This window comes from Adiantum capillus-veneris, chromosome 25, assembly GCF_014529385.1.
Source record: "Adiantum capillus-veneris isolate H3 chromosome 25, ASM1452938v2, whole genome shotgun sequence".
Taxonomy (NCBI): Eukaryota; Viridiplantae; Streptophyta; class Polypodiopsida; order Polypodiales; family Pteridaceae; genus Adiantum; species Adiantum capillus-veneris.
The window spans coordinates 59565881-59637730 of record NC_140955.1 but is presented as its reverse complement, the minus strand read 5'-3'; the positions used below and the strand labels follow the sequence as shown (position 1 = coordinate 59637730).

At 43.9% G+C, this 71850-nt stretch overlaps 1 protein-coding gene across 1 annotated transcript; it reads left to right on the top strand.

Annotated features, from left to right (window-relative positions):
* The first annotated feature begins 11592 nt into the window (after window positions 1-11592).
* On the top strand, window positions 11593-53739 carry ERA1 (Prenyltransferase family protein). Its single transcript, XM_086499644.1, has 13 exons — window positions 11593-11821; window positions 11983-12069; window positions 12710-12815; window positions 50190-50225; window positions 50881-50963; window positions 51106-51159; window positions 51472-51523; window positions 51614-51678; window positions 52066-52122; window positions 52215-52287; window positions 52383-52472; window positions 52545-52865; window positions 53284-53739. The coding sequence occupies exons 1-13, from the start codon at window positions 11697-11699 to the stop codon at window positions 53527-53529; spliced, it is 1395 nt and encodes a 464-aa protein (XP_086355770.1). The 5' UTR covers window positions 11593-11696; the 3' UTR covers window positions 53530-53739.
* Window positions 53740-71850: the final 18111 nt, after the last annotated feature.

Here is a 71850-nt window from a genome sequence, read left to right as displayed (position 1 = left end):
GAGGCGGGGGCAGGCGGAGGCCGCAAGTTGGGTTGGGGGGGGGGGGGGGGGGGGGGGGGGGGCTCGTGGGCGCAAGAGCGGAGGCGGGGGTGGGATGAGAGCGGAGGCGGGGGGGAGGGGGAGGACTCGCCCACGGCCAGCGCGTTGGCCATGGGCGCGTGGGCGCCTCTGCCTTTGGCCACGTGTTGGCCAGAGGTAGAGGCGCCCGCGATCCCACGCGCGTGGTCATGGACACCCAACCGGGAGGACTCGCCCATGGCCAGCGCGTTGGCCGTGGGCGCGTGGGCGCCCATGGACGCCTCTGCCTCTGGCCACGCGTTGGCCAGAGGAAGAGGCGCCCACGGGCCCACGCGCATCCACGTGGACACGCGCTAGCCGTGGGCGCGTGGGCGCCCATGGGCGCCACTGTCTCTGGCCACGCGTTGGCCAGAGGTAGAGGCGCCCGCGGGCCCACGCGTGTCCACGTGGACACGCAACGCAGGTGGCCGTTGCGTGTCCATGTGGTCTGGCCACGTGTACCGTCGCCAACCGACGGTACACGTGGCCCGCCACGTGGTCACGTGTCCTGCCACGGAGGCAATACCGTGGCCACGTGTTCTGCCACGTGTACTGTCGCTTGGCGGCAGCACACGTGGCACCATAAGTGGTGCCACGTGCTGTGCCACGTGTATTGCCGCCAAGCGACAGTACACGTGGTAGGACATCTGGCCACGGTTCTGCCTCCGTGGCAGGGCACGTGACCACGTGGCGGGCCACGTGTACCGTCGGTTGGCGATGGTACACGTGGCCAAACCACATGGACACGCAACGACCACCTGCGTTGCGTGTCCACGTGGCTAGCCACGTGTGTGTGTGTGTGTGTGAGCACACACACCAACTTAAACGCGCACACGTGTGTGTGTACACACACACACACGCTGGCGTGTGTGTGTGCACCACACACACACGGACGCGTGTGTGTGTACACACACATACGCTGGCGCATGTGTGTGCACCACACACACGCGCCTCAGTGCAGCGTGTGTGTGTGTGGCACACACACACGTGCGCCTACACACACACACACACACACACACACACACGCATGCATGCTGCACAGACGCTGCACAGACACTGCACACATGCACACACACACTGCACACACACACGCGCACGCGCACACGCTGCGCACACACACACACACACGCACACTACACGTACACACAAAAGCACACGCACACACGCGCAGACATAGCAAAACACACACACAGAGACACATTCTTTTCTCTCACACACAGTCATTAAAAAATAAAAAATAAAAAAAAATTAAAAGCTTTATAAAGTGACCTTCTCTTCTTCATTTTTCTTCTTCTCTATTCTCTTGTGCTACACAGATCTCTCTCTGTCTCTGTCTCTCTGAAGTTCACATCTCAAACTTCCAACCTACAAATTCTCAAAAATCATCCTATATCTATTTCTTATACTTTTTTCTTCTTTCTTGCAACCATGAGAACAAGAAACCAAACAAAAAATACTGGTGCAATTGATGAGGTGGATGTTACTACCTCACAAGAAGTACCTTCGTTAGGCACATAGGATACCCAACAATCTCAGGCAATCAGTTCTTTGGATCGTATTGTATCCATTGTAACTGGAGTGGCTGGAACATCACAATCAAGCGCCGGACCCAGTCATCTTGTGGAAACAGGTACCGCTATTGAGAATGTCAAAGACGAAGTGTTTGGAAATGTTGTCGACAAACACATTTCTTTGGGTTGGGTGGATTCTCACAGAGTACCATACGATGGGAAACTTCCACGATTGCCTCTTTGTCGACTTCTCTCAAACCCCGCCATCCGCACGCATGATGACCATGTGACCGATTTACAAATCTCTATTGCAAACAAAAGCTACCAACCAACGATGGCAAGATTTATTGTTAGTGAACGAATTCCTGGGGAGGATCACAAACAATTTACTCGCCGTGGTCACCCTGCAAGGGATCTTGCAATGTCATATGATTTGGATGAAGAGCTTCGCCAAATCCCGGAGTTTAGTCACATGGTCGAAAGGTACTTTGTGGTTTGGGATGGTAATCACCGATTGGAGGCATGGATGTGGTGGATGAACGAGAACGACATTCCAATTGAGAAAGCGCCAAAGGTGGAGTGCGTTCTAGTCGACTTTCAGCCACATGAGGCAGCGGAGTTTCTATTGGTTTTGGGTATGATCAATAGGTGAGTCCTTTTTTTTTTTCTAATGTAAATGCATGTTACTTATAAACTATATAAATTACAATCGATTGTTAAACAGGGCCACGAGGGTTTCAGTGCCTCATATGACTACTCATGATATTTTCATGATGAGAAAGCTAGGGTTGGCGGACCGTACATCACTTCTGCAAAAATTCCCCGAAAGAGCGCGTTTGGCAGCCAAAAGGGCTTTAAATTTTAGGGGTCCAAATAAATCTAAGTGGCTAAAATTGCCAATGGCTGTCCTTGCGCAACTACTTTGGAAGGTATACTTTAAACCAATTGTATATGAGAATATGTTTTGATTACGAAATTTTATTAATTGTATTTTGATTGAGTCTTTTGAAAATAATAGGAAGAGTTTGATCATATGTTTAGTAGTAAAACGGAAGGGCTACCATCAAAAGGGAGTTTTGACTACGAGTTGGCACCTAACGCTTACGAGGAAAGCATCAATCTAGCGCTTTCTCAAACGGAGCAATACTTTACGCGCAAAGGGCTAGAGATAGCCACCATTGCAAATCCAGAAAATGGTAGCGATTTCTTCCAAAAATGTATTTCATTTACTGGTTGGGGCAAGAAGACCACAAAAATGACACCCTCGAGAGTGGCAGAGGTAGCGCGCGCACACATTAGCCCAACAAAGTAAGTAATAGTCGTTTAAATCATTGGATATATTTCTTTTTTTATTATGTAACAATAAAAAATAAGTCTGGCGTTTCCTTTGATAGGAAGTGCCGATTGCTTGATTTACTCCAAGCCGGTAATGCATCCTTGAAGGAGAAGGGCATCGGTTTGACGGAGAAGGCCTGGATCCAGTGGCTTCGATATCACGTTTACTGGTGGCAGTTGGAAAGGTTAGATTTCTCAAACATTTGCACCAGCTAGCAGTTTGTTATGTAACTTGTGACTTATTATTTGCTGCTGCAGGAGAGTGCTTGAGATGGCCGAGAAAATGGAGGCCGAGAATCATGATGTTGCTATCCAACATGAGAAGGCTGAAGGTAGGCATGGTTGCACGCTTGCCCACACATTATTGACATACAGACGCAAGCACTTTCAGAAGGCCTTCAAGAAGTGGAGTGCTCGGATCAAATCCACACATGAACCCGAAGAGCAACCCCATTTTGCTTGTACGACACGACGCTTGTTGTACAGGTTGGACATCTTTAATTGACTAATCAAGACTGTAGTAGGATACACTAATCTTGTTCTATGCAAATGAAAACTTTGTGGTCTGTCTTGTAGATGGTGGAGAGATGCTCTTGTCTTTCCCATTCCCGAGCACCCCAGTGATGCATGGTGCAGGTCGAAGAGAGAGGAGACAGGATTATATCCTGACGAGTGGATAGATGACTTGCGGCCAAAGGGAGCGTGGCTCAAGTGTCCTTGGTGGCTGGACTACCCGGACAAGGAGTACCCACCCGAAGCGGAAGAGCTATACATAGGTATGCCTCTATGTAGTTTTTACCTTTGCCATGAAGCAATAGAATATGGGCTCAATAACTCTTCTTCTTTTAATTAATAGCGGAGCATAGTGCATCACGGAAGAAAGCGGTTGTGATAGAAAATGCTCTATCTCCAAACACGTCAAAGAAACCAGAGAGGAAGAAACAGACCTCAAGGAAAGATTCGCAAGCACAACAAGATGACAAGCAACGTGGAAAGAGAAAGAAGAGGGCTGTAGTTTCGAGCGACAGTGAGAGCGAGCATGTGGTTGTGGAGTATTCTGTAGAAGTTAGCGATAGTGCTCATAGCCTTGGTGCTATGAGTCACAGTGTACCGACACTATCCTTCACTCCCAGACCAGTGGGGGGCATCCAGGAGTCCCCTCCATGTTCACCATCACATGGTAGGGCTGCAGAGGACTTATCAGACATGGCCAGAGTTGTGGGAGATAACCATCCAGGTACGTGAAAATGCTTAATGTTGTGTTGTTCTCTTTAGCATTGCTTCAAAGATATATTTGATCTTATGTTGCTATATACAGATATGCATGTAGAGCCACGCCACCTTGCACTGCATGCTAGTGCCAAAGAGTTGGCAAAAGTTATTCCAGATGTGTTGTGCAATGACAGGTAAGCCACGCTTATTTACAATCATAGTTATGTGCACACTTATAGTGCTAACAAAAACTGCATGCAGTTCTATGCATCCACTACGTAGATTCTTGGGCTCTCTATCAGGAACAGGGCAGATGAACCCCACCTTGAGATTGGGTGGCGTACGTTTGGTGTACATGGCCTTTCCCTTACACACTAGGCCACATGCAGCTAGCACAGGTGGGGTTCCTATATGGAACCAATGGGATAGTGACCTTGTGGATGCTGCATTCCTTCTGGCATCCGAGTTTCTTTTGGTGGATGGCATGATTGTGGCGACATGTCGTGCATAACATCTTTCCATTGTCACTTCGAAGGCAGAGGGAGCTGGTTTCCAGCTGTTGAGGATATTGTACTTACGGCTACCGGAGGCTAGTTGTACGACTGTTCATGACTATTTAGAGGGGGTTTGTTGTTTTTTTATTTTGATAATGAATAGTAACTTCGATGTTCGTGGGTCAAAAAATAATGTTTTACTTGCTCCCCGCAGGTTGGTACTTTGTTGCTAGCCATTTTTTCACCCCCTAGAACTGGTGGGTGTCGGCTTCCGAGGGACGATCGAGCGGATGGAGAGATTGCAGCAAATGTATGTGGCTTCTCTGCAGATGATGACATGTTGTGGGAGAAGCTACCAGGATCAGATTCCACACAGTGGACGCTTGATCGTATGGGCCGGCCTTTTCGTAGAGGTGTTGAGAGGAGTCTAGCGTTTGCCAGGTGGTAGAACTTTTTTGTTAGCTGTTTTTATTGTTCCTATAAAATTATAGGTATAATAAATATTAAGGTAACTTTTTTTGTGTAGATGGCTACTAGGTACCTTCACAGACATGGGAGATGCTGTGTTGGATTGTTTTGCAGGAGTTGGGACATTGGCAGCACAATGTTTACTACTACGTAGACATTGCATCAGTTGTGAGAAGGATTGGGCAGTTTTCAGTGCTTGTTTGGAGACAGCTCATCGCCTACCTTCCGATTTAGGCTCGACATTGATGTTTCATAGGAGTGTCAGAGCTCAGGTAACTGAGCAACCGCAGCAGGTGTCCGAGCAGCTTCATCCGCTTGACCCACCGTTCCCGACACCACTCAGCAGTTAGGGTGGGGCAGTAGCAGCACCATATCCCACTTTCACAGCCCCATTTTTGGCATGGCATGCAACTGGACCGTCTCCCACTGCATTCATTGCCTCCACATCTAAGGCCCCACCCGGGGTTGATCCATTGCCTCTTTCACTACCTGCAGCCCCCCCCCCCCCCCCCCCCATTTGGAGTAGTTCCCCCTCCATTTGGTGCACTGCCCCCGTTGGCACGACCTTTGTTTCCTCCCAGAGGATATGGCCCCCCACCGCCCTTCTTTCCTCCACGTCACCCATGATGTATCAACCCCCATATGTATTTACTTTGGATGCAATGGAACTCATAGATTTGGGGTTTGCTATTTGAAATAGACCGTAATTGTGTGTAAGGAACTTTCTTTTATTAATAGTGTATTGAATGATTCCATGGTGTTTTTTGTTTGAATGTAAGTTGGTCGTGAAATGACAATCAAATTTTAGTTGGGGAGAGAGGGAGAGAGAGAGAGAGAGAGAGAGAGAGAGAGAGAGAGAGAGAGAGAGAGAGAGAGAGAGAGATGGGTAGATTGTCCCTTCTTTTGGGAATCCGCTCGCCCGATTCTTAAAAAGCGCTCGCCAGAAATTGCTCGCCCAGAAATCGCGTCCTACCTATGATAGTTCGTGGCCACAACTCTATTTGGGTAGTAGTAGACCGCTTGACCAAGATGTGTAGATTTATTCCCACAAAGTCCACGATTAAGGCTCAAGAATCAGCAAGGCTATTTGTGGAAAATGTGTATAAGTTATATGGCCTCCCGTCTAATATCATTAATGATCGAGACCAAAAATTTGATAGCCATTTTATCCATAAAGTTGAGACCACTCTTAACTTGAGTACAATTGATCATTCTCAGACGGATGGACAAATTGAACAGGTACTAGAAGATATGCTACGAGCTTATGTTAGTAAAGAGCAGACACATTGGGAAGACCATTTGCTTATTTTGGAATTCACTTACAATAGTGCAAAGCATGTTTCCACCAAGTTTAGCCCATTTATGTGCATGTATGGTTATCAACCTCGATCTCCGGTGACACTTGGTTTAGCCAATGGGTGCATACATCTAGCTAAGGGTTTCTTTAAGAAACATTTTGATATGTTGAAGATTGCTCATATCAATGTTAAACAAGCTCAGGATCATTATAAGAAGTTCGCAGATGAGAAATGTCGCCACGTATCCTTTATGGAGGGAGAATGGGTTTTTCTCATTCAGATAAAACTGGGTCCATACCTAAACTTTCACCTAGGTATTGTTGTCCATTTCAGATTCCTAAAAAGATGGGTGAATGTGCTCGTGAACTCGATCTACCAGCACATTCTAGAGTTCACCTTGTTTTTCACGTATGTTGTTTAAGAAAACATTTAGGGCAAGTCGATAATATCATTGACTTAGACATTTTAGTTGACATGTTTGAGCCACCCACTCAACCTTATGAGCCATAAAGGATTTTGGATAACTATAAGTTATGAAAATGTAATCATGTTCGTTAACAAGTCCTTGTCAAGTGGGAAGACAGACTTGAGGAGGGTGCCACTTGGGAAAACATTAATGTGCTTAAAAAGTGGTTTCCCACTTTTGTTTTTGACATTTTCAAGGATAGAAACTCTTCTTTAAGGGGGGACTATATGAGGAGTAGAACGCAAGACTTGTTACTTGGTGAGCCAAAGGAACTTTTTTCTCTATCTGGTCGTAGAATCCACCACGTGGCAGAGCTCAAATTAAGTTAAAAAAACAAGGTCGTGAAAAGATGTTAATAAAAAACATTGTCATTAAAATAAAAGCAGCATCGCATCACAGGTTGGCAAGTAAACAAAAGTAGGTTCGCAGAGGCAGCAATTCGAGAGCAGTTCGGAGGTTCAGAAAGGCAGCAGTTTGAAGACAGAGGCTCACATAGGTGCAACACTTCGGAGATGGATCCAGTGCTATGCGGGCTCCTTGACTCTCAGCGAGAACCCACCTAACCTGCGTGACCTCTTGTTGTGCCGCGTCTGTACCCTGCGCATATTCAGCACGTCGTCCCCCACCTGTTGACGACCCTTGGCGCCTTCCAACTGCACTCTCGGTAAAGAGGAGATAGACAACGTGAGTGGGGGCGAGAGTATGTGGGCCAAGCTCCTCCCTATTCATTCCAGCAGTACAAGGTCGACAATGTCACTGTTTGCCCCATCGGCATATTGAATCGGCCTTCTTTTGTAGTGAAGCCTCAATACCTAATTATAAACCTACCTGCACCTTCCCCGCGTACCGATCATAGTAGCTTTGTGTGCAACAAGACCTAGTGACCAACTGAACAATATGTCCAGCTTCAACTACGCCTTACTCAGCTCGTTTCTGCAGATGCAACTAGTGATGGCCAGCATTATGCCGCTCCAAGTATAGTTCATGCAGATTCAACAACCCTGTGCCCTCGGCCATCCTTCAATGTTCATGGAATGATATGCAACAGGTCCCCATGCCTAATTCTCAAGATTCACACCAATTCTTTTCCGTGCAGTTTGCCCATGCAACATGCACAGCAAGCCGGGCAGAACCGGATTAAAGGAGTACCGAAGACCTATCAAACCCTGGTTATAATATTTAGCATATCATTAAGCCGGAGGGTACTTCGGATGCTTGCCGACATGATGAGCTACTCTCAAAGATCATATATTATGTGCGATCAACCCATAACAGAGGTCTGTTCTAGTACAGGCACCTACGCTGCCAACCAGGATTAAAAGAATTGTCAAAGAGCAGAAGCAAAAGCTAATTCTTTTTTAACCCACATAATGAGATTTGATGCTGGAGAAGCCGAAGAACAAGGACTGCGGAGTAATAGCATTTTTGGAGACAGTATACCAATATGTCAGCACCTATTAGCATCCAACAACAGTTCAAAGTGCTGACCATTCAACAACTGGGTGGGATAGCGAAAACTATACAGACAATATGGCCACTATTGCGGCTTGTAAAGAGCTTCTCTTGCTAAACTGCGTGCAGGCGGCAGCCAATGCAGACGCATTTGAGATTAACAACAACAATATACCGTAGTGTTGCTCTTCGGCAGCTGCATACGAAATAGGGAATGCTGGTGGTGTGGATTTGAATGCACAACAGTTACTGCTTCGGAGCTCCCTTCTTGCCAATAACCACGATTCAGTGGCGGATCCTATGAGCAAAGGTCCATGTACACAATAGCTCTCGGATCAAGTTCAGATGGCTGCAAATGGCAGACATCAATTTGGTATGCTATTCCAGGGTGGGCAATGAAAATCTATTCACGTCTTCTCAAAGGTCTTTTGTGTATCACAGCAGGCGGTCAAGGTAGAAACTCCATATAGCAGCTATAGTATACTGAACGGGGCGAGTGCAATTATTGCCAACAACGACTTAACATTCCATAGCGTAGGGCATGCTACTCTCGATATATTGTTTGAGTACGGAACCAATTTCAGCGTCAAGAAGACAGAGTTTGTCTACTGTTGAATGCATTTTGCAACCTCAAGATTCAAACATTATTTTATTCAGTTATACACTCAATATATCACACATGTTGCGTGCCAAGCGTCCTCTTGTGCAAATACATTCCTCATGATGCTGCATCTTATCTCGGTTTTCTTGTAGAGACGAGACAACTTTCTTTGCATCTCTTATTGGCTTAGCATATAAGATCCATTACATTGAATTTGAGGAGGGTTGACTTGTGCTGCGGATTGGAGGACCGCCAGGGCTTGAGAAGGAGAGTTGGCTGCATGGGGTGGTGGCGGGTGACATCAGTTGGACTGAACATATGGAATCTAGTTCTATGCAAAAAAGGGCTAGATTTCTTGCAGTCTTCATGCCGCCACCTCAATTGCATCATTAACAGAACTACTAGTACCTTTGTCATAAGCACTGGCTTCTTCATCTTTTGGAGGGATCGCACCTAGATAGCCTTCAAGTTGCATCCTTTGACTAGAGATGGGGACACCGACCTCAAGATGCCCATTATCATGTGCAGTTAGGAAGCATGATACTTAATGCAGGTTAGTCAGCAAGGAGGCAAGAAGACATAATTGCTGAGCGAAACAACTTACAACACACACACACACACACACACACACACACACACACACACACACACACACACACAGAGAGAGAGAGAGAGAGAGAGAGAGAGAGAGAGAGAGAGAGAGAGAGAGAGAGAGAGAGAGAGAGAGAGAGAGAGAGAGAGAGAGAGAGAGAGAAGGTAATATTGATCAGAGGACAAAGAACATAAAGTTACATCTGCGTGTTTTGTGTATGGCAAGGAGGACATATATTCACAACACTGCACATTCCAATTGCACAAGCGCAACTCAAGCTCGACAACACTGCAAGGTCCATTATCTGCATCCAATTTTCCATGCGCATGCGTCTGCTTGGTGCAACACATAAACGCTACGGGGCAGGGCACGACTTCCGTTTCTTATAATTTTTTGGAGAGACCATAGTGCCATCTCTCCACCATACTTTTGTATGGCACCTCTGTATGACGTGCACTGTATACTTTGCACTTTCCGTCTGTGACGTTTTATTGCAAGACGATATGTTTAACTATTCACATTGCTTTTTTGTAGCTTGACTCAAATATTGGCCTATAGTTTGGACAATCGAAAAGCAGCAATACAACATAACAGGTCAGTAAAGCACCTCATTTATTGTTGCAGTTCATTCATGCTTTATCTATTTGCTTGTTTTAGAATTTTCTGCATTACTTCCTTTGCTTCGGTTTATTTGGATCTCGTTTCAAAACTATACACCAATCAACATCTGCACATGTTAGTTACACACGCAACTCTTTGCATACGATTGCTAGCCAATGCATTTGATGTATTACAATAGTGAATACACAAGTAGTGAATGCATGTGGTGTATCATAGTAGTGAATTCACCTTGTGCATCTTTACTTTAGCTCTAAATAATTGGTACCATACTAGATGTCTAAATAATTGATGCCATACTATATATGTCCTCGTTTCTCCAACATTAGGTGTCAATATGAAGTTCTGAAGACCTAGAAGATTATGGTCCAAGTGTCAATAAGCTAGGGAGCAAACTGCAGCCAACTTGAAACTAGCTTATCGTCCATATGCTAGGTCATGTTTGAAATTACTGTATCGTATAAAGGTTGGAGCATGCTATATGACATCTTTGCTCACAATCTAGAAATACGTCCTTCGACGACATACCTCACATATATAGAGATAAATGAGATCGACAAACAAATGAAATAGACACTTTGCTGTCCCCACTTCTGTATTATTGTTGGGTGCTTTGCCATCAGAACGGCAACAACAAGACTTAGTAGCATTGCATCTACAATCCATTACTAGTTCAAGATACCAACCACAAATCAACAGTATCCCCTCTCTATTCATGAGACTAATGAGTGATATTATAATTATAGAGGTAGATATTATAATTATAGAAGCTATTCATGTTAACCCAAATGACTTTTGACCTTATTGTAAGAAAAAATGTCAACGTAACAAGCAATACATTGGCAGATCCCTTCATCAACAAATGCGTTCTCTTGCCGAACTACCCCCAATTTGTAGTCACGCCGCATGGGAGCTTTGTAACACCTGCCATATCACAAGCTCAGTCCACTGGCTACATACAATTTTGTACAAGATGTCATGCTCTGTAAGACATGCAACGAACCCTGATTTGCTTTAGTTCTTGGACATTATTCGTGAAAGAAAACCATCCGTAGATGAGATCAATTGTACCTTGGGTGCATGTATTATAGATGAAGCTCATGTGCAGGACTACATCAACAACTCTACTACGATAATTAATATGTACTCACAAATGAGACATCCAACACTATAACAACCTTGCCTTGAATAAGTTGTACAATCAAACTGACATTACAAAAGTTAAAATGATGACGAAAGCGGGTAACAATATAAATGTCCTTCAGTATTGGCTTCTAATGTCCTTCAATAGTGGCTTATAGACCCTAAGTTCGATGAGCTAAATTTGATCGCAATTGGCATGTGCTACATGATTATTCGAGAGGGAATTAAGATGACCAATCTACCACACCTGGGGGTGATAGAAAGGTTATTCCTATTCACACACACACACACAGGTTATAACATATAACATCCATTTCAAACAAATAGGAAAAAACCTCAAACGAGGAGTGGAGTCTCTTGATTCAAGAGACTGATAGGCTAGAGCAAAGTTACCTCTTGAGACGTCTTGAACTCACGAGAGAGAGAGAGAGAGAGAGAGAGAGAGATAAATGGCTTGCAAGGGTGGAGCTGACGGGCTCACGGAGACTCAAACACAGCAGAAGGAATTAGAGGAGAAAGTTAAAGTAATACTGCAAGCTTTCGCATCTGGGTCAGCACACCATCATTCTTTGCTGTAAGTTATTAAGCTCACTCCATGGCGTCTTCTGCGCAAGCTTGAATTTACGTTGCTAATTTTTTTAGGGCTAATAGGGCTGAAGAGAGCACGAATTGAGAGTTCTTGTATTATAAGCTCATTCGTATCTTCTGCATGTTTCTGATTACATGGGTGTGCAGACTTGAATTATGGCGACTCGAGCATGCTGGCTTTTGTTTGAAAGGGTTGACACAACTTGGCCCTAGCTTTTGTGTACTGGACGCCAAGTAAGGTGTTCTCTACTTGAGTGGCACCAGTTTCATCTATTAATTGGCTTGTTGGATTAATAAGTACGTTGGCTTCCATAGATCTCGAAACAAAGGATGCCATCAATTCATGGACCTTGTCTTTTGTTTTCTACTTTTTTAAGAACAAGGTATCCGTAATCTACTGACAAGCTTTGCCTTTCAAGGCATGATAATATATTTGATCTACTTGACACTTTCAACATTTGAAATCCTGATGGACCCTAAAAACTTTCAAGATGTCATCTTTACTATATATAACTATGTAATCCCTGAACATAGTATTGTAGCCAGGCTTCATGACGTAGCGTACAAAGTTGGCAATTTATAATGCTTTGTTTGTGACTTTTCTAACAATTTGAATCCATACTAAAATGAAGAAGCATCCCCTGAAGAAGGTATTGTACATTTAGAGGGGACCTTTATGGATTGGCAAGGGAACGTGTTTGTGCTGAGTGTATGATTATGTTTTGAAGTATGATGGCTGGACTGAGAGTTTATGTTAGTGTGCTCATTTCAGTGCAATGCACTTAGAGATTTTGTAGACATGCAAGTGAGTGTGTAATTGCAGTGGATCTTTACCAAAGTTATTTGTTCCATTTTTTGTCTTGTGCACTTACAGTCGACCTTGGCTGTGTTTTTGGATCTTGCACTCCCTTGCCCTTCTTGGAGAACAAATTGACGTGGAGCTTGGATTTCATGTAGTTGACTTCCTATCTCGTTGTGAGGTACTAAATTTCTTCTGGTATTAATTGGAATTGCCAATGTTTGCTTCTTTTGCAAATTTAGGTGCCAAACACGTGAAAATTAATAGTGATCTAGTGGAAGTTTCCTATTTTGATCATGTTATGACATCAACAATTATCTTGTACCTTCTCGAAGCCCACTTAGGAGGCTCTGTCACCCTTTGTGTAAGTGGCATCAATTAAAGTATGATTTGGTTGATGGACTCTCTGTCACAAGTTGATGATGTCGCATGGTCCTAAAAGGGCTTAGGCCCTTAGAGTGGGCCCTTGCGGACAAAAACCCCCAAATGCTGATGAAGCTGAGACGTGGCTCCACCAATGCAAATTGCACCAAAAATCATGCTGATGACGTGGTAGTCCGTATGGCCAGAAATCTGGCAGGCTCTGCTTTTGGGGATGGAAAGCATCAGAGTGGGATGCCCAGATTTAGGGCCTAATGTACCTTTAAATATGTGCTCAGGGCTCTCTTTAGCTGATGAGCGTGGGAGCACTACAGAGAAGAGACCCTCTGCTGTTGTTACTTTTGTGATCATCAATTAAGAAAGAAATACCAAAAGGGGTGCAAGTCTTTGGGGCTAGTGCATCTGGAAGAGGAACTCCACCACTTCGTGTCGAATCTTCTCTCTTTGTCTATCTCTCTATTCAAGTTCAATTGTCATTAGGGGTCTAATATAGATGCTCCTTATCATGAACCATTCTTTGGTAATAAATAATGAGAGAGTTTTGTACTAGGAGGAAATGGGAGATGTGCCAATTGAGTGCAATTATCAATACTTGTGTACACGCATGACGTAATCCAAGCACAATAGATTTGTTTGGGCCTCACCCTACAATCATTTATGGGGGAAGAGATCCTATTTGAGAGTGTGACAAAGCCAACAAAATTCATTGGTGTGTATAATCGTTGTAACAAGATAGAGGCTTTGTTTTTTACAAAGGGAGGGGAGATACTAGAGGGTGTCAACTGGATATATACCTAGGGATTCAGCAATTGACTTGCGGATGCACTCAGCCGGATTCCTGAGGTTGGTGCTTTGTCTATGGTTGAGATTTCGACGAATTACCCTCTCTCTTTGAGGGCTATGGCGTTTCGATAGCCACTTTGGCAAGATATGGAGCGAAGTCGAAGTAGGATGCTCTCGTTTAAAGGCTTGGGTGATTTGGAGACCCAAGTGAGTCGCGCTAAAGAGACGAGACACAGACATTATTTTATTAAAGGTGGACTATTGTATAGAAATGGAAAAAGTCTTTGTGCGAGAAATCGATGAGATTGGATTTTGTTTGAATGCCGTGATGTTCTTAACAGTGGACACCCATGTATCCAAAAAACTTTAGCATTGATCAAACGATATTTCTATTGGCCAAGGATGCGCTCTTACATAGAGAGCTATGTGAAGAGGTGCTCTTAGTGTCAGGTCAATAAGGCATAGCGCCTTAAGAAAGTTGGCGTGCTACATCCATTAGAAATCCCTGCAATGTCCATTAGAAATCCCCGATGCCAATTGGTAGAGTATTTCTATGGATTTTATTGCTGGTTTGCCAAATACCAGTCGTGACAATGATACCATTCGGGTTGTGGCTGATAAGACTCAAAAAAATTATAAGGAATGTACGCTAACTCTAGTATTTCTTACTTTTTTACTATGTTTTTGAAGAGAACATGAAAGCTATGACAAGAGACTTAAGAGACCGTGTGTTTGATTGATTGAAACTTAGTACAAGAGGTTCCCTATGTCACAAAATGATGACCTGTAACTAAGTCAGACTTTGTAAATAATTAATTTATTTACGAGAAAAGAATTATCTAATTAGTTGTGTGCACACCAGAATAGACCTAGCAGTTCTAAGGCCTCAGGTGAGCCTAAATGCGGGCCACAACACCTCAGAGGGACCTTAGCAGAAATTACCCTGAAGCCCTAGTGATTGGGAAATCGGGTCTTCAGAAAGGGGTAAGCAGTAGCCTCAGATTTTAGGCTCATGAAAAATACGCGCGTCAGTACAAGCACATGAATGAGATGGGGTCCTTAGAACAGTGACCCTAAGGCTAATAAAGCTAATAAAGCCTTAGGGTAAGTTTCGTTAAATTAAATTTAATGGTCCGTGCCCGGGCAGGCGGCCTGACAAGTGTGAACAGGTAAAGGCGGTGCAGTGCAAGTGCGGCATTGCGCCGGCAGACCTTTGGTGTTCTCATAAAAGAATCATTGGTAGCATTTGTTAGTTAGTTGCACATTTTTAATTAATGAGCTAGAAGTTTTTAAAGTCAAAAGTTGAATGGTTTTTAAGTTTTTAAAGTAAGTGTGCCAAGTGGCACACTTACCAATGCAAACTAACTCTCTCTCACTCACTCTCACCCTCTCTCTCTTCCTAGCGCCCCCTCTCCCTGATGGCTATTTAGGAGCCCCCCTCCCCCATTTTCAGGGTTGGCAGTGCACCTACCCTCCCTAATGTGAGCGTGCTCTACACGGTGGAGCCCTCCATTGAAGCTTGAGAGCAGCCCCTTGCGACATATGTGGTAGCCTTGTGCTCCCATTGTCAAGAACAAGGGATCTCATAGTCATAGACACCTTCTGGTGAAGTTTCATCGCGAGGAGCTGCCGTAGACGCTCTCTTAGCAGAGTGCGGCTGCTGTAATTCTCTGTTTTCAGCCCCTAATCACCTCGATTAGGGCTGTTTTCAGCAGATCAGCCATAGAAATTCTCTTCTCTCTCCTTATCCTAAGTCTACATCAAGTTTGGCGCGATTCCATTGCGAAGAAGATCTCTGTTTCGGCATAGGGGTGTGCACAGGTAAGAATTTCAGGTTATGTGCAGAAAATTACAGCAAGCATGTGCGTGTGCATTTTGCTTGTTTCTCTTTTGTGTTCGATGCATGAATGAATGAGCATGAAGGCAACACATAACGGAAGATGGACTCTCCTCTGTGAGAGCTTCCGATGAGCTGTTTTGGAAGATAGACTCTCTTTTAGAGAGCTTCCAACCAGTCTCGCAGAAGATGGGAAATCCCCTAAGCAGAAAGAAAGTGGAAACACTTTCTCAGTCAGTAGTCAGAACAGAACAGAAGAAAGAATAGAGGACGGGCGTATGCCCCGTTCCTGTGCTTGTAAAGATTCTCCCTTAGTAATAAAGATATTCTCTTTATGGGGGGGGACCAGCCCATCTTCTGGTCCCCAATGGAGTGTCAAGTTTTCTCTCTCCCTCTAATTCTCTTGAGTATTTGAAGTGCAATTAAACGTTAGTTTACGCTTCCGTATTTTTGTGACATGACCTGTGGCAGTACTACTCAGATGGATAATTGATGACATGGTAGAATTGTACGGACGATCGGAAATTGCGATGCGGATTTCCTCGATTTGTGCTGTTGACATGGCCGGTGTATAGATTTCCGTGATTTATGTCGGGCAGCTTTTCAGCGCCAGCTTTTAGACCAGTTGCTTTTGAGTTTATCGCTTTTCATGTAAACTGCTTTTGGGAGGCCAAGGGCCTTCAAATATGAGCCAAGGGCTCATTCTTCTAGCTGTCACAAACCAGTGACGTGGCATATCCCTAGGGTTGCAGACTGTATACACACACATCTGATGTGGCTAGGGCCGGCTGAAATGCTGGCGTGGTAGGATTTCCGGCTTTCACACTGCTAGGGTTGACGTGGCATGGCTGTACGGAATCCGGTGTTTTGCGGCGCCTTTTACGGCAGTAGTACGGTCTGCTTTTTCCCTACGCATGCTGGCTGAATTCTACGCAAAATAAAGCAGCTTTTGGGGCATTATTTTAAGATGCTTTATTTACTAAAGATGGCTTGTGAGAAGACTTGCTTTATTTTTGAAAGCTTTTGGGGCAGCTCTTGGGGCTCTGCTTTTGGCTACAAATGATGGGTTGCAAGGTGTTGCCTACTATACAGTACACACGCAGACAAGAAAAAACTGACGACCTGACCTGAAACGCATTACCTCGATATGCGCGTAGTTGCTCACGAACAATTTGTTGCTGTCACGACCAATTTAAGTGCCCCTAAATCTACATGCACGTCATCTTTAGCTGCTTCATGCACATGTCTGCTTTGCAGCCGACGCGTCACCTGCAAGTGTGCACCTTCTGCGTGCCTCTTCAACCACATGACACCAGCAGCAACCCCTCGCCTACAGACGAATAGCTGATAGACAGACACGCTCCAATGCTTAGGAAGAGCTGGAGGTAAGGAAGGCTCATAAGCATGCTTGAGAGAGAGAGAGAGAGAGAGAGAGAGAGAGAGAGGTTTGAGAAAACACTAGAGAGAGGTGGGCACAGAGAGAAACACTAGAGAGCGAATGTTTAAGCCTAAACGCTAGCAAGCCCTGCACTCACTGGTATGAACAAATACAGTGGGGAGGGGAGGGGGATTCTCTCTATGTAGGGAAACCTAGAAACTGCCTTACCTGTGGCTAGACATCCCACGATCCATAATATAAGCCTTAAACCGCACCCAGTCTATGACCACAGGCATCACAATATACTTCGAATGAATTTTGCAAATCTGGCAAAGTCAAATGTCACAAACTGCTGACGTGTCAAAGCCCTGAAGAAGGGAGCCACCTTGCAGATGCCGGTAGAGGGGCCTAAGCCCTAAGAAGAACAAGTAGCAGAAGAAGAAGTCCTACCAACTTATGGGGACCCTGTCCGATGGGGCCCCAATGACATAAAGGAAGTAAAATAAAGGAGGATCCACACACAAACTCACGAAAAAACTGAGGACGTGGCAGTTGTACGGACGCTCCGCGTTTTGCTCTGGCTGCTGACGTGGCAGTTGTACGGAATTCCACAAAACGCGCTGGCAGCTTTTTGGCATTGTTTTTGGATCAGAAGCTTTTGAATTTTGAAGGCTTTTCAGTGTGACTGCTTTTCAGGCCAAGGGCCTTTAAATATGAGGTTAGGGCTCATTCTCTGGCATGCTTCCTGGCGAAGGTGCAAAGTTTGGAGTATCGGCTTGTACTGTGTGGATGCAATATAAAGAAATACCGAAAGAGGTGCCAAGGTTTGGGGCCAATACTCTCTAGGATGGAATTCCGTCACTCCGTGTCGCGTGTCGTCTCTCTCTCTCTCTCTCAGTTCTGTATTTATTGAAGTGCTAAAAGTCTGTTCAATTTGTTCTTTTCTATTGGCACGTGGTGCCCGTCTTGTGACAGTGGTATCAGAGCATCAGGCGTGTGCTTTTAAGAAAGCATACCGGTCCTACAAAAGAGCAGACAAAGCTATTGGAATTTTAGTTGAGGTATTTTCGGCCTCCGACCCCGGACTTATTAGCCACTCCCACCCTTACTTCATCGCGCATCGGGCGCGCTCCCGTCTTCATCGTTGTGTCTTACAGGTCATAAGCCATAAAGAACCCAAGACTTGGAATTCATGGATTCATCAGAATATTTGTAGTTTTTGCTCAACGAACTCCACGACATTCTTTCGCGGCATCCTCAACAGAATCTTCCGATGCTGCAAAGTTTTCAACAATTTTTGAACTACATGTTACCCCCTCTGATGCCCCAGGTGGTACCTCCTCGTACGGCACCTGAAAGTACGAGAGCTTCCAACTGGCAAATTTCTCAGTCGTCTTTTTCGATGAGGGGAGTTTCCAGGGATATGGTGCAGCCATGTGACCCTGATCCAATGCAACCGCCTTTGCCACCGCCATTGCCTCCACCTCCACCACCACCACCGCCACCAGGCTACAATGGTTGGAGCCCATATGGATACCCTTATTATCCATACCCGGGATATGCGCCTAACCAACCCAAAGATTTCAAAGATGGTGGCACGACAGTCAAATTTTTCACTTTTTCTGGGGTGAAAGATCGCAAGAAAGCATTGCAGTTCCTACAGCAATTCGACAACATCTATGCTTTAGGGAACTATACAGAAGAATTTAAGATTTCTTGAGCAGCGGGATTTCTTAAAGATAATGCTATGCAATGGTGGAGTTCAATCGCGACACAACCGCATACTCCAAGGACCTGGCAGGCTTTCAAGACAGTTTTTGCATATAGTTACGTGACTTCTATGTTTGAAGTTCAGATTTTGGCAGAGTGGGGCAAACTTGAAAATGCTTGCCATCGAAACCATGGACGAATATAACCAAAGGTTTCTCGAGGTGTACCTTTCGGTGTCCTTCTTTAGATCTGTTCCCTTGGAGGCCCAATGTGAGCAATACACCATTGGACTACCATCACCATTGCAGGAATATTGTCTATCCAAGCAGGTCTCCACCATGCAAGAACTTATGGACCATGCCGCGGTCGGCTACAAACCGATGAAGGGAAAGCTAGAGTTTACCATAGAAGAATCTCCGGCCACTAACCACAACTCTTGGCAACAACGAACAAATTCTCGAGAGTCTCGTGAAAATCAACCGCAAAGGCCTTGTTTGACGCCTCAACAATGAGACACCTTACTACAAGAAGGTCGATGCTTTGGATGCTTTCAAACAGGGCATAATCATTATAATTGTCCCAAACGCACTAATAGACCAGAGAACCCCAGCGCCACCTCCTGCTAAGAGAGCTAGACCCGCTATTGGACTAGTTCCTGATATTTATGGCATACGCCTTGAGAGTACAAATGAATTGTGTCGAGCATATGGCAAAGTCAATGGCTTCAAAGCCCTTATTTTCTTTGACCCCGGAGCTACAGAGAACTTCATCCATCCAGAATTCTTACAGCAAATGCACTTGATTATGATGCAGAGGGTGGAGAAATTGAAGCTGAGCTAGCCACAGGGCAAACTCAGAAAGTAGTACCGCTCATTGGTGCTCTTCCAATGACTATTCAAGATTATCATGGAAAAGCTGATTTCCACATCATGAAGTTGGGCAATTGCGACGTTCTCTTGGGCATGCCTTGGCACGACAAGAATGATGCGACTCTCCAGGTTCGGAACCGAACCATCACCGTGATGCAGAAGGACAAGCCAATCGTCCTCAAAGTTCGGTTGTGCGAACAAAACCTCTCTCTGCTTGTTTTTCTTTATAGCTAGAAAGTATTGTTTGTGAAAATTTGTTTGAAATGGATGGTATCTATTTTGAACTTGTTTAGGTGCCGATTTAAAATGTTTGACTCTGGTTTTAATATTAGTTTCAATGATTGGTGATTTTTCTCTCGGGTGGAGTAGTGAGAAATGATGATTGAAAAGTGTTGTTTTTACTCATGGCGCGGACCCTTGTGGTTATTTTACGGGGGGAGTATTGTTGTTGCGACTCCCGGCCCGGACCTGGATGGTTATGTGGGAGGAGTATTAAGAAGTCTAAGCAGTGGTTATTCTCAGCACCTCCAAACGACGCAGGCTGTGGTTTGGGGGGCGTTTGGTTGTAAAAGGCCTCTATGTCTCCCGGCCCGGACCTTTTTAGGTTATGCGAGAGGAGTGATGAGGGAATCGTTGATTATTTCCCGGCCCGGACCTTGTTAGGTTATGCGGGAGGAGTGTTCATCGGCGGCTTTATGTTTCTATGTCTTGTAACATGCATATGTGAGCATTTGTGTTGCATTGTGATGTGCCAACCACTCAATATTCCTAATTGGATGAAATTGCCTGGGTATGTAATTTTAGTGCATCAAGACACGCGTGGAAGATCAGTACGGTCTGGGTGTGATGGCTAATTTTACTACGCCGGAATATCGAGAGTTCCGATCTGGATGAAACGAGAAGCTAACTCCTTGATCAAAAGAGCCAAGAGGAGAAGCTAACTCTTTAACAAAAAGAGCAAACTGATTGTTCCTCGGAATGACCCTCGGAATTTTTTGAGCTAACTTGAGTTGTTTTGCAAATATGCTGTAATTGCGGACGATTACTCTCTTTCAAGAAGGGGAGATGTCACAAACTGCTACGTGTCAAAGCCTTGAAGAAGGGAGCCAACTTGTAGATGCCGGTCGAGGGGCCTAAACCCTAAGAAGAACAAGTAATAGAAGAAGAAGTCCTACCAACTTATGGGGACCCCGTCCGATGGGGCCCCAGTGACATAAAGGAAGTAAAATAAAGCAAGACCCACACACAAACTCACACAAAAATTGATGATGTGGCAATTGTATGGACGCTCCGCATTTTGCACTGGCTGTTGACGTGGCAGTTGTACGGAATTCCGCAAAACGCGTTGGTAGCTTTTTGGCATTGTTTTTGGACCAGAAGCTTTTGAGTTTTGAAGGCATTTCACTGTGATTGCTTTTCAAGCCAAGGGCCTTTAAAGATGAGATTAGGGCTCATTCTCTGGCATGCTTCCTCGCGAAGGTGTAGAGTTTGGAGTACCGGCTTGTACTGTGTGGATGCAAAAAAAAGAAATACTGAAAGGGGCGCCAAGGTTTGGGGCCAATACTCTCTGGGGTGGAATTCCGCCACTCCATGTCGCGTGTCGTCTCTCTCTCTCTCTCTCTCTCAGTTTTGTATTTATTGAAGTGCTAAAAGTCTGTTCAGTCTGTTCTTTTCTATTGGCACGTGGTGCCCGTCTTGTCACGTGACACATCCAACCCTATGTGTCCGTGGACAAGCTACAACATGACCAGGGTTCAGTTCAGTCAAGTCAGTCCAGGATAGGAAGTGATCGGGCACTTTTGTGAGTTTGTTCGCAGACCGTGCATGTCCAGACACTTAGATTAGATGCATATCCTCTGGTTGCACACAGCATGACCATCGGATCCCATCAAGAGCATTTTTACAGTGCATAGACCTGTTTTCCCTATTTTTGACATTTTTCACTTATTATTTTTAAGTGACTTTTGTTGGAAAGTAGGTAGGGCAATTTTGCTAAGTTTGTATATAAGCAAACCTAGCGCTAGCACTTTCTGGCAGAAGAGGCAGCAGGAGCACTCGCTCAACAGGCAACTTCTCAGCAGAACCCCCAAGAGGCCTAGCGTTTTTGCATCACAGCAGAAGGCTGGCGTTTTTTGGACCAGATCAGCCAGCGTTTTTGCTCTTGCAGAGTTTTGGCGATAGTAGATCAAGCAGACTCCCCAGCGTTAGCAGATTCTCCACAGCAAGACATAGATCAGTCCTAGCGTTTTTGGATCAGCCTGACGCCTCGGCGTTTTGCAGTTCCATCGCGACGAAACCTCAAGATACATCAGCGTTTTCAGTTTTCAGCATTCAGATCCCGCAATAGAACCCCCAAACCTCGTAGACCTCACCTTCCCGCAGCAAATCCTTGCCGCACAGTCAGATCCCGCGAAGTTTGCAATTTCAGCCCGGAAAACGCAGATTTCAGCATCTGCGTTTTCAGCGCGTCGTCATCGCATCGTCATCATTGACATTGTCATCGACACAGAGTCAAAATTCAGCAGATAGAAGATTTGCAGATTTCAGCCCTTAACGTTTTCAGATTTCAGCTGTCTCGTCGTCGTCGACATCGTCGTCAAGTCCAAAGCATTGTAGAGATTTGTGCAATCATAAGTAGACCGCTCTCGCCATAGAGAGTGGGGCCTTCGGAGGAGGGTTTGACAACATTCTGGTGTCGTATTCTTCTCTCTCTATCTCTCAGTCTCATGCACCTTCATTCACAGTGTACTCTCTCACTAAAGGAACGGAAGGCTCTCCCTTCCGTAAGTAAAAGGAACCTTGAGCACAATTCGGAGCACTCATCTTGAGCAAAGTTCAACACTCACTGCCGCTGCAGCTTACATTGGCATCAAAGCTTTGGCAGTGTTCTGTATCACTCAAGGAAAGAACCACAAGAACCACATAATTTTTTTTGCTTGTTGCAGTTGCAAGTAACCCAAGTCCTCTTGGGCGTGTTGATTCCTAATCGTGTTTTTGAAGAGTGATAGGAATCCCAAGAAAGAAGGGCTTGTCCAGCCTCCCCTTGTGCCTCTTTTCACTCATTGAGAGCAGACTGTGCACTTAGCGGCCGGCCAATCGACTTGAGGTGGGAAAAAGCAACCTTGGTGTGAGCGCAAGGCTGCCAAGGAGTGCGCCCACGGAAAAGAGCAGAACTCGGGTGAAGAGAAGATCCTTCTCTAACACAGATTGCAAGCGAAAGAAGAACCTCAAGAACCTCAAGACCCTCAAGAACCCAAGAACTCAAGACCCCCAAGAACCCAAGAACCCAAGATCCACAAGAATCCAAGTTCCTCGTGAACTTAAGAACCAAAGATCACAATGTATGGTCATCACCCGAAGCGGAATGGATACTTCGCATGGAAGTGGCGAAGAAGAGTTTTCCTCACCAGGAGGTTTTCTCGACCCTCCCCCTTCCCCGTCTACGCCACGAGTTGTACTAAATCCTATGGAGGCGTTGGTCAAGTCGATGATGGCACAACAACAAGAAACGAATCACGTTGCGATGGCACAACTAGAAAGAAAAGCAGAACGACAGGAAGCCTTGGAGCGTGAACGCCAACACAAACAAGAAACCTTGGAGCGTGAGCGTGATCAAGCGCGCTTGGCGGCCGAAGAAAGACAGGCTGTCACCAGGAGGTGTATTTTTCCTGTTGCCTTCCGTAAATAAGTATTAGATATATTTATTTTATTTTTACTTGTTTGTCCCAAAACCCTTAAAAAGGTGCAAGTGGACATTGCATGGCCAGTGTGAAACGGCTGCAGCCAAATGGGTTTCTCACATCGGGGATTTAGGTCGGTCAGACAGGGACTGCCCGGGCCAGTTAGCACTGAATTCTGATGAGTATGGAAGCTCGTGTGCGGCAAACTGGAATTTGGGCCACTCGTCAAGTCACTGCAACTTTATAAGTTGAAAGGGGCCAGTAAATTAACCCACATTGTAGATGTTGGTCAAATGGTAGTCTTCAATGATGGTCAGGAGACCGATAGGGACGCCATGGAAGCATCTCCTAAAATTTAGGGAACTGCTATTTTTGATCGGAAAACGTGTTCGCGTCATTAGCTCTAGAATGACAAGGGGAACATTTTATTGCTCTGCTGCCAAGTCAACTGACGCACCAGTTGAGATATTTTTAGCAGGGAAAGCCCAAACTCAGAAACTAGGCGACGTGTCAGCCTGTGAGCGATTCTGCCACTCTGGGAGGCAAAAACGAGCTGCATATCAACAAAGGGGGCGCCATTTTCAGCCTCAGGTGGATTGTAGCAGGTACAAAAGCTATGGAATGCTTACCTTGCCCTCTATGCACAGTATGGTGACGGGAGTGATGCCCCGCACGCTACATACTGCTCTCGTTCTCCCCTACGTACAGTATGTTATGTCCCACTAGTGGGCTTCTCATTTGACCTATGTACAGTTCTGGGGGTTTATGCGCGTTTGCCAAGGCAAGAGCCTTCTGAACAGGAACCGGATTAGCTAATTGCTAATCCCCCACAGGTACGCACAGTTCCATCACGAAAGATTGCGAGTTTGGAGAGTTTTCTCGCGTGAAAACTCGTCCAATTCACAGGGGAACTGTCCCATTGCGTGCGGGAGCCCTTGGGACAGGCTTAGGCGTGTTTGCTCCGCTAAAAACGATCCGAAACAGGGAATTACAGCCTGCTGTGTTTTTCTGCAGGTTTAGGGTTTTGCACCTAAACTGCAAGGGAACATCGGGGGAGCCTCGTGAGAGCCTTGGGATGCGTGTACAGGCTTTTGGGCTCCCGGCAGTGAAAAACAGAGAATTACAGCCCGCTGAATTTCTGTGACAGCTCACCAGAAAGCTTCCAGATATCGAGGGAATCCGTCCTAGACAAGTGTTTTTGACCTACAGGGGTTTTTGCGCCGTTATGTTGTCGAAATCCGGTCGAAAACCTGCGTTTTCAGCCCTCGCCAGGTTTGGACAGCTTTGTGAAAGCTTGTGCTAAGTGGTCGGATCGTCTACCTTAATTTGAATAAAGAAATACTGAAAGGAAAGGGGCGCCAGTCTTTGGGGCCTACAGGGTGTCGGTCTCGTGTGCGCAGTGACATTCTAGTCGTTGGACGCAACTGTGTTCTCTTCCCTTCTCAGTGCTCTGTGTAAAGTTAACAGGTAATTGAAATAGTACCGCCCTCTACGTTGTATAGGCCGGTTATATGGTTCCATCGACGGGATAGTCACTTTTTCTTCAAAAAGTGCAGCGTGGATTGTTGTGGGTGAAAGCAACACAGAGCTTGTCGATATGGCAGAGAAGACAGACCAAGTACCTGAAGAGGGATCTTCCTCACATGGCACAGAGAAAATTCCTTCAACTCTTCAAGAAGAGGATAGGTTGTTTAGAACTCAACTGCGTTGTTGCATGGACATGTTTCAGTAGTTGGCTAACAACCAAAGGATGCAGGGATCCCTACAGGCTCCGACACAGGGTTTTCAGCCTCCTACACAGGGCACGACTGAGCCGTTGCAGGAAAAGGAGATTTCCAATGCGCAGAGGACTCATGATGCTCGAGGGAAAGCCGATGTGGTTGAGCAACTAGCGGTGTCCAATGATCCAAAGCAGCTTGCTTTAGTTGGACAGGAACCGTTTGTGAATGGTCAAGGGAGTAATGAACACGCTGTGCGTCAGACCCTTCCATTACCTAATACTTATCCTGGTTATTTTGGAGGTGGTTCAGTGTTTCAAGCTATGGCTGGACCTTCCATAGGTTATATGCCAGGGAATGTGTTCGGGACAATGCAAACAGGCATGGGGAACCCTATGTACGCGAACATGGGTGTCCAACCAGGTTTTCAGGGTGCCTATGGCCAGTTTCGAGTGCCTGGAACACAATTTGGTATGGCTGGTTTTTCGCAGCCATACGTACAAAATGCAGATATGACAGGGAAAACAGTTGATGCGAGTGCTGGAATGAACACTCATGGAGCACCACTGTTACAGGCACTTGTTTATGATAATGTGGCTCCTTTGAGTGAGCCTAAGGATTACAAGGAAGGTGGGCAGGGAGTGAAGTTTGAAACTTTCAGAGGAACTGAGGACCAATTAAAGGCTTTGACCTTCATACAGCAGTTCGATGCAGCTTATGCTGGAGGAAACTTCACGGAATCTTCAAAGATATGCAAGGCTGCCACTTTCTTGAAAGGGAATGCGCTCCAATGGTGGACCGCATTGTTGAACCAGGGTCAAGCCCCAACAACGTGGGTCCAATTCAAACAACTTTTTGCGCCTGCATGGTTGACAAACACTTTTGAAGTGGATGTGATGACGGAATGGCACGAGTTGAATGCTAAACAGTGTGCGGATCTGGAAGAGTACAATAAACGGTTTTGGGCCGCACTGTTGCCAGTCACCTCTTACAGGTTTGTGCCATTGTCAGAACAGATTGAGAAGTACTGTTGCGGATTGCCCAAGGCAGTAATTCATGCTCTCACTAGTTGGAAACACTATTTGCTAGGGGCTGATTTTGTTGTCCAAACGGATCATCAAACCTTGCGATATTTTCTTACACAGACGAAGTTGTCTGAGAAGCACATGCGATGGGCAAACATCTTGTCAATGTTCCATTTTCAGATTGTGCATGTGCAAGGGAAAAAGAACGTGGTGGCTGATGCGTTGTCACGAAAGCCCCAAATTTCAGCAGTGTCAATTCCGTACCATTGTGAACTAGACGAAATGAAGACACAATATGCTGAAGATTCAGATTTTGCAAGGATCTATGACCAGCTTGTTGATGGGCAACATCATGAGCACTATATGCTTAAGAATGACTTTCTCATGATGCATGGAAAGTTATGCGTTACTAAACAGTTACGGCCAAATATTTTGATGGAAAGTCATGCTCCACCTTATGCTGGGCATCGTGGAATTGATGCGACAGTGAAAGGGGTTGAGGCATTCTTCTATTGGCCAGCTTTGCGTCAAGATGTTGACACATTTGTAAGATCATGCTTAGTATGCCAAAAAGTCAAATTTGATAGACAAAAGCAACCGGGATTGTTGTAGCCATTGCCGATCCCTGATAGGCCATGGGAAAGTATAGCAATGGACTTTATCTTTGATCTTCCAAGGACGCAAACAGGAAATGATGGGATTTGGACTATCATTTGTAGGTTCAGTAAGCAGGCCCATTTCATTCCTGTTAGGAAGAAGATAAAGCCAGAACACATGGTCAAGATATTCATGAGCAATATCTTTAAATATCATGGGATGCCTCAGTCAATTGTCAGTGACAGGGATCCACGTATGACGAGTCTTTTCTGGAAGGCATTGTTTGAGAACATGGGCACTACGCTCAAGTTCTCTTCTTCGTTTCATCCGCAAACTGATGGACAGTCAGAAGAGGCAAATTCTATTGTCTTGGACCTGCTCAAATGTTATGTCTCAGAGCACAAGGCAACTTGGGAACACCATCTCCCATTGGTTGAATATGCTTACAATAACACTGTGCATACGTCAACAGGTAAGGCACCATTTGAGATAGTGGAAGGAGGAAAGAAAGTCCCGCCCATTTTGCAGACTAAGGACAAGATATTTGAGGCAGACAAGTATGTGCAAGATATGGATGAAACATACAGGAAGATAAAGATTACTCTTGAGAAGACTCAGGCTAAGCAAAAGAAAGCTGCTGATCGTCACCGTCGTGAACTTGTATTTTCACTTCGTGATTGGGTACTTTTGCGCTTTGAAAAGGCCAGGTTAAGGAAAAGGAAAGGCAAGGAACGCTTGTTTCCTAAGCTCAGTATGCGATATTATGGTCCTTTTCAGATTTCAGAAAAGATCAGCGATGTAGCTTACAGGTTAAAGCTACCAGAAGGCTGGAAAATACATAATGCTTTTCATGTCAGCCTTCTAAGGCCCTTTGTTGGTGATGTGCCAGAGAATATGCTTGATGAGGAACAACCCGAAGTGGAAGAATTGGATGAAATCCTTGTTCCTGAACAGATATTGGCACATAAAGAAAGAAAGGTTAGAGGAAAGGTTGCAAGACGCTATTTGGTGAAGTTCAAGAACTATCCATCATTAGATGCCAAATGGATGGAAGAGTCTGAATTGCTTGATTCACCTCAGCTATTGCAATTGTATCTTGAAGCCTTTCAAATGGAACCCACAGTGACTTGATGCAACCTTTCTGGAGAAAGGCAAGAGCATGGTTCATGATGCTCAAGAGAGTAGTTAAGCAATTGTATCTACTCTTTCCATACAGAATTTAGCTAGAGAAGTTTGTGCTCAAGAGTACACTAGAAGACTTCTATACTTGATATATGTGTCGTAGCCAGGTTGGTGGGATTGTTTAATCGTCCAACGCTACATTTCCGGAAGCATGTATATCTTGGATTCCCATCATAGAATATATGTGATATCAGGAGATATCTGCATGTATTATTGGCATGCAAGCGAGGTCGCTTGCAGTATTTCAAGGGTGGGGTGTGTCACCAGGAGGTGTATTTTTCCTGTTGCCTTCCGTAAATAAGTATTAGATATATTTATTTTATTTTTACTTGTTTGTCCCAAAACCCTTAAAAAGGTGCAAGTGGACATTGCATGGCCAGTGTGAAACGGCTGCAGCCAAATGGGTTTCTCACATCGGGGATTTAGGTCGGTCAGACAGGGACTGCCCGGGCCAGTTAGCACTGAATTCTGATGAGTATGGAAGCTCGTGTGCGGCAAACTGGAATTTGGGCTACTCGTCAAGTCACTGCAACTTTATAAGTTGAAAGGGGCCAGTAAATTAACCCACATTGTAGATGTTGGTCAAATGGTAGTCTTCAATGATGGTCAGGAGCTCGATAGGGACGCCATGGAAGCATCTCCTAAAATTTAGGGAACTGCTATTTTTGATCGGAAAACGTGTTCGCGTCATTAGCTCTAGAATGACAAGGGGAACATTTTATTGCTCTGCTGCCAAGTTAACTGACGCACCAGTTGAGATATTTTTAGCAGGGAAAGCCCAAACTCAGAAACTAGGCGACGTGTCAGCCTGTGAGCGATTCTGCCACTCTGGGAGGCAAAAACGAGCTGCATATCAACAAAGGGGGCGCCATTTTCAGCCTCAGGTGGATTGTAGCAGGTACAAAAGCTATGGAATGCTTACCTTGCCCTCTATGCACAGTATGGTGACGGGAGTGATGCCCCGCACGCTACATACTACTCTCGTTCTCCCCTACGTACAGTATGTTATGCCCACTAGTGGGCTTCTCATTTGACCTATGTACAGTTCTGGGGGTTTATGCGCGTTTGCCAAGGCAAGAGCCTTCTGAACAGGAACCGGATTAGCTAATTGCTAATCCCCCACAGGTACGCACAGTTCCATCACGAAAGATTGCGAGTTTGGAGAGTTTTCTCGCGTGAAAACTCGTCCAATTCACAGGGGAACTGTCCCATTGCGTGCGGGAGCCCTTGGGACAGGCTTAGGCGTGTTTGCTCCGCTAAAAACGATCCGAAACAGGGAATTACAGCCTGCTGTGTTTTTCTGCAGGTTTAGGGTTTTGCACCTAAACTGCAAGGGAACATCGGGGGAGCCTCGTGAGAGCCTTGGGATGCGTGTACAGGCTTTTGGGCTCCCGGCAGTGAAAAACAGAGAATTACAGCCCGCTGAATTTCTGTGACAGCTCACCAGAAAGCTTCCAGATATCGAGGGAATCCGTCCTAGACAAGTGTTTTTGACCTACAGGGGTTTTTGCGCCGTTATGCTGTCGAAATCCGGTCGAAAACCTGCGTTTTCAGCCCTCGCCAGGTTTGGACAGCTTTGTGAAAGCTTGTGCTAAGTGGTCGGATCGTCTACCTTAATTTGAATAAAGAAATACTGAAAGGAAAGGGGCGCCAGTCTTTGGGGCCTACAGGGTGTCGGTCTCGTGTGCGCAGTGACATTCTAGTCGTTGGACGCAACTGTGTTCTCTTCCCTTCTCAGTGCTCTGTGTAAAGTTAACAGGTAATTGAAATAGTACCGCCCTCTACGTTGTATAGGCCGGTTATACAAGCAGAGCGTGCGACACAAAGTGAACAACGCATGCAAGAGTTGGTCCGACATGTTCTCGCCTCGAAGTCCAAGCAAGCCAAAGATGTTGGTAGTTCATTAAGTGGCGCAAGTCGAGATTCGGACTCCAACAACCCAGTCACAGAGAAGATCCAGTTCAGTAAGTATGATGATAAGATGGATGCTACGGTTATCCATTCTTGGTTGCGTCAATTTAATGCTTATTTTGCGACAACTAAGAAGACAGAAAATAGTAAGGTTTTGACGGCAGCTATGTACCTTGCTGGTGATGCCATCAATTGATACCACGCATGGCAAGAGGCACAGTTAGCCGCGCACCTAGAGGAAGCCGACGAATTCACGCCCCTTTCCTTCAATTGGGCCGATTTCCAAGACAAGCTCAAGGCGCGGTTTATGCCATCTCAGTACCTCGCACGATTAAAGGACGATTGGCGCGGTCTCAAACAAAATGGTATGCCAGTTATGTCTCTCTCTAATCGTGTTTTGCAGCTCGGCACGCAATTACGCAAATCGGATGCGGAGCGCAAAGAGGCATTCCTTTATGGAATGGACGAGTATATCAAGTATGATGTCGAGGTGCTCGATCCAATCGATCTCAACAAGGTGGTAGCGATTGCTCTCGCACAGGAGATGAAGCACAACAAGGGAAAGCCTAAGGAAAACAAGACTTCCACAAGTATCTCTCAGACCTCTCAGAACCCTCCGAACGGTAAGAAAGGTAACTCTTCTAACCAATCTTCCAATAGTCTCTCAGAAAAGAACTCTTCCAATGAACCTAAGGGTAAAGCTAATGCAATTGCTAAACCTAAGCTCACTCCATATGAAAAGGTAGCACAAGGAATTTTAGGAGGATACATCACGTCGGAAGAGCAAAGCACTTATTCTAAGGAAGGTCGTTGTTTTCATTGTCACATTAAGGGTCACATAAAAAGAACATGTCCTAAGTTTGAAATCGAATGAATCTAAAGAATCCACAGAACCCACTTCCTCTGTCAATGCAATCAATGACAACACGAGTGTGTCCCAAGTTTCTCATGACCCTCCCATTGATAAGTCTCTCATTAAATGTTATGGTCATATGAAGGGGCAGCGTTTTGTCATATTGTTTAACCCAGGTAGTATGCATGATGTGATTAGTCCCTCTCTTGTTGAGAAAGCCTGCATAGAAGTTAGTCAGAAATCTCCTCTCGAGGTCTCTGGCTTCGCTCTCGGTATGGACTCTCTCACACGAAAGAGTGCCTTGATGTGTTGTTTACAGTTCAACAAGTTGCTTTCCATAGAAATTTTTTTGTCTCTCCTCTCTCAGGATGTGATATGATGCTGGGCATTAGATGGTTTCGTGAGCACAACCCTCTCATTGATTGGGTGAAAAATACGTTCACTTTCAATGCCAAAAGTGACTCTCCCATTGTCATTCGTGGAGAGTAAGTTGTTCATTCTCCATCTGTCATTTCCAATGTGTAGGCAAAGATTGCACAGAATCAGGAAAAAGAGACTCTCTTAGTTTCTACTTCTTTAGAGCATGATACACAGGATTTGCATGATGATTTGAATGACAATGATTTACATGATGATTTGAATGATAATGATAAGCATGATGATAGGGATGACAATCACAAGCATGATGATTTGCAGGAAGATGATGTGATTTCTCACGAGGCATGATGATTTGCATGAAGATGATGTGATTGTTCACAAGGATGATGTGTTAGTTGGTGCTTTTTCTAGCGAAGCTAACCTCATTGCATATTCGATCAATCACAAAGAACCGATCTTGGCTCTCGAGTCGAGGTCCAAAGAACCCCCACAGGAAGATTCGATCAAACACGAAGAACCGATCTTGGCTCTCGAGCCTAGATCCAAAGGACCCCCACAGGAAGTACTATGTGTTCGCATGATTAGTCAGCACGCATTGTTCGTGTGTCTCATTTGTGATCGTTTCCTGTATTTTAGTCAGCGTCTTTATGTGATCCCTTTTCCTAGGCATGACATATTGTACGTTGAGCACGTTTCACTCATGAATGAGCACATATGTATGCATATTATTCATGAAAAGATGAACTCTTTGCATTCAAGGAAGTCACATTCCATGTCTTCCTTGGCATGACACATTCGTAGCAAGAGCACAAGAAAGTATGAGCACCAAGCATGGGCATTTCCATTGTGAATTGCCACAGTTGATTGATTTAGATCAGCAAGACAAGATTCGATCTCATTGTTTGCGTATATGTGGTGAACGGTTTGGTACTCCGTCTATTTGTTCATCTACATTGCATGCACAGTCTTTTAGGAAGACGAGATTTTTTCCAGTCACTTGACATGGAATAGGTATGTTCATGTTTTTGTGTCGGAAGTGGCTTCAGGAATTTTCAGCCTCGGAGATTCTTAAAGAAGGTAGAAGCATGACTATGGACAAAGTTGAAGCATCGAAGAAGACTCAGATGACTTTGTGTCGCTTTTGGCGCGGCCCAAAGAAGAAGGCATTGCAAACCTTTATGAAGTTCAAGTATCGCACGACCCACACCTTAGAGTGGGCCGGCGAAGATGTCATGTGACACATCCAACCCTATGTGTCCGTGGACAAGCTACAACATGACCAGGGTTAAGTTCAATCAAGTTAGTCTAGGATAGGAAGTGATCTGGCACTTTTGTGAGTCTGTTCGCAGGCCGTGCATGTCCAGACACTTATATTAGATGCATATCCTCTGGTTGCACACAACATGACCATCAAATCCCATCAAGAGCATTTTTACAGTGCATAGACCTGTTTTCCTTGTTTTTGACATTTTTCACTTATTATTTTTAAGTGACTTTTGTTGGAAAGTAGGTAGGGCAATTTTGCTAAGTTTGTATATAAGCAAACCTAGCGCTAGCACTTTCTGGGAGAAGAGGCAGCAGGAGCACTCGCTCAACAGGCAACTTCTCAGCAGAACCCCCAAGAGGCCTAGCGTTTTTGCATCACAGCAGAAGGCTGGCGTTTTTTGGACCAGATCAGCTGGCGTTTTTGCTCTTGCAAAGTTCTGGCGATAGCAGATCAAGCAGACTCCCCAACGTTAGCAGATTCTCCACAGCAAGACAAAGATGAGCCCTAGCGTTTTTGGATCAGCTTGACGCCTCGGCGTTTTGTAGTTCCATCGCGACGAAACCTAAAGATACATCAGCGTTTTCAGTTTTCAGCAGTCAAATCCTGCAGTAGAACCCCCAAAACCTCGCAGATCTCACCTTCCCGCAACAGATCCTCGCCGCACAGTCAGATCCCGTGAAGTTTGCAGTTTCAGCCCGAAAACGCAGATTTCAGCATCTGCGTTTTCAGTGTGTCGTCGTCGCATCGTCGTCATCGACATAGAGTCAGAATTCAGCAGATAGAAGATTTGCAGATTTCAGCCCTTAGCGTTATCAGATTTCAGCCGTCTCGTTGTCGTCCTCATCGTCGTCGGCAAGTCCAAAGCATTGTAGAGATTTGTGCAATCATAAGTAGACCGCTCTCGCCATAGAGAGTGGGGCCTTTGGAGGAGGGTTTTACAACATTCTGGTGTCGTATTCTTCTCTCTCTATCTCTCAGTCTCATGCACCTTCATTCACAATGTACTCTCTCACTAAAGGAATAGAAGGCTCTTCCTTTGTAAGTAAAAGGAACCTTGAGCATAGTTCGGAGCACTCATCTTGAGCAAAGTTCAACACTCACTTCCGCCGCACCTTGAGCCAAGTTCAACACTCACTTCCGCTGCACCTTACACGTCTTGTGACATCAAAACTGGTTCTGTAGTCAATTTCTCTTTCAAAGTCTGAAAGGGAGTCACCTCTGTGGGTTCCCTCGAGAAAGGGACTCCTTTCTATGTCAGGATATGCAAAGGGGAAGCAACCTCTGCAAACTTTCTAATGAACCGCCGGTAGTAAGAACATAAGCCCAAAAAGCTTCTTACTTCATGGACATTCTTCAAATCGGGCCAATCACGTTACAGTCTCAATCTTGGCCGGGTGCATCTGTACTCTTGGTGTAACATACTTGGACACTCCAAGTCGAGAGTCTACCGCGACACCACAAATAAACACTTCAAAACAGTTCATAGTTCACAATTTATTCGACACTGGCCCGGCGGAGTTCCATGCATAGAGATATTGGCCCCAAAGATTGGCGTCCCTTTCGGTATTTCTTTTTATATTAATCTGTTGCAAAGTACAAGTGGGTAGCCGGGACTCACTCTCAGACTCTGCGTCCATATGCTCTGAGAAGTGAGAGCCCAACTACCTATATAAAGGTTTACAAGGGATGCCAAAAGCAGAGCCCAAAAGCTGAAAATCAAAAGCTTGGTAAAATAAAGCAGGTTCAATCTTTCTATCTCTCGAGTCATTCTTGGTAATAAAGCAAGCTTAAAAAAAATTAAAGCTCTATCTCTCTCTATCTCTTGCGTAGCCAAAAGCAAAGCCAAAAGTTGTAAAAACTGCCGCAAAAAGTACCACGTCATCAGTCGGAAAATCTGCCGCAAATCGCGGGATTCCGTAAAGTTGCCACGTGTCAGCCTTGCCGTACACAGCCAGCCGCGTCAGCAATTCGAGCAGCTTGCAAGAGAGAGTGTGTGTGTCAAGGTTATGCCACGTCACCATTTTGTGACACCTGCTGCTGAGACTATGTGTCCCAGAAAGTGTATCTCCGGTAAGAAAAATTCACTCTTCTTGGCATTGATCACCAACTTGTGATCTCGCAATGTTTGAAAGACCTGTAGCAAATGTTGTCTATGTTCTACCTCATCCTTGGAGAAGACCATAATGTCATCAAAGAAAGTGCCAACAAAAGATTTGTACTCTCTGAAAATCCTATCCATCATTCGGTTAAAAGTCGTTGGAGCATCGGTAAGGCCAAAAGGCATCACCAAAAATTCATGTAAATTGAAGCTCGTCGGAAAAGCTGTCTTATAGACATCTCCCGGCGCGATTCGGATCTGATGATATCACTTTTTAAATCGATCTTGCTGAAACAAGAGGATCCCTGTAATCTATCAAGAATATTTTCGATCCTCGGAATCAGAAATCTGTTCTTGATGGTGAATTTATTGAGAGCTCTATAATCAATGCACATTCTCCAAGATTCGTCTTTCTTTAAAACCAACAACATTGGAAAGCAATAGGGTGAAGTACTCAGCTGGATAAGACCCTTTTTATGAACCAAGTGAAGTTCTTCATTTGGTTCATAATCTCTTCATTCTGGGCTCGGCTCACTTGGTAAGGTGGCCGGTGGGGTGGTGTGCTTCGAGGTATCAGATGAATAGTATGATTTTCAGGACGAGATGGTGGCAACTCGCCTGGCAGGCCCTCAAAAAAGCAATCGGCATGAGTGTGGATAAAATCTTGGCGTTCTTTATCAAGTTCAGACATATTTGTCCCGTGTTCATCATTTAACTCTTTCAAATAGATCGAGTAAACAAACAGAGTGGATTTCATTAATTTCGAAACAGCCGAAGCCGATACAATAGGGACAGACTCGCCCTTCAATTTCACATCAAGTACAATTTTTTGGCCCTTTTCATTTGTCAATGTCGCTTTCTTCGCCCGATAATCGACCACAGCGTTGTTCTTATGGTACTAAGGGACTCCAAGGAGGACATCACAACCTTCCAAGGGCATTATGTAAAAGTCCTCCTGCCCCAAATACCCCTGATAATGCAACCGAAGTTTGCCAATGACAGGTGTAATGGCTACGTCGCGTCTCGGTGCCGCTAGAACTGCATCTGCTTGTGGTCTCATCCAATCGGGTGTGATCTCGAGCCGCGCCGCCAATTCAGGTGAAATGAAGTTGGCCTTGGCTCCTCCGTCAAAGAAAATCAGGGCTTCTTGATCTTTCACTTTGCCCCAAGCTCGGCAAAGTTCTATACTTTCATCAATCGTGCTTGGGTCAGTACCCATGCAATCTGAGACCAGTCCTGCTTTCATCTTGCCTTTCCTGCCACCTTCCTCAGCTGCTCTCGAACTCTCTAGCCTGTCTTCATTGTGTTCTTGCTGTGCCTTTTTAGGGCACTTCCCGGAGACGTGCCCATGTTCCCCACATCCAAAACACTTCCCCTCTTTGATGTAGTTGGCCCTCTCTCGAAGAGTGAGCCGGGGTCATGAATCCTTGTCTTTCTTTTCTTGGGAACTCTTTCTCTTTCTACTCTCATTATTGGGTTCTCTAAGTCAAGATCTCATCAGTGGGGTAAGTCAGATTGCTCGAATGTATGGCAAAACCCCGTTTTACATGACCCATCAATTCTTGGATAGAATTTGACTTTTTTTCCAAGCAATAGTCTCGGATCTTTGTAGGAAGTCCGCAGCAAAACCGCTCAATCTGTTCTTCAAACGAGACCTTCTTGAAGAGGCTGGTAGAAAAGAGCTCCAAAATCTCTCACAAAAAGCGTCCAGAGAATCTCCCTTGGTCATTCGAAGATGATTCCAAGCAGTTCGCATATCTCGTTCGTACTTCCGAGTAAGCCAAGAAGAAATAAAAAGCCTCTTAAACTTCAACCATTTAATTGGAGCTTTCTTTCTCAATAGAAGGGTGGACCACCATGTTCGAGCATTTCCCTTGAAGAAAGATGTAGCCCTCCAAATGTTGGAGTGCTCTGAGTAATGCCCTCCAAAGAAAGCTATATCAAACTACTGTATGAAGGCCAAAGCCCTCGGAGCATCTCGAAATCCAGAAAAAGAGTCAAACTTAATCGATTGTCCATGTAACAGACTTGGACACTCCAAGTCAAGAATCAACCGCGACAGCACCAAATAACCACTTTAAAACAAGTCACAGATCACAATAGATGTACACTGGCCGGGCGGAGTTCCGTGCCTAGAGATATTGGCCCCAAAGACTGGCGCCCCTTTCGGTATTTCTTTTTGTATTAATCAATCATCAAAGTACAAGAGAGCGGTTAGGGTTTCACTCTCAGACTCTGCGTCCAGATGCCCTGAGAAGTGAGGCCCTCACCATTTAAAGATTACAAGGGATGCCCAAAAGTAGAGCCCCAAAAGCTTCAAAATCAAAAGCCTTGAAAGCAAAAGCTCTTTTCCCTCTCTCATAGAGAGTTTCTGAAAACAAAAGCAAATTCTCTCTCTCTCTCTCTCTCTCTCTCTCTCTCTCTCTCTCTCTCTCTCTCTCTCTCTCTCTCAATCAGAGCAATAAAAAGCAATTATGCTTTTCTGGCCAAAAGCTGAGATTTGCGTCGCTCAAAAATATCCCAAATAATTTTTTTTTCTTTTTTACCTCCGCGATTTTCGGAAATTAGGGTTTTTGGCAGAAATTAGGGTTTGCAGGAATTTTAAGGTTTTTGGCAGAAAGTAGGGTTTCTACTGTCCGTAGCCACGTCATCACTTTGTGACAGTCCACCTTCTTTGAATTCTCTTACTTTCTTTCTTTTATCTTCGAGGAAGTCATATTGGTTGGCTTTATAAAAATGCTTCTTCTTTGCATAAAACATGTGATCGTCGGAGTCCGAACTGTCTGAGGATGAGTCCTATGTAGAACTGTCAGAAACTCGGCGAAATTTAGGCTTCTTTGCCTTTTTCTTGTGTCACAAGACGGGCACCACGTGCCAATATAAAAGAGCAGACTGAACAGACTTTTAGCACTTAAATAACAACTGAACTGAAATAGAGAGAGAGAGAAAGACGACACGCGACACGGAGTGGTGGAATTCCACCCCAGAGAGTATTGGCCCCAAACATTGGCGCCCCTGTCAGTATTTCTTTATATTACTGTTGATTCGCAAAGTACAACAGCCGGGGAGCACGAGCTCTGCAATCTGCGCGCTAAAAAGTGCCAGAGAGGGCCCCCAAGGCTCATATTTAAAGGCCCAAAGCCTAAAAGCATCAAATATGAAAAGCTGACCCCAAAAAATCACTTTCCTAAAATTTCAGGATTTCCTTAAAAATCCGCCGCGAATTCCGGAACGTCCGTACAGGTGCCACATCATCATATTTTGATGTGCAAAAGTCTTTTGAGCGTGTTCTGCTTTATTTTTAATGCCTTTATGTCACTTGGGGCCCCATCGGACGGGGTCCCCATAAGTTGGTAGGACTTCTTCTTCTGTTACTTGTTCTTCTTAGGGTTTCTAGAATTAGGGTTCGCAGGTTTTAGGGTTATGGTTTCCAGAATTAGGGTTTGCAGGTTTTAGGGTTAGGATTTCCAAAATTAGGGTTTCAGCAGTTAGGGTTTCTAGCAAAAATTAGGGTTAGGGTTTCTGCTCTCGGGCAGCCACGTCATGTGTAAGTTGGGTCCATTCTTTAGGCTTTGACATGTCAGCAGTTTGTTACATCTCCCCTTCTTGAAAGAGAGTAATCGTCCGCAAAACATAAATGCAAAACCACTCAAGTTAGCTCAAAAATTTCCGAGGGACATTCAGAGGGACAATCAGTCTGCTCTTTTTATTAAGGAGTTAGCTTCTCCGTTCTGCTCTTTTGATCAAGGAGTTAGCTTCTCCTTTCGGCTGTTTTGATCAAGGTGAAACCGGCCTGTACTTTCAAAAAGGGCGGTAGACTTTACTTCAAACCTTGATTTAGCTTTCACCCATTATTAGTCGTCTATTCTACGTGTACTTTCAAGACACAACAAAGGGGAGAGGGATACAGGCTGCTAGATTGCACCTGTATGAGTAGACCGACACTAGATTGGCCTCTAACTTAGGCGCCCCTTTCGGTATTTCTTTATTGTTTAAAAGAGGGAATAAACGCTGTGGTTCCCTACAAGCTGCCCCGCACAAACTTGGCTGAATTTCAACTGTTCCGGCCCGATTTTGGCAGCATAACTGTAGTAGGTCCCTTCACAGTCAGTATTCCCACGCATTGAATGACTTTCCCGACGCATACGGGCACTTTGCAAAACCTGGCGAGAATCTGCAGCACGCTGAATTCTCTGTTTTCAGCCCCGAAAATGCGCCAGATCACCTGTACAGCGGTCCCCTCGCGTCCCCGAACCTCTTGGGGGTATTAGGGACCGTTTAGGGCCAAAACCCTAAACCTGCAAAAATACACAGCAGGCTGTAATTTACTGTTTCGGGCTCCGTTTCGCGTGCCGGTCGCATCCGTAGCAAGTCCTCGAGCTCTCGCACCTGTAGGGCTACTTGCCCTTTGAATCGGACGAGATTTCTGGTGTGAAACCTCTCCGAATTCACATGTACCTGCGGGGGATTAGCCGCTAGCTAATCCAGTACCTGTGCAAGAGGCTCTTGCCTCGGCAATCGCGCATGAACCCACACAACTGTACATTGGTCAATTGAAAAGCCCACTAGAGGGGCATAACGTATTGCGATAGGGGAGAGAGAGAGCAGTGCGTAGCGTGCAGGGCATCACTCCTGGCACCGCACTGTACATAGGAGGGAAAGCAAGCACTCCATAGCTGTTAACCTGTGACAAAATCAGCAAATGAGCCTCTTCTCCCTTCAAATTCAGCGCCACCTTCTCTTGCATGAGGAAAGTGCACTAGAATGTGCCACTTGGCACATTTACAAGCATTTTCCTGTTTCGGGGTTGCCGTCTAAAAATCTCCCAACCGGTCGCCAAGTTGACTTCATGGCAGAGTAAGAAAATGTTCCCCTTGTCATTCCGGAGGTAATGACGCAAACACATTTTCAGGTTGCAAAATAGCAGTTCCCAAAATTTTAGGAGATGCTGCCATTGTAGTCTTCTGACCCCCTTTGTACATTGCAGCCACACCCAAAACTAAAAAGTAGCCTCTGTAGCAAAGGATTCCACTTTGGCTAGTCAATGACCCCACTTTGGCTAACCATAGTCCTTGTCCAACCTTAGTGCTCTCTTGCCCTCAGGCGTGGACTCCCTCTGGACAGTTCCACACTAGCTATGCAATGCAGGGCAGTTAGATTTCTCGAGGGGTGTTTCCAAAAAGTGAAAGTAAATAAATAATAAGAAAGAAATCAACAAAAAGGATAGATAGTAGTCACACGCTGGTGACATACCCCCCTCTTGAAATCTCAAACGTCCTCGTTTGCATTTATGTCGTACATGCTCACAGTCAACACTGATGTATTCAACACCTACCGACACATGCACGACACATACATGCTCATTGTCAACCCTGGTGTATTCAACACCTCGTCGACACATGTATTGCCTGCGTGTGAACCCTGTCCCAATGACATAGTGGTAGTTTCGCACTCTGCCATTGCTTTGAGTCACTAACTTTCCAATGACAAAATGATAGCTACACATTTTGCCACTGTCTTATAGTACACGTTGAGCCCAGTAACACTTTCGAGCATACCCAAACCGACAGTTTAAGAATGCAGTTACACATGTACCCTTTAATAGAAGCAATTACTGTATCCTGGACAAACTGACAAGAAATACTCACTTCTATAGCACTAACCGTACTTTTGGACATTCCATAAGAGCAATTGCCAAACTGACAATCTGTACAGCTCTAACATTCATGTAACAGGTATTTCATTTGAGCTCACTTTAAATACCATGTACATCATTTGTTTAAGAAGCCATTGTCACACTGAAAATCCATATAGCTTTGAAACTCCAGGGGTCAAGGTAGGTTGCAAATCGAAGGCTTCAAGGTAAAGTGATAACACAGTTGGTGACTCTGCAAGTTCACCTTCTTCCGTCCACTTAGCATCCATTGGTGGATAGTTTCTGAACTTTACCAAGTAATGCCTAGCAACCTTGCCTTTCACTTTTCTTTCTTTATGTGCCAAAATCTGTTCCGGGACCAAGATCTCGTCAAGTTCCTCAACTTCCGGCTGATCTTCAGCTGGCATATCCTCTGGCACATCACCCACATAGGGTCTGAGAAGACTCACATGAAACGCATTGTGAATCTTCCAACTATCAGGCAATTTCAGCCTATATGCAACATCACTGATTATGTCGCACACTTGAAAAGGCCCATAGTAACGCATGTTGAGCTTTGGAAACAGTCTTTCCTTGCCCTTCATCTTCTTTAACCTTGCCTTTTCAAAGCGTAAAAGCACCCAATCACCAAGTGAATATACTCATAGGCTACTACCCTGCCATTTTGCATTAGCACTGTACCAATGCTACTACCACAGGCGTCACACTGGACCACAAATGACTTCCTAAGATCTGGGAACACAATGACTGGATTTGAAGTCATCTTTTCCTTTAAGAGATTAAAAGCTGAAATCTCTTTCTGTGTCCATCTAAAGGTGACCGCCTTCTTTTGAAGAGCATGTAAAGGTGAAGCAATCTCAGCGAAATTTCGGATAAACCTTTTGTAATAGGAGCATAGTCTCAAGAAACTTCGGACATCGTGCATCGTCTTCAAATCTGGCCATGACTTGATCGCTTCAACTTTTGCAGGATCCATTTTGACAACATCCTTTGAGACAATGTGTCCCAGAAAGTGGATCTCTTCCAGAAAAAATTCACTTTTCTTTGCATTGATGAGCAACCTATGACTGCGTAGCTCTTTGAACACAATGGCCAAGTGATGCCTATGCTCCTCTTCATTCTTTAAGTAGACTATCATGTCATCAAAGAATGTACCAACAAACTGCTGGTGTGGACGGAAAATTCTGTCCATCATCCTATTGAACGTAGCAGGAGCATTTGTGAGACCAAAGGGCATCACTAAAAATTTGTAAAGGCCAAACGTTGTTCTAAAAGCAGTCTTGTGCACATCCTCTGATCTAATGTGGATTTGATGGTACCGACTCTTTAGATCTATCCTGCTAAACATAGTTTCTCCTTCTAATTTGTCTAGAATATCATCAATTCTAGGTATAGGGAATCTATTCTTGATGGTATTCTTGTTCAGTGCACGGTAGTCGATGCACATACGCCATGAGCCATCCTTTTTTTGCACCAACAACACTGGAGAACAGAATGGAGATGAACTGGGCTGAATCAGCCCCTTTTCTAACAGCTCCTGTACTTGGCCCATTATCTCTTTCTGCTGAGCCGCACTAACCCTGTACAGAGGCTTATTTGGTGGGCTACTTCCTGGCACCAAATCTATCGCATAGTCCTCGGGTCTCTCTGGTGGTAATTGAGACGGTAATGAATCGGAAAAACAGTCACTATACTGTTGTAAAACATTGACCTTTCTTTATCTAGCATAGATAAATTTGATTCATCACAATCTAACACTTCACGTGCAAAAACCAAGTACGCAGAAAGATGCTTTTTCATTACACAAGTAATAGCAGAAGCTGATACAGTGGGAATAGACTCCCCTTTAAGCTTTACATCCAGAACGTGAGTCTTTCCCTTGCTCTGTACAGTGATCTTTTTGTTGTAGGCATCCATGATTCCCTGTACACAAAACAACCAAGGAATACCTAACAACACATCACATCCGTCCAGTGGCATGATGTAAAATTCTTTAGCATCTACATAGGACTGGATATGTAGGCGCAACTTTCCAATGATGGGTGTCACAGCCTCTGTATGGCCAGGACATGCCAAACCTGCCTCTGCTGTATACCCCATCTCTTCAGGTCTGATTCCCAACTTTGAAGCCAATTCTGGGGAAATGAAGTTGGCTTTGGCACCTGGATCAAAGAAGATAAGCACTGTTTGATCCCTGACCTTTCCCCATGCTCTGCAAAGCTCACTTGCATCTGAATTCGGCTTGTCGCCCACCATATCTGGCACTAGACCAGCCATGGGCTTCTTTCCTTTCTTGTCCTCCTTGTCTTCAGAATCAACTGGCCTTTTCTTTGTAGGACAATTGTAAGCAATGTGGCTAGGCTGCTCACAGATGAAGCATTTGTTCTCTGACCTCAGGACCTTCTTTTGCTCCTCCGACTTGCGAGGAAAACGTCTTTTCCATTTCTTTGCTGGTCCCTTTTTTGATTCAGCCGAAGCTTTGCCTTTCCTTGTGTTGGCTGGCTCCTGAGTCCCTTTTGGAGCCTCATTGGGAACGTGCTTCTTCGCTAAATTTTTCTTGGCTGATCCTTCCTTGACACCAGTATTGAATTCACAATCTTCTCCCTTGAGCAAACCATTGCCAGTGTTTGCTACCTCGATGAGCTGCGTCAAAGTAGTGACTTTGGTCTTCGTGCAGTACTTTCTCAATCCTTTGGGTAGGCCACAACAGTATTTTTCAATCTGTTCTGTCAATGGCACAAACCTATAGGAAGTTACTGGAAGTATAGCTTTCCAAAACTTCCGATTGTAGTCATCGAGATTCTTGCAAGTGGCAGCATTAAGTTGGTGCCATTCTGTCATGACATCTGCTTCAAAGTCATCAGATAACCATGCTGCTGCAAAAATCTGCTTGAAGTAAATCCATGTGGACGGAGCTTGCCCTTGAAACAATAAAGTTGTCCACCATTGTCCCGCATTCCTTGTCAAGAAAGTGGCTGCCTTGCGGACCTTTGAAGCCTCTGTAAAGTTTCCCCCTGCATAGGCCTTGTCAAACTGCTGGAGGAATGAGAGAGCCTTCTTCCTGTCATCAAACCCTGTAAAGGTCGTGAATGTCACACCTTTGCCACCTTCTTTGTACGGAGTCGGCCTCTCCAGCGGCGTTAAGTTGTCATATGGAAGTGACTGAAACATGGGAACACTGTTAGGGTTCATTTGTGTTCCCTGACCGCAATTAAGCTGACCTGGAAATGCTATATTTGGCTGCTGATTTGTAATTCCAGCCATACCAAAATTTGCCTGTGGCATCCCAAATTGGCCCTGAGTGCTTTGAAACCCTGGTAGCATGCCCGTAACACCATACATGGGGTTAGGCATCATCGTTTGAGCACCCCCGAACACTGTTCCTGGCGTGTAAAACTGATTTCCAGGTGCATGACCAGCCATGCTCTGGAATACCGATCCACCTCCAAAATAGCCAGGGTGTACTGAAGGTGGTGGGAAGACCTGTTGCATAGCCTGTAGGTTGCTTCCCTGCCCATTAGAACCAGCTATAGGCTGCTGAAAGGTGGCGGGCTGAACTGGTACAGCTTGAAAGACTGGCATCTCAGCCACCTGTTCTTGCACCTTAGGCACAGGTTGTGGAGACAACATGTTCTCCGTCAAGTGTACATGTGTTTCCATTGACTGTGCAGTATGAATCACCTGTGCTTGAGCCTTAACAGGCTTCTGAATACGATCCAGTGACCCAACTTGCTGAGACGGAAGAGGAGGTTGTAGAAAGGCTAAAAACCTCGGGTTCTGCATTACGTGTGTGAACATAGCCACAGCAGTAGCCAACTGGGTCCTGAATATATCATCATCCATCTGTGGTGGTCTTGAAGACTCACCCACTTCATGTCTGTTGACCCTGTGAAGAGGAAACCTCTTCAGTCACATCATCTGGTCTGTCAGCCATAATTGCAATTCCCTGTGTCTGGTCTATGATCCCTTGTGTCTTCAAGCCCAAACTGACCAAGGCTCACTTCTATGGGAAAAAGTGATTTAATCCTGGGGATGGAACCATGAAACCGGCCTGTACTTTCAAAAAGGGCGGTAGACTTTACTTCAAACCTTGATTTAGCTTTCACCCATTATTAGTCGTCTATTCTACGTGTACTTTCAAGACACAACAAAGGGGAGAGGGATACAGGCTGCTAGATTGCACCTGTATGAGTAGACCGCCACTAGATTGGCCTCTAACTTAGGCGCCCCTTTCGGTATTTCTTTATTGTTTAAAAGAGGGAATAAACGCTGTGGTTCCCTACAAGCTGCCCCGCACAAACTTGGCTGAATTTCAACTGTTCCGGCCCGATTTTGGCAGCATAACTGTAGTAGGTCCCTTCACAGTCAGTATTCCCACGCATTGAATGACTTTCCCGACGCATACGGGCACTTTGCAAAACCTGGCGAGAATCTGCAGCACGCTGAATTCTCTGTTTTCAGCCCCGAAAATGCGCCAGATCACCTGTACAGCGGTCCCCTCGCGTCCCCGAACCTCTTGGGGGTATTAGGGACCGTTTAGGGCCAAAACCCTAAACCTGCAAAAATACACAGCAGGCTGTAATTTACTGTTTCGGGCTCCGTTTCGCGTGCCGGTCGCATCCGTAGCAAGTCCTCGAGCTCTCGCACCTGTAGGGCTACTTGCCCTTTGAATCGGACGAGATTTCTGGTGTGAAACCTCTCCGAATTCACATGTACCTGCGGGGGATTAGCCGCTAGCTAATCCAGTACCTGTGCAAGAGGCTCTTGCCTCGGCAATCGCGCATGAACCCACACAACTGTACATTGGTCAATTGAAAAGCCCACTAGAGGGGCATAACGTATTGCCATAGGGGAGAGAGAGAGCAGTGCGTAGCGTGCAGGGCATCACTCCTGGCACCGCACTGTACATAGGAGGGAAAGCAAGCACTCCATAGCTGTTAACCTGTGACAAAATCAGCAAATGAGCCTCTTCTCCCTTCAAATTCAGCGCCACCTTCTCTTGCATGAGGAAAGTGCACTAGAATGTGCCACTTGGCACATTTACAAGCATTTTCCTGTTTCGGGGTTGCCGTCTAAAAATCTCCCAACCGGTCGCCAAGTTGACTTCATGGCAGAGTAAGAAAATGTTCCCCTTGTCATTCCGGAGGTAATGACGCAAACACATTTTCAGGTTGCAAAATAGCAGTTCCCAAAATTTTAGGAGATGCTGCCATTGTAGTCTTCTGACCCCCTTTGTACACTGCAACCACACCCAAAACTGAAATGTAGCCTCTGTAGCAAAGGATTCCACTTTGGCTAGTCAATGACCCCACTTTGGCTAACCATAGTCCTTGTCCAACCTTAGTGCTCTCTTGCCCTCAGGCATGGACTCCCTCTGGACAGTTACACGCTAGCTATGCAATGCAGGGCAGTTAGATTTCCCGAGGGGTGTTTCCAAAAAGTGAAAGTAAATAAATAATAAGAAAGAAATCAACAAAAAGGATAGATAGTAGTCACACGCTGGTGACACAAGGAGTTAGCTTCTCCTTTCTGCTCTTTTGATCAAGGAGTTAGCTTCTCCTTTTTGCTCTTTTGATCAAGGAGTTAGCTTCTCCTTTTGTCCAAATCGGAACTCTTGATATTCCGGCATAGTAAAATTAGCCATCACACCTAGAGCGTATTGATCTTCCATGGGTGTCTTGATGTACTAAAATTACATACCCAAGCAATCTCATCCAATTAGGAATATTCAGTAATTGGCACATCACAATGCAACACAAATGCTTACATATGCATGTTAAAAAACACAACAAACAGCGCCGCTGAGCACTCCCTCGAGACAAACGGTTTGCGGTATGAAGCTACTCAACGACTACCTCGTCACTCCTCCCGCAAATAACCTTAAAAGGTCCGGGCCATGAGCTCCGAGGGCTGTACAACCAAACGCTCCCCAGACCGTAGTCTGCGTTGCTTGGAGGTTCAAGCATACAACCAAACGCTCCCCAGGCATCGGCCTTCGTCGTTCGGAGGTTTTCTAGCATACAACGAAATGCTCCCCAGGCATCGGCTTGCGTCGTTCCGAGGTTCAAACAATACAAAAGAATATTTCTCACTTCTTCACCCGAGAGTAAAATCACCAATCATTGAAACCAGAGTCTAACAATTCAAATCGGCACAAAAACAGGTTCAAAACAGGTACCATCCATTTCAAACAGGATCACCAAACAAGTTCTCAAACAGATTTCAAACTTAAAATGCAATCTCGACATCAGTCGAGCTCGAAAAGTCGATTGACTTTCCATCTTGAAATCTGCACCAAAAATTAGGGTTAAGTTCCTTCCATGAGGTCGTAGCCGAGCACAGCATGGTCCATCAGCTCTTGGACAGACTGCGTTTCTTTGGCGGCGATGGTAGTCCCAAGAGATAGAAATCACACCGAACCTCCAAGGTTACCAACTCGAGAAGAGACATCTATTGAGAGATGTCGAGAAATTTCAAGATATAATTTGCTAGGGTTTCCATGGCAAGCATTTCAGGATACCCCACTCTGCCAGAAGTTGCACTCCGAAGGAAGATGTCAAAAACCATATAACTTTGGGCAAAATTTTTCTTGAAAGCTTGCCAAGTACTTTGAGTATGTTGCTTGGTCGTTGTAGACATCAACATCTGCATGGCACTGCTTTTGAGAAAAACAGTGACTCGAAACAAATATCAGATCCTTCTTTGCAAGTGATCTTAATGGCTTATGCCCTGTAAGACATGAGCGGTGAAGACGGGAGCGCGCCCGATGTGCGATGAAGTAAGGGTGGCAGTGGCTGATAAGTCCGGGTACCTCGAATAAAATTCCAATAGCTCTGTCTGCTCTTTGTCAGACCAATATGCTTTCAGAAAAGCACACGCCCGATGCTCTGATACCATTGTCACATGGCGGGCACCACGTGCCAATAGAAAAGAACAGACCGAACAGACTTTTAGCACTTTAATAACAACTGAACTGAGAGAGAGAGAGAGAGAGAGAGAGAGAGAGAGAGAGAGAGAGAGAGAGAGAGAGAGAGAGAGAGAGAGAGAGAGAGAGAGAGAGAGAGAGAGAGAGAGAGAGAGAGAGAGAGAGAGAGAGAGAGAGACGACACGCGACACGGAGTGGTGGAATTCCACCCCAGAGAGTATTGGCCCTAAACCTTGGCGCCCCTTTCGGTATTTCTTTGGAGTATGTTGCTTGATAGCTGTAGACATCAACATCTGCATGGCACTGCTTTTGAGAAAAACAGTGACAAATATCAGATCCTTCTTTGCAAGTGATCTTAATGGCTTATGCCGTGTAAGACATGAGCGGTGAAGACAGGAGCGCGCCTAATGCGCGATGAAGTAAGGGTGGTAGTGGCTGATAAGTCCGGGTACCTCGAATAAAATTCCAATAGCTCTGTCTGCTCTTTGTCAGACCGGTATGCTTTCAAAAAAGCACACGCTCGATGCTTTGATACCACTGTCACAAGGCGGGCACCACGTGCCAATAGAAAAGAACAGACTGAACAGACTTTTAGCACTTCAATAACAACTGAACTGAGAGAGAGAGAGAGAGAGAGAGAGAGAGAGAGAGAGAGAGAGAGAGAGAGAGAGAGAGAGAGAGAGAGAGAGAGAGAGAGAGAGAGAGACGACACGCGACACGGAGTGGCGGAATTCCACCCGAGAGAGTATTGGCCCCAAACCTTGGCGCCCCTTTCGGTATTTCTTTATATTACTGCTGATTCGCAAAGTACAACAGCCGGGGAGCATGTGCTCTGCAATCTGCGCGCTAAAAAGTGCGAGAGAGGGTCCCCAAGGCTCATATTTAAAGGCCCAAAGCCTAAAAGCATCAAATATGAAAAGCTGACCCCAAAAAATCATTCCTAAAATTTCGGGATTTCCCTAAAAATCGGCCGCGAATTCCGGAACATCCGTATTGATGCCACATCATCATATTTTGATGTGCTAAGTCTTTTGAGCGTGTTCTGCTTTATTTTTAATGCCTTTATGTCACTTGGGGCCCCATCGGACAGGGTCCCAACAAGTTGGTAGGACTTCTTCTTCTTAGGGTTTCTAGAATTAGGGTTTGCAAGTTTTAGGGTTAGGGTTTCCAGAATTAGGGTTTCAGCAGCTAGGGTTTTTGGCAGAAATTAGGGTTAGGGTTTTTGCTCTCGAGCAGCCACGTCATTTGTAAGTTGGGTCCATTCTTTAGGCTTTGACACGTCAGCAGTTTGTTACATCTTGCCCTTTCCGAAGCTTTGCTTTTTGCCTTTTCTATCTTCTTCGCTCGAGTCAGAAGAGCTAGAAGAACTGTCAGAAGAAGAAGAAGAAGAAGAAGAAGAAGTGGGTAGTCCTTCAAATCGTACACACTTCTTCTGCTTTCTCGTCGATGCAAAAGAAGATTGACGACCCAAATAACCCGGGAAGTGAGTTCCTTTCTTGTGCTTTTTCTCATGCTTTTTGGATTTGTTGTTTGCGTCCAAAAGCCGGCTAACCTGTGTTTGAATCACCTCTTGTAATTTTTGCTCTGTAAACATCCTTGGAGAAGGACGTTACTTGATGGCCGGTTTGATGGGTGGTTCTGTGGCATTCTGCCACTAGGTGTACTTCTGCGAGGGATTGCCGAGTCAAAAATTTTGCAAATTTTGGATCCTTAGCAATTTTAATCATTTGCTTTGTTGCCTTGTCAACCAATTGTCGACGTTCTATCTCTTCAATCTCGAACTGAGTAGGCTGAGGTGGGCCATACTCTTCCTCTGATTGCTCATAAGAATCTTCTCCGTGATCTCCTCCCGCATTCGCAGATGCAGAAGAAGTCGACCGATTTTTGTTGGAATCCATAAGTGCCGCGAGAAAAGGATCGGACTTCCCGGTAGAAGAGAAATCGGCTGCGCTCTGATACCACTGTAACAAACTTGGACACCCCAGGTCAAGATTCTACCGCGACACAGTAGAGATTCACTTCAAAACAGTTCACAATTCACAATTAGGTCGACATGGCCCGGCGTAGTTCCGTGCCAAGAGCTATTGGCCCTAAAGACTGGCGCCTCTTTCGGTATTTCTTTTTGTATTAATCTGTGTTCAAAGTACAAGAGAGCGGGTAGGTGCTCACTCTCAGACTCTGCGTCCAGATGCCCTGAGAAGTGAAGCCCTGCCCGCTGGTTTATAAGTACAAGGGATGCCCAAAAGCAGAGCCCCAAAATCTCTAACGCTAAAAGCAATCAGTATTCAAAAGCAATTGGGCGTCAAAATCTGCCAAAAGCAGCCAGCGCAATTTTCGGCAGGCCGTACGGACAGTCAGCGCGAATTGCAGAGATTTGTACAATCAGCGCTATTTGCGGGATTCCGTACGCCAGCCACTTGCTTTAAGTTTCTTGTGTCCCTAGGGGTCCCCTCGTCACTTGGCCATAAGTTAGGACAACTTAGGGAGTTGCCATGTCACCAGTTTGTGACAGCGAGTATCGGCATTGAACTAAGTTCAAGTAATATAAAGAAATACGGAAAGGGATGCCAGGTTTGGGGCCAATGCTCTCTCTCGGGGTGGAACTCCGCCACTCCCCGTCTCGTGTGTCGTCTATCTCTTTCAATTCAGTTGTTACTTGAAGTGCTTAAAGTTGTTCAGTCTATTATTTTCTACTGGCACGTGGTGCTAGTCCCCGTGACATATGGCTTGGCGCAGAAACAAAACTTCCCTCACTGCCTAATGTGCTCCTGGGAGATACTGGAGCCACCACTGCACAGGAATCTGAAACTCTTAACAAAGTTGTGCCTTGTAGGGCTTTTCCATACTCTGTGTGTGTGTGTGTGTGTGGACACATTGCCACCATATCACATTTCCTAGATTCATCATCTTATCTCTAATCACTTCAAGGTTGCAAGATAATTTGATACAACATAACCGAAGTTTGAAAGATAAGACGCAGAGGGCAGCAATAGACAGATGACTTTTTAATAGAGGTCCTCTCATCAAAGATGACAGTTTTGTATCTGCTTGTCTCATGGTCTTACGTGCGCCAATCGCTAAATATGCATGCTATTAAGATTGAGATTCGTAAATTGTGTTTTGGGCAAGTCATGACACGATCAAAGTTTTCAACCCTAAACGTTTTGGTGTCTTGATATGCAGGCCAAATAGTGCCAAGGTGTATTTTCATTGGCTACACCATTTGTTGTACTAGTGTTTTTAGTTCATAGTTTAAGTTTGACTACTGTATGCAAATATTCTGATATGGTGTGTGCTCATGTATCAGGACCCTCGTGGGGGCTATGGTGGAGGTCCTGGTCAGGTAAACCATTCTTCGCTCTAAGTTTTAGTCAAATTTCGTGTGGGTGCTCTGACTGCCAGTTCTATTGTTTGCACTAGCTAACGTATTTTTCCCTCTGTTTTTGGTTTTCATCCTTACCATGTACAAAGAGCACAATGGCCATTGGACATATTTGTGTAGGAATTTGCCCGTGCAGGATCCTATTGATATCTGTAACCTAAGATAGTAGCGAATATTCGAGGTTAATTAGTGTGGAATTATTAGGATTTGAGCTAATTGAATTTCTTGGACTAAAATCAGAATTAGCAAATACATACGCACTAAAATCTATGTGTCAAGTATATACAAATTTAAGCAGTGGTAGTATCAATCTGGGAGGAACAGTAGTAAGGAATTTGTGGCTTTGGATGAGGATTAAGGCCTTTATAGAGAGCATGATAGTACTAGCTGACATGGGGGAATCGAGATAAATGAGCATCCTGAAAGTTGAAGTTCCAAATAACGTCATGGCTTAAGATTAATCGAGTTTTGTTTCTTTGCTTGCTTGGGTTTTGCAATATGGTGGTGCCAGGCAAAGAAAGAGATTGTATTTGGTGAATGATGGAGAATTAATCATTCATAACTTGATCTGAAAAATAATTTGATGTGATAGTCTTCTCTGTATGTATGTTCACAGATGCCACATTTAGCAACGACTTATGCAGCAGTATTCTCGCTTGTTACAATTGGAGGAGATCATGCTTTAGCTTCTATTAAAAGGTATATATGCTTGGTGTCTTGGTGTGAAATACTGAAGGCAAACATGTCTGGAGGTGTTCTTGTGGGGTTTTGTTTAATATATTGTATCCTTTTATTACCTAGCGCTATGTAAGCTGATAGCTAAAATTCTACAGAACTACAGGGAGCGGATATTGGATTTTCTTCTTCAAATGAAGGATCCCTCAGGAGGGTTTAGGTTAGTTTTTGACGATCCTGGTTTTTAGTTTTTCTTTGTCTGATTGAATGAATAAGGGTGGTACTTTTCAAGTGGTCACTTGCAATTTTTTTTATGGAGTGAATTGTTTGCAACTATTCAGATGTCTATTTGCTGTTCACAAATTTGTTTTCAGTGTTAGTTCTGCGAATGCATTAATGCTTATACTGGTCATTTATCGCCTTGTCTGTGTTCTCAGTCTTGTTGTGTTCTGGCTCTTTTGGCTTTTGTTAGTGGGGCCATTTGACTGCCTCATCACGTGCATTAAAGCTATCAACGTGTCATTAAATGCAGGATGCACAAAAATGGTGAGATAGATGTCAGAGGCTGTTATACTGCAATTGCGGTTAGTCTTGTTTCCATGGTTGTTTCAAGTTTCTGCAGACTTGTAAGCCATAAGGGTAATCTTGCTACTGAAAGTTTCTTGTCTTTACAGGTTGCTCACATCCTTGATTTGCTGTTACCTCCTGTAATTGCTGGTGTGGCGGAGTACATCTCCAGGTTCTTTGGTGATCGTACCATTAAGGATAGCCTTCTACATGTGTGCTGCATTGATAAAAAATCTGTTGTATATGGAACAAATAGGGAGCCTTAATAATCTTGTGGTCTGGTGACCTTTGATTTCTTATGCATAGATAGAGCAAGTTTTGCTTTTGCAAAAGCTCATACAGAACCTCATGGTTTGGGGTGGTGGCACATTGACACCATGCGCACAAACGTAACCCGGGCTTAGCTATTTTAGCACGTCGCCTGTGAATAGTGATTAGAAAAGTTTTGACATGGAGGGCTGTTTTTACAATCAAGCTAGTGTTACTACTTTTTGAACATAAGCTTGACATGGGTCTAAGCTTGACATCTGAATGTCTTTTTGTCGTTAAACATCTGCAGTTGCCAGACTCATGAAGGTGGCATTGGAGGTGAACCTGGAGCTGAAGCCCATGGAGGGTGGGTGGAAACTTGTTTATGAGGTTTGATAATCAATGCCAGTATTTTTTCAAAATTTTCATTCAGTATGCCTTTTCTTCCTTTTATCTCAGGTACACCTATTGTGGACTTGCTGCTCTTGTACTAATAAATCAGGCACACCATTTGGATCTTCCAGCTCTACTGGTAAGGGAACTTGCAGTCAGATCTCAAACTAGTATTATCCTGGATGTAACAGTCAGATCAAAAAAATAATGTTGCTGCTTCTCCAACCCTGCCAGAATTGGGCAGTTTTCCGACAAGGGAATGTTGAGGGAGGGTTTCAAGGTAGAGTGAACAAGCTAGTGGATGGATGCTACTCATTCTGGCAGGTAAGAGTTTGCCACTTCTTAAGACTCTTCCGCTCTCATGTAAGAGACGACAATCACACTCTCTTTGGGCAGGGTGGTATTTTCCCACTACTTCAGATGCTTCCAGAGCAGCTCCTTCTTCATGGAACTGTAAAAAGACACGACGAGGACACGATTTCACCAATGAATGAACTGAACACCAGTGCAGAGTGCTCAAGGATGGCAAGTGTTAGTGCTGCATCATTATTTCGGGCAATTAAGGACGGGAGGTCAAAGCATGTAATTTATGAGATTGATGAAGGTTGTCCTCCACAAGGTTCCTCAAGTGACTATACAAACTTTTTAGCTGATTACAAACGTTGTCCCTTGTTCAACACACAAGCATTGCAGGGCTACATATTACTTTGCTGCCAGGTACTGCTATTTTTCCTTGCAATTTCGTTCTGCATGATGTTTGCAAAAAAATGCATGAGTGCTATTGCTGTGGTTCCTGGTGATCTGTGCATTTATCTGTCATCGTCTATCTGTCGCTTGTGCTTCTGACCAAAGTCATCTCTCTGCGCTTTGTTAGTTTAATATTTCTGTAATTGCATATTATTGATTGTCTGCTTTTGTAGAATTGACTGATGGGCAGCGCGGTTATAAGTAGAGTCCTCCATCATGCCACCTTTGGGCTTCACTTTTACTTTTGCTAGACGAATTTAAAAAAATAAAAATAAATATTATATATACATAAACATTCACTTTCTTGACCTTCTGAGAGATTCCATTGGTTTTGCCCGCAGCATTCAAGGTCTTTTGTGCTGCTTTTGACATCTTTGTATGTTTGCAGGTTCTAGAAGGAGGGTTGAGAGACAAGCCTGGCAAAGCCAGAGATTACTACCACACATGTTATTGTCTAAGTGGACTATCAATAGCTCAGTTTTCCTTAGCCAGGAGCTTGAGTGCCCTACCACTACCTTCGAGTGTGTTGGGTCCCTTTGACAACTTGCTATCAGCAACTCACCCACTATGCAATGTTGTTCTGGACAAATACTATGATGCGAATAGGTTTTTTAGCAGTACATCCCCACAATGAGACGAAGGGAGAGAGAGGACATGGTATTGAGGGGTGGAATGGCCGACCTCCCCCATAGGGCTTTAATATTACTTGAAGCTTACATATATGCAATGGATATATGTTGCATATTGAAATAGAGAAAGGCTGGAAATTTATGAGGCCCTCTCTGTAACAACTTCACTTGCTAGCTGAAGGAGATGAGTAGTGGATAAGTAGCTCTTTATCTCCTTTATGGTTCTACTTGTGTCTTCTTTATGTTGATCTAAGCCATTGATGGCCCAACTCTCTCTTCGTTTTTATGTCAGACTGGTTGCTTTTGAAGTGCCACAGGGTGTGAGGTTGGAGTCGAACTCTGCACCGTTTTGGCCAAATGGCAGTTATATTGCCTCTGCATGTGATTTTTAAAAGTTGTCATTGCTTTGAAGACTTGAAAGTGGACTCTCAAGTCTCCTCTTTTAGCAAAAATGGCATATTGCCTCTGACATTTGATTTGGCTCTTGAGTCTCTCTTTTGTCAAAGGTAGTTTTTGGCCTGTTCAAACGGGCCTTCGGTGAGAAGGGAGGTAAGTGCACAAAATCTTTTTGAATGCTGTTTTACCCCAAGGATCCCATCATTTTTCTTTTATTTTATGGCCTTCTGTGAAGGCTTAATTGTTTATGTGAACTCTTCACCTTGTTATGATATGACTTAAAGAGATGCAGCTACTGCCTCTCTTTTGCTGATTACTGCCGAATTCAAGTCTTACGCGTTGTATACAAACTTTAATTGCACTTTGCCCTTCATGTCATCATGTTTTCTTTTGTTTTTAAACTTTCCATATACATGAAGTTGGCTCTCTTTTTCTCTGTATATTGATTGGCTTGTTCTATTTCCCTTAAGCTACTCTCTCTCTCTCTCTCTCTCTCTCTCTCTCTCTCTCTCTCTCTCTCTGTGTGTGTGTGTGTGTGTGTGTGTGTGTGTGTGTGTGTGTGTGTGTGCGTGCGCTAGAGATGGAATTGCTCAAAATGCGATAGACTTGGCAATTTAGCCAGTGGGAAACAAGGCTAAGCTCAATATAATTAAAATCTAATGGATGAAAATGACCCCAAAAAGGCCATGTTTCCTAGATGGGAAACACTGTCCAGGAAGATGAGACAAGGTGGGGATTAGCTAAAAGCTTATCCTCAAGGGCTACATCAAAAGAATTGTTGAAATTGATAAGAAAAAGGCAAACGGATTCTCTTCATCTTATAGGTGCTCCTCTTGTAATGTGTCCAAGAAAATGCGATATTTGTCTCATTTTCACACAGAAAGCTTCCCAACCCTTGCTTTAATGTCAATCTTTGCCACTTTTCAGAGCTCTCATTTGTGACAAAATAAGATCCCTAGGCTTTCGACAAGCCAAGAAGTGGATTCTACCTCAGCCCTATCATTGTGATGCTTGCTCGTAGGTCTCTCCTCATCATGGCTGCCTTTAATGTTTGCAGCCTTTATCCTTCAGATAAGGGCATTGGGTTGAATCATGGGATAAGGATTGTTTTAGTTCAATATGAATTTCAAAGCCTTATTGATTTACCAGGAATTTAAGTTCTCATCTTGTATGCATCCCTTCGACTCGTGATCTAGTAAAAAGACCGTCGGTTTTGAGAAACTAGGCTGTCAATTGGTGTGGTTCTCTCTAATGATTGGTGTGGTTTGCCACAGTTATTAAAGGTGCAATTGTCTAGATAGGTTTCTATCAATTGTCTTAAAGAATAAGAAAGTAGCTTCAATATATCCCCTCACAACTTGAACACACTAGCAATAGGGAAATTGTGGCAGTTGAAGCTAACACTGCTTTGTGTAAACATTGGTGCATTGCAATTCGGCTTGGTGACCAATGGGTGTGGAAAAAGTTGCAATGGTGAACTTGATGACCAAGTATCAAGGACTTAATTTTTCAAGGTAAAAAAATCAATGTTTTAGTTGTAAATGCTCGTAGAGACCTTAGATTTTACCTTTTGGGTGAGACCATGGTGCCATAATCCACCGCTCCCTTTGGTGGTGAAAAACCCTGCCAATGTAGAGGCATTTATCTTTCTAGAGGCTCAACAGGCTAAAGTGGACACTCCAAGCGAGAATTCAGTAGCAACACACGAATAGGAACTTTAATAGAGAGAGAGAGAGTCGACACGGCCTAGTGTAGTTTCGTGCCCAAAGGTATTGGCTCCAAAGTCTGGCGCCCATTTCGGTATTTCTTTATCATTTTTCATTGCGAAGTAAAACTCTGGAGGGACCTTTGCTCTCAGAATCTGTGTCTAGACTCTTTGCAAAGTGAGGCCCCAAAAGCTCTTATAAAGAGTACAAGGGATGCCAAAGCCCCAAAAGCAATCAGTTCAAAAGCTTAAAGTTCCAAAAGCATCTAGTCCAAAAACTGGCGCCAAAAGTTGCCAGCGCAAATTACGGAATTTCGTATAGTGCCACGTCAACAACCATAAAAAAATGCGGAAGTATCCGTACATCCTTGCCACGTCAGCACATCCACGTGATTTGGCTTTTTTATTTATTCTAGTGTCTCCAGGGCCCCATATGACGGGTACTCTATAAGTTGTAATCTTTGAAATCTGTCCATTTTTTGGGTGGACATTCTACGTCATCATTTTGTGACATACCCCCCTCTTGAAAGAATTGTAATTGCCCTCGATTATGCCTGCAAGATCAAACATAATCCATAGACAAGATCAGTAGCACTTATGCACTAGACGACACAAATCCAACACTTGCACAAAGACGACAGTTACTGAACATCCACATCACATTCAAATCAAATCACATAATATCCCTTGAGATCTCAGACCATGATCTCCCGGCACGTGTTTAGCAATTACATTTAGATGCACACTGGACCTCACTGATGTCATATTGACTAATTCTTATTGCTATCATGTCCATAGAATCTCAACACCGAAATGTTGCAGTCATTTCGTCTTTCAAACCTGCACTCAAACACAATCACATGCGAGAGCAGACATAAATCAGATTTATTTTGGGAATTCCCATTTCAAGTACTTCTTTCATAAAGTCATACAGCAGAATACTGTCAATCCATCAATATCCCTAAAATCCGAAGGAAAATGAGTGACTTTATTCCATTTGGATAACCTATGACAAAGGAGGGGAGTGACTCCCCTCTTTTGGAGTCCCGTCTGCACGAGATTCAACCTTGATGATCCACCGGATCTCTCGAAATAGATGAATCTAGACCGAAAGCCTCAAGGGAAAGTCCCAATATCTGAGGACTATCTACTAGGTCCTCCTCCTCCATCCACTTCGGGTCTGTTCTAGAACGAAATTCTCCTCGTACTCTTCCACTTCACGTTGCCACTCAGGCTCCCTGTCAATTGGCACCTCACCCTTGAAAGATTTCAATAGACTCACATGAAAAGCATTGTGAATCTTCTCAGTATCCGACAATGTCAGCCTAAAGGATATATCATTTTTTGCTTGAATTTGGAAAGGGCCATAGTACCGCATTCTTAGCTTTGAAAAAAGATGCTCTTTTCCCTTTAGGAGTGCCTTCTCAAACCATAAGAGCACGCAATCATCTTCCTTCAGCTGCAAGTCACACTGATGCTTGCTCGCTGCCTTCTTATGCCTTGCTTGCACTTTGGCAAAAGCAGTATCCAGATCTAGACCATACTAATCTGCTTCAAAAATCTTATCCTAGGTATGAGGAATTCTCTGATCTACCAGCTTATTCCCTTTTCCTTTCTTTCCTTGTGCCCTGGGACTGTGGTTAGCTTCACTAGGTTCCCTTGTCCATTGGCATGTCAATCTCAATCATCGGAACCTTGAGACGCACTATCATATGATCCCCTTTTCTCTGAAATTATCTGATGAACTTGCATTTGGTTCCCTTAGTTCGTTGAACCTTCGGACGTGCTACCATACAATTTTTAAGAATCCTGGGATGAGATGTCATTCGTTCCCTTGATTCATTCTTTTCACTGGTAGACTCTTGCTCTGTTGAGGTGGATACTATCCTATCCGTAGGATAAGTCAATGACTCGGCATGCATTTTAAGTCGTTGCTTAGCATGTTCCATAAGTCTCTGAATACACTCAGACTTTTGGTTTAGACGATAGTCTTGAATCTCTTTACAAAAAAAAACGCGCTCAATTTGGTCTCTCAAAGTCATTTTCCAAAACAACAGTGGCACATAAGTATCCCAAAATCTCTGGCAGTAATCATCCAATGTATCTTTCCTAGCCATGATGACATTTCTTTCAAGTTGACATGAAAATTTTCTTGAATTTTAATCACGTTGCAGATACTTCTCTGTGTAAAAACAGAGTAGACCACCATGTTTGTGCAGTTCCTTTCAAGTAAGATGCTGCCCTTGGCACCTTGGAGTGTTCTGTGAACCGGTATCCAGAGAAGGTGACGTCAAACTGTTGTACTATTTCAAGGACTCGATGGATGTCTCGGTAGCTTGAAAATGTCTCGAACTTGACGGCCTGACCCCCTTCCTTGAACTCCTTAGTCTTCTTGCTCATCTCGTCACTGTCAGAAAAGGACTAGCTCTCCTCCTCTGAACTGCTAGATGGCCTTCCATGCCTTCTAGACTTTCTCAAAAATCTATTTCTGGCTTTTTCTCTGCTTCAAAAATCGTATCTTTGGTGCTCAGTAAGGATGGGACCTTCTTAACAACTACCTCAATTGGCGCCTTCCTCGTCGAAGAATAAACTGTGTTGTTGTAGGCAAACTCCACCAAGGGCAAATACTTTCTAAGACGATATGTCCTAGAAAGTGTATCTCGCGCAAGAAAACTTGCTCTTTTTTGCATTTACAACTAGGTTATGTTGCCGCAGTGTGTGGAAAGCTTGTAATAGATGGTGATTGTGCTTTGTCTCACTCTTGGAGACGATGATGATGTCATCAAAGAAACTGTCCAAAAATATCGGTACTCTTTGAAAATCCTATCCATCATGTGGTTGAGTGTAGCCGGAGCATTTGTAAGGCCAAATGGCATCACTACATGTTTATATGACCTCAAAATTCATCCTGAAAGCTGGCAAATTCGGATCTGATGATAACCACTCTTCAGATTACTTTGGCAAGTAGAACCCTAAAGTCTCTCGAGTATATCATCGATCCTCAGAATGGGGAGTCTGTTATGGTTTATTATTTCTTCATTTTGGGCTCGGCTAGGTTGATCAGATGATCGGCTTGGTGGTGTACTATCGAGAATCAAATCAATTGTATGATCTTTCGGACGAGCAGGATGTAGCTCTCTTGGTAAGCCTTCAGGAAAAATAGTCAGCATGAGCTTGCAAAAATTCTTGTCGTTCGTTTTCGAGGTAAGACATATTTAATTTTGATCATCATTTAGTTCTTTTAACAAAATCAAGTAAACAAAAGAAGAATGGATTTTGTTAGTCTAGAAAACAATCGAAGCCGATACCAACCAGTGGGACACTTGCCCTTCATTACAATCCCTTTGCCCTTCTTAGTCTTGCCCTATAATCAACCACGACACCGTTCTTGTGGAACCAAGAGATTCCTAGGAGGATGTCACACCCTTCCAAAGGCACGATGCAAAATTTCTCGTGCCCTAAAGACCCTTGACAATGCAAAAGTAGTTTGCCAATGACATGTGTAATGGTAACATCCCGTTCGGGTGCCGCTAGAACAGCCTCGGCCTGTGGCCCCATTTCCTTGGGCGTAATTTCAAATCGAGTCGCCAATCCAGTTGAAGTTGTCCTTGGCTTCTCTATCAAAGAAGATAAGGGCTTCCTAGTCTTGCACTTTGCCTCATGCTCTGCAAAGTTCGGTACTTCCGTTCATCTGATTAGGGTCGATGGTCCACACAAAATTTGATACCATCCCTTTTCTTCCACGCTCGGCTACTGCTCTGTAACTCTTTGGCTTATGGTCCTCTAGTTCATCTTCTTTTCAAGGGTTTTGTCCAGCTCTTTCTACGAGCACATGTTTCATTTGTCTGCACTCATCTGTCCTTTCAGCTTTCCTCCTAACTTGAGAGGAGAATCAATGGTCTCACGCCATCTCGAGTAAACCTCATCAATCGGGTAATTTTTCAAGTGTTTCGCAAATCTTGGGTCTCTGGAGTACTTGATCGATCTTTTCACACACATGCCAACCTACAGTTGATGCTTTTACTCCGCTCTGAGAAACTTCTCTGCCAAACATTTGCCCAAAATCTTCATTCTTTTCTTCAGTTCCCGCGCCGGATTTCAACTTTTCTTTGCCTTCCCCCATGAGAGGTGTTATCTTTGTCAAATTGTCCGTGAGAACCCAAGTGTAATCTGGGGTTTTTTATGGCTTATGCCTTGTAAGACAGAACGATGAAGACGGGAGTGCATCTAATGTGTGATGTACGAAGGGTGGGAGTTGCTAATAAGTGTGGGGTTGGGACACAAAGTTCTTTCACAAAAACCTACGTGTGCTGCAAAAAGGATCGGATCCTCGATAGAAGAAGAATCTTTCTGAGCTCTGATACCACTGTAACAGGCTGGATACTCCAAGCGAGAAATCAATAGCAACACACAAATAGAAACTTTAAAATCATTGAACTTTGAGAGAGAGAGAGAGAGAGAGAGAGAGAGAGAGAGAGAGAGAGAGAGAGAGAGAGAGAGAGAGAGAGAGAGTCGACGTGGCCCGACATAGTTCCGTGCCCAGAGGTATTGGCCCCAAAGTCTGGCGGCCCTTTCGGTATTTCTTTACAAAGTACAACTCTCGAGAGACCTCTGCTCTCAGACTTTGCGTCCAGATGCTATAGAAAGTGTGGCCCCAAGGGCTCTTATAAATAGTACAAGAGATGCCAAAAGCAGAGCCCAAAAGAAATCAGTTCAAAAGCTTCAAGTTCCAAAAGCATTTGGTCCAAAAACTGGTGCCAAAAGCTGCCAATGCAAATCACAGATTTCTGTACAGTGCCATGTCAGCAGCCATGGAAAAATGTGGAAGTATTTGTACAACCCAACCACGTTAGCAAGTCCACACGATTTGGCTTTTTTATTTATTCTAGTGTCCCAAGGGCCCCATCGGATGGGTACCCTATAAGTTGGAACAACTTATAATCTTTGAAATCTGTCTGTTTTTCGGGGGTGGACATGCCATGCCATTATTTTGTGACAACAGCCCAAAGAATCGTATCCTTAAAAGCATGCTTACAAGAGGATTCACACATTTCAATACTAGCATAACTATAAAGACATAGTGTGTGTGTGCGCGCGCATGCCACTTGGAAGAAGTATAAAGAATTGCATAGGAAAAAAACCCTCATAAGGAGTAATCACTAGCAACGTGACAAAGGGTAGCAACTTGCTGGCATCTTGTTTTTGTTTTTGTTGTGTTTTGTTGTAGAAAAACTTTTACAAATGGCTTCAAAGTTGTTGATGCATTGAGACAACCAAAGTGCAAGTCTTTTGGAAAACGATCTTAGGCTTCCATTGTAAATACAATTTTCTTGAATATTTCTCGTACATCTATTTTGGGTAGGCTATTTACAATGCTCAATTGAGTAGGGAAAACACCTTTAATGTGGATTTTCTAATTAGAGCTTGACCTTGAAGGATAAATTTAATAGACCAATTCATTGCTCAAGTCCATGAAGGCCGTCTTGTGTTCATATCTATGCATAGCCAATGCATCCCATTTGCATTAGAACTTCGATAGCACCAACAAGGAATTGTACAATGCCTTCATCATCGATTTGGATGCACGCACACATTTATGTCCGGCTGTAATTCAAATTTGTAGAGATACATCCCCACAGCTGGATGATACCATCTAGCTCTGTGAACATAGAATTGTTGCACATCATGGGGCATGTGCACAAAGTGTTGGAATTAGGATTGTTTGTAGGAAAACACACACAACTTGGAGAAGACGAAGGAAGCTCAAGGTACTCAACAGACAGAGCATACTTAGTCTGCAATGGAAAGATAAGATAGCCCTAAAGTGATGGGCGTATATACAATGCATGGGGGAAAAAACCTCCTAATAAGGGAAAAAATGCCCCGGCGGTCCTAAGTGTGTTCACACACATCACTACCACATGTATAACAAATCCCCCTCGGGAGTGATGCAGTGAACGAGAGCTGGCACATAGAGTATAGGCAAGTGCCATGCCGAGAGGACATGATCAGTCCACAAAGGGGAGTAAGCCCAAAGCTTTGTGGAAAGCTTCGAACTTCTCATGTGACAATGCCTTTGTGAAAAGATCTCCAAGGTTGTCGTGTGTTGGCACATAAGCCAAGCTGATCTCTCGTGATGAGAGCCTCTCCCTGACATAGTGGTAATGCACCTCAATGTGCTTTGTGCGAGCATGAAAAACTCGGTCCCTCGCAACTACCAATGCGCTCTAACTGTCAGTGTAGATAGTGTTGGCAGTGTCCTATCCAACACCCAAATTAGCCATAAGGCGTCTGAGCCATATACCCTCAACCGTAGCTGTGAAGATTGCCATGTACTCAGCCTCACAACTGGAAGTGGCCACATTAGGTTGCTTCTTGCTCAACCATCATATGCATGAATTGCCGAGCATGAATCAAAAACCACTCATGGACATTCGCGTGTCAAAACAACCTGCCCAATTTGAGTCCGAAAAAGCATGTAAATTTGGAGGCAATGATCCCCTCTTGGGATAAAACAAGCAAAGATATAAAGTGCCACTCAAGTAGCGAGAAATCATCTTGACAGCCTGCCAATTCTTAGACCCTAAGCTGTGCATAAATTTGATGAATTGTGAGATTGCAAACTGAATATCCGGCCTTGTATTGCATACATAAATAAGGCACCCAACAACAATTTGATAAAGAGTGACATCGACAGGCTCACTAGCATCATGAAGACTCAATTTCAAACCCGTTTCCATGGGCAATACCACCATCACACTGCTTAAACTGTATACCCAAGCAATGATGCAACAGCCCCAAATCTTTCATCTTGAAAGTAATATTCAAATCAGCCTTAAATTAAGCAATATGTCTCTCATATGGTCCAGTGAGCAGCAAATCATCCACATAGAGAAGGACAATGAGAAGTACGACACCCTCATACTTTACATACAATGTGCTTTCTGTTGGACTGTTACAAAATCCGCATTTGACCAAATGAGTATCAGCTTTCTCATACCAAGCATGACGAGATTGCTTCAACCCATACAAAGCTTTCTTACGTCTGCACACTTTATCCTCTTGTCCTTTCTTGACAAAACCGCAAGGCTGTGTTACATAAATTTTCTCAAATATATCACCATTCAAGAAAGCAGTAATAATGTCTGATTGATGTACATCCCAACAAAAATGAGATGCCAATGGATGTAGAAAATGCACAGTAGTCATACGACAAGTGGGAGCAAAAGTCTCTTCATAATATATAACATCCCATGAGACCAAGATACGCTATGTTTGCGAATGATATAGCTTGTAACCTTTGCTTTCATCACTATAACCAACAAAAATAAATTTGATAGCCTTATCATCCATTTTTCTGCACTGCGTTTGTGGCACCAAAGCATATGCCAAACATACGAAAACACGCATGTGCTCAGTAGAAGTCTTTTTATCATGCCATGTTTCATATGGAGCCATAGACTACAAAGCTTTCATAGGACACCTGTTAAGCACAAAAGTGGCACACATGATGGCCTCCAGCCTGGCCTCCAGCCAAAACGAATGGGGCCAAGCTTGACTTTTGACCATACATCATGCCATTTTTGTAAGACATGTTTTTCCTCTCAGCAATACCATTTTGCTGAGGCGTATATGGCGCTGTACATTAGTGTTTTATCCCACGACTAGCGAGAAATGCATTAAATTCATGAGACATATACTCCCCCCTCGATCTAAACGGAGGGTGCCTATAGTACATTTCGAGACATTTTCAGCCATAGCGTTTGAAGCACATAAACACTTCGGACTTAGCTTTAAGCGGATATATCCATGCATGCCTGGAGTTATCATCAATGAAAGTCACGAATTAAAGATAATTGCCCAAGGACGGAGTTTGCATGGGCCCACAAACGTTACTATGCACAAGCTACAACCTGCATGTGACCCTAACTGATCCATCCTTTGGAAACTTTGAACGCTGCATCTTACCCAAAATACAACGTTCACAAACATGTTAGACAGGTGCTTCAAGAGGTGGCAAAGAAGCAACCATATCATATTTCTGGAAATGCAGTAAACTAGCAATATTCAGATGTCCAAAACGTGCATGCCAAAGTTTTGCATATGAAACAGCCTTTGAATCCACAAAAGCATTTGCAAAATTTTAGCCACACTTGTCATACAAAGTGAGCTTATAGAGCCCATGGCATAAAATTCCAGATGCAACAATTTCATCACCAAAATGGAGATTATGTACTATACATCTGTCATCCACAAATTTGACTACAAGTCCAAGGCTAGCAAGTGAAGATACAAACAAAAGAATCTTCTTGATCCCAGGTACATACAATGCATCAACAAGTGTGAAAGAATTGCCATTTGTAGGAGTAAGCACAATTTTTCCAACTCCATGAACAGGCATAAGTGACTGAATTCCCATGAGAGACAGACTCAAGAGAGGTAAACAAATCACGATGTGAGGTAATGTGGTTTGTAGCACCACTTCCAAAATACCACACATGTGAATCTACATAAGTACACTCTGCACTAAAAGCCCACTCTGCATCTACATCAACATCACAATCTCCTTTCACATAAGGCTCTACAATAGCTGCATTGGTACTGGACCCTGTAGTTGATCCAACCTCTTTCTTCTTAGCCTCTTTTGCCTTCAATTTCGGACACTGCTTGATCAAGTGATTATTAGCTTTACAATATTGGCAGCGCATCTTCTTTTTGTCCTTATCACCAGAATTCCTAGACAAAGTGTTGCCAGCAAAAGCATTAGGAACAAAAGATTTTTCACTCGCAGAAGAATCATGAGGAGTGATTACATTGCTGCTACCACCTTTTCTTTGAGCAACAATAAATCTTGTTCAATTGCACGCGGTTTAGCCCTGTTTTTTTTTTTAAGGACAGGCTTGCAACAGCAATGTGCATAATGCATCAAACTTGACAACTTCATGATTTCCTTGGGTCATAAGTCTCCAAGTACTAGCAAAAGTCTGGTAAGAATCTGGCAAAGCATCAAGAACAATATGCACAAGGAAACTGTCAAAAATGACTTCGTATGCAGAAATAAGTTGCTCATTGATATCCTTGACATCAGCAAGGAATATTCCATCTCATCTTCCTCATACATAATCTTCGACTCCAACTCTTTACGCAGCAATGCAATTCTAGCCTCATTGCGACTTGCATAAAGACCAATATCCCAAGCTTGTTTTGCAAATTTAGGTGAATGAATATAAGGAGTAATAGTGCGCTTCATAGACAACGCAATCAAATGCATGAGCCTGCACATCTTTTACATCCCAACAAGCTTGCTTAGCCATAGGCAAAACAGCTTTAGCAGCAACAATCCTGCCACCAAAACCTGCAGCATCCTTAACATTGCCTACATCCTTGGAACCTGGACGTACATCAATGCTCTGCACAATATTCTAAACGTCCTTTGACACAAGAACATGTTGCATCATATAAGCCCACATAGGGTAATTGTCTCCATCTAATCTATCCTCAGCAGCAAACATCTTGAACACATCTGTGTTGTTGTCAGCCATGGCAAATGCTGCACCTAATGTGAAAATTGCTTAAAAAGAGGAGAAATGAAATGGGAACAACACGTGCCATATATCATAAATCGTAGAATATTGTGAGGTACCTGTTAAGCAGAAAGCAACATTGACAAGAATTTTGCACAAAATGATGAAATACCCTATGCAATATTGCTTGTAATAGAATTGAAGGCCAAAATGAGCCAAAATGAAAATTCTGAGTAAACCAAGCTCTATGAGCCTTTCCAAAATATTTGTCGACCTGCTGACACTTGCCAAAGCTCACTGAAATCGGAGAAAGTGAGCAGGCATGTGTTGGAGCTGTTGGCGACTAAGCCCGGGAGTGCACAACCTGCTTTGATACCACTTGTTGGAATTAGGATTGAAGAAAAACACACACAGCTTGGAGAAGATGAAGGAAGCTCAAGGCACACAAGAGAGAGAGTATTACTTAGTGTGCAATGGAAAGCTAAGATAGCCCTATAGTGATGGGCGTATATACAATGTAGGGGGAAAAAACCTCCTAGTGAGGGAAAAAATGGCCCTACGATCCTAAGTGTGTTCACACACATCACTACCACATGTATAACACAAAGTAGTCCAAGGCCACCCCATGTGCATAGAGTAGTGCAAGGCCTATCCCTCAGTGCAAAGAGAGAGTTGGATTTATGGGAGTATGCCCCTTGTGAACACCCTATATCAATGCTTGAAGGGCAGTTTGCAAGGGGAGTCTTCAACTGCCTCTTTTATCAAAATACCCTTGCATAGAGACCAACACTGAAGCCTCACAAGCAAAACCCACTACAAAAGAGGCCTATCTCATAGGTACAACTATAGATTTAGATAGTAAAACCTGATATTTAGATCTAACTAGAGAGAGCTAGGTTTATGGAGAGATCATCCTATATCAATGCATGAAGGGCAAATTGCAAGGGGAGTCTTTAGCTGCCTCTTTCATCAAAACACCATTGCATGGAGACCAACAGTGAAGCCTCACAAGCAAAACCAACTAAAAAAGAGGCCTCTCTCATAGGTACAACTATAGATTTAGAGCTCCAAGTAGCCTCACAACATTTTGAAGCTTTAAGAGATGAGCTAATTGCCAAATACAACACCATCTCTTTACAAATTTTCCTCTTCATCCATCAAGTTTGTTGGGGTGCCACTATTAGAAGAGGGTACATATGGCCATGTGTCCAAAATAAAGGTTAAGGATCAAGATTTTCCAGACCTACTCTATGTAGGAAAGAATGGCGATAACATGATAGCAAAGCATCTTGCCATGTTTGAGGACACTCAAATAAAAAATCATCATAAAGGCATGGTAGCTCCAAAAGGGTTAATCTGCGACCCCAACAAGATCTAAATTATCTACAGATGCTAGAATTAGGGCACCTTAAGGCAATAAATCAAAGTATTCCAAGGAGATGGCAACACACTGATTGGTAGAGGCCTTCATGACACAATTAGAAGTATTTCTCTTGTCTAACAAAACATTTTTTAGATCATCAATGGCTTGCATCATTACAAGTTCATGCACACCATCCCCACACCATCTATATTTTCAACAAACCTTGGGAATTTGGCATTTGTATTGGAAATTTTTGCAATCTGTAAGTGATGCTACAATCAATGTATATATGATTTTTTCCCTATTTCAATCTCCTCATACTAAGCGAGAGGCTTACCATAAGGCTTAGATGCTTGTAGACATAAGTGAGGCTTAGACCATAGGGCATGCTAGCATCTTACTAGGGCCCATGGCAATATCAGTATTATTCATGTACAAAAAATAGCATCTCATTATCCATAAGAAGCTTTAACTAAGTGTTGTCTACATGCATGAGTTCAAGCACTCTTTGCTTCTAGACATTTTCATTTGAATGAGTGCATTCCCATGTTTGTGTTGTACTAGGTGGGGGAAGTTAGGTCGCTCCCCCTTCCTTGAGAGACCATTGATTTTTTACAGAAACACCATAGTGGCCTTGATCGTATGGCTAAGATCATCTTGATCATGAGATAGTGTATCAAGACAAGGGCCTTGCCAGCTAGGAGCCACTTGAATGGCAAGGTTAAGCCACTTGTATGGCAAGGCTAGTGGTGGCTGGGAGCCATATGTACAAGATGCATGGAAAGGTGTCCCAGTAGTTGAGCTTAGGAGCTCTACTTAAGGAATCTGAATGGGAAAAGATCAGCATACCACTAACCATGGTCTTACATTGGTATTAGAGATAAACACACAAAGGAGCAGAAGGTCTCTTTCTTTACTCTAAGAATCCACTCAGGAGGGGAGAGTAGGTAAATTATTTTTAGAATGCCTAGAAATAAAAGACGATCTCCAACAGTCTATTTCATATTGGACTCATCGTTGGTCTTCAACTTTGGGCAACAAGGGTTTTTCCAATTTTGCACATATTTTGTGTTATGTTGTGCAAACTACTAGGTGGTAGAAAAATACAATTTTGGCTTCCATCACTCAAGATTCTTGAAGCGTGGCACCTTTGATTCATCATCTTCTTCATCAAGCAAGGAAAAAGAAGATTTTTAAAACCTTTTGCACCTGGTTTCAAGGCATGACTTCTGATTCATCATCCTGTTCATCAAGCAAAAAATAGAGAAGAGTTCTTGAAGCTTTTTTCATCTGCACGTGGGTATGGCTTCTTATTCATTTTCCTCTTCATCAAGAAAAGAAAAAGAAGATTTTTTGAAGCTTTTGCACCTCCATTCAAGGGCACGTTATGTTTATAATTTAAATTTCACAAATCATACGCTAATCATCTAGTTTTATGCTTTAACTCATGTAGGTTTTGAGTTTGCATGTGTTTTGTATCTATGTTATGGTGCGGTTCCTTAAATTTTGCATCTTTTCTAGATCCCTCTATGAACTCTAGAGATTTCTAGTTTATTTTAAATCCCTTAGCATTAGTTTCAACTATGTTTTGAGTGATAATGGTTATCAAAGGTGCATCTGCTAAAAGCTTTGAAATGTGTGGATGTGTAGCAAATTTTCCTTATGCGCGTGCAATGCATGACATTGGGTTGTGAGTTTTTGCTACCAACATTTTGATGCAGTTTTATCAACTCTATGATGCAGGCAGAACCTAGCTATGAACATCCTTCTCACATATAAGAGATGTGTCAATTCATTTCTCAACTCTAAAGCAAGCATCCAAGAGATGTGTGAGTTATTAGCTTGATATGAGTTCCCTACACACAATGCATGCTCTTGGAACCATAGTGTTGGTTCCATAAAAATTGTATGCTCAGAAGTGAGATATGGTTTACACATGCAGTTTGAGTGGTTGGAACATGTTGCACAATGCAAGCATGTCTACTTATGTGACCCTTGAGAGGTGCACCTAGTGTTGTTAATTCATTTTTAATCAAGTCATCATTTAAGTCTACTCTCTCAAGGGTCACACATTTGTTAGTTCATTTTTAATCAAGTTATCATTTAAGTCTAGTCTCTCTCTCTCTCTCTCTCTCTCTCTCTCACACACACACACACACACACACACACACACACACACACACACACACACACACGCACGCACGCACGTGTAGTGTGCCAATTAACTATGAAACAAAGGCACTAAGAAGAAACAGTAAAGATTCCAAAAGAAAAAGGCTTTTTTTAATTAAGCTTCAAGCCAATGATTTCACTCTCTCCCTCTTTACCCCCCAAGGAACATCCATGTAATGCATGCAATTATCTTTCAACTACAAGGATAATGTCAATGTGTATCTGCAAAGAGGCTAGACACTGGCATTATCACTCCGCTAATTTTCTAAGACCCCCCTACTTGCACTATGGGAGAGAAGGGACTTAAAAATTTCAATGCTGAGGATTTTCATACGTGGCAGACCAAGTTGCAAAGTTATCTTATGCGCAAACAATTGCGGTATGTTGTTAAACCACGGGTAGATGAACCACCCATAATTGAAGGCACGCTCACTAGATCCCAAATAGCCCAAGTTTAAGCCAAAGACAAGTAGACTCTTGGCATAATTATTTCTTCATTGCATGATAATTATGTGCACTTCACTGACAATTGCACCATGATCATCTAAGCATGGACCACCTTAGAGGAAAATTTTGGTGCCAAGCAACAAATGAGCATGATAAGCCTTAAAAGAAATCTTTACAAACTTAAAATAAACCGAGGGGAGGAAATTTCAAGCATTATCGCAAATACGTTGATAAGTTTCATCGCTCAATTAACCTACATGGAGTGTCAAATTCTCGAGGAAGATAAAGTTGTTGTGCACTTTAACACCTTCTTTGCAACATGTCATCAATGCATTAATTGAAGAAGAGAAAAAACAAACAAATAAGACTTCAGCCAATGAGGAGCTTTTATTGCATCATCATTTAAGAGTGCACCTTAATTAACCAGGAAAAATAACAAGGAGTCTTACGAGTGCGACATGTCAGAGCATTTTTTTAAAGACTGCTTGTAATGGAAATGACCTATGAACTTTGAGAGTAGCGGAATTAGGAAATTAGATGTAGCACTTTTGTGAGATTACTATGTGAGCATAGCGGGTGAACTTAATTAATGGTAGCAACATAAACATGGTACTTAGCTAACTTGGCATGAACAATACTTTTGCAAGAGAGAGAGTTTTAGAGAACATGACAACAGTTGAGGACCGGATTCAACGGAGCCGGTCCCCCCTCCAATAGGCATTTGTATCATAGTTTCTCCCATCCAGAGAGACTCGGTACAATATAATCTTTGTGTTCCTTGTGTGACCTAGGTGATGCAATGAAGATGGAAAGCTTCATGCATCACAAGCATAACATAAACTTTGTAGAAAGCATTAACTATCCCAAGCCTCAGTCCTAAGGCCTCAAACACCTTCGAAGGTGGAGAGAGCTAGCGGGGAATGAGAATAGGGAAGAGGAAGAAGAAACATTCCATAGGAGAAAGAAATAGTTCCTCACTTATCATCACTCTTCTTGTTAGCACACATAATAGCATAGTAATGAAGATGGAGAAGATGGCAAGCTTAAGCATTGAAGCATGGCTCTTGGTTGGATTTGCATTCCATAGCCAAGAGTGTTGGTGTAGGCTCTCACTTCTCACAAGCTTGGAGAAGGAGATGGAGTTCCTCAACTTTCACAAAGTGAGAATGAATCCACAAAATGTGTGTGTGTGTGTGTGGTGTATACCCCCCAGCACACCCTCTGCTTGCTTGGGGCGAGTTCCAACCTTTTTACATGACTCAAGCTCATTGGACCCCTCTCCCTCTAGCCAATCACATGCAGCATGCATTTCAAGTACATGGGTAGTCTTTCAACAAGTGTCCTCCTTACCCCTTAGAGAGAGAGAGCTTGAAAATATCTAGATATTTTTTGGATGGAACTAGAAGCTCATTAGACCCCTCTTTAGCCCAACCAATAGAATTCAAGCACACCATGTGGCTAAGCATAGGGAGAGTCTGAAATGTGCCATGTGCCCCTTGAGTAAAGGGGTGCCATTTGGGTGAGTGGAAGGTTAAGTCAAAGATTCCCCTAACTTTGGGACTTTTTCCCTCCTTTGTAGGGTCTCTTTTTTACTCAAGCACCTTACCCCCCATGCATGGGATGCTTCTCAAGCACCTTCCTCATTAAGTTTGTAGGGTCTCTTTTTGACTCAAGCACCTTACCCCCATGCATGGGAAGCTTCTCAAGCACCTTTCTCATTAAGCATGACAAGCACCTTAGTCATCAAGCACGACAAGCACCGCAAGCTTAGGTCCGGTTCCCACCTCAAAGGTCAAAGGACTTTTAACACTAATCATTGGAGGTCTTTAATGAAGCTAACCCTAAGGTCTTTTAAGCTCCATTAGTTAACCTTGCTCTTTGACATACCATATCTCTCTAGACCCCTTTACCATTGGCCCCGTGTTAAGATATATCCGTAAGCTCATGACTATATTCTAACCCTTGTTCCCGTTTATTATCCCACATTAAATGATCAGTTTAATATGAGAAAATCATTTGGTTTGGTTAGATATTGTATTTTATGACATTACCTCTCTCTTGAAATCATAGTCGTCCTCGACTATGAGGTAAAAGAGATAAAGCCATAGTCATTAGTGAATTTGTCTTAGCGGGTAGAGGATCCCTTTTTACCCGACATCATTCCAAGATGGGTGACTAATCCATTTGGTGCTTGGGAGACATAGTTGCCGCAAGTATGTCTGCTCTTTAGTCCATTCCATCCTCCCAAGTAGAGTGAAAAATTATACATGGTGTTTGAGAGACGTCGTCATCACAAACATGATTCTTAGTATACATACTACTTTAATTTGTGCACAATAAAGAGAGAGTTAGTCTTATAAGACAAAAAAATTGATCATTTAAAAGAAACATGTACATTTGCTTACTCTAATGTAGCACTGTAAGGGTTGACAAGGTTCATACTATCCTTAAGCTGGATTCCTTGCATCCATCTAGCATCTTCAAAAGGGTAATTTTTGAACTTAATAAGATACCGTCGGATAATCTTACCATGTCGTAGTACCTTGTCTTCATGCCGAAGGATAGCTTCGGGTTGTAGCACCTCTTCTTGGTCTTCGATTTCGGGAGGGTCTTCAATAATTGGTTCATTTGGAGGCTCTCCTTTGTAGGGCTTAAGTAGGCTCACATGAAAAGCATTGTGTATGAGCCGATGGTTAGGCAACTTGAGTTGATAATCCAC

Coding starts and splice junctions, on each gene's coding strand:
- ERA1 (XM_086499644.1), top strand. CDS start 11,697: ATGGCTTGCAAGGGTGGAGCTGACGGGCTCACGGAGACTCAAACACAG. Junction 12,816..50,189: donor ACTTCCTATCTCGTTGTGAG/GTACTAAATTTC, acceptor CTCATGTATCAG/GACCCTCGTGGGGGCTATGG. Junction 52,288..52,382: donor TGGATCTTCCAGCTCTACTG/GTAAGGGAACTT, acceptor CAACCCTGCCAG/AATTGGGCAGTTTTCCGACA.